This window comes from Hyperolius riggenbachi, chromosome 4 (assembly GCF_040937935.1).
Source record: "Hyperolius riggenbachi isolate aHypRig1 chromosome 4, aHypRig1.pri, whole genome shotgun sequence".
Lineage (NCBI taxonomy): Eukaryota > Metazoa > Chordata > Amphibia > Anura > Hyperoliidae > Hyperolius > Hyperolius riggenbachi.
Genome location: NC_090649.1, coordinates 133803889 through 133875977, shown reverse-complemented (window position 1 = coordinate 133875977; position 72089 = coordinate 133803889). Strand labels below are relative to the sequence as shown.

The following is a 72089-nucleotide window of genomic DNA, read 5'->3' as shown; positions in this document are numbered from 1 at the left end:
GTGGCAGTAAACAGAATGCTATATAGTGTGGCTGAGCAAGCGGTGTACTACTATTCCCAGCAGACACAGAGTGGCAGTAAACAGAATGCTATATAGTGTGGCTGAGCGAGGTACACAGAGTGGCAGTAAACAGAATGCTATATAGTGTGGCTGAGCAAGCGGTGTACTACTGTTCCCAGCAGTGACACAATGACAGGGGGGACCCTGGCTAGCGTGGCTGGAGCGCGAACTACCCTGCCTGCCTACCCAAAGCTAAACCCACAGACAAATGGCGGAGATATGACGTGGTTCGGGTATTTATTTACCCGAACCACGTGACCGTTCGGCCAATCAGAGCGCGTTCGGGTCCGAACCACGTGACCCGTTCGGCCAATCACAGCGCTAGCCGAACGTTCGGGGAACGTTCGGCCATGCACTCTTAGTTCGGCCATATGGCCGAACGGTTTGGCCGAGCACCGTCAGGTGTTCGGCCGAACTCGAACATCACCCGAACAGGGTGATGTTCTGCAGAACCCGAACAGTGGCGAACACTGTTCGCCCAACACTAACCTCAGGCTGCTGAAGTCCGCCCCTATTGTCTGAGGGACAGAATTGGCAGTTTCTCCAAGTATGCCATAACTCAGCGGATATCCGACATATCATATAAAACCCAACATTTTACATTCCGTCAGCATGCGCTGAACCAATCGATATCAAACTCGCTTGGAGTGCCACCTTCCCTGCCTATGTAATAGATATCTCAGGCTGTGAGATGACTAGGTGGTCGGTTAACGTCTCAGAAGGTGTGCTGCGCTAGTCGCATGGCGTACTGTGAGTTGTGGACCGCTGGGCCCAAACGGTTCCGCAATATCCATCGAATTATGGACTACTATGAAATGAGATATCAAAAGCTCATTAAGCCAGGGACATGTCTCTGGGTGTTCTCAGGACAGGCAGGAATGTCACCTAATGATTTTACGATGCGTTCCTGTATCCTGCTCCTTATCAGCAATTCCTTGTAGTAGATCTGTGAGCTATGTGAATGCTCTGGTTTCTTGGGTTTTATTGGGGATCGTCAGGAAGTGTAAATAAGCACTCACACCCCCCATTGCAGGGCTGGTGAGCTGGAAGAACACTCATTTTTCTAAAAGCAGGCTAAGGCATTTAAAGGGGTACTCCAGAACCGATTTTGTGCGCAATTACATGCGCTTGCCGCAATGGCGTTCGCGGAATCGTGATACCTCCCCCCGAACTCGTTGCGGTGGGGCTAGGCATTCCCACAATGCCTTGTACTGAGCAACTTACTCCTTTGGTGTTGTAGGGTTCACCACAGCGAGAAAGGCCATCTGCGTTTTGGTGGCGACTCCCCGCCTTATGCTGGATGGTGAAATCGTACTGCTGTAGCGCCAGGCTCCAACGTAGGAGTTTCCCGTTGCTACCTGCAGTGCGATTCAGCCAGTTAAGGGGGTTGTGGTCAGTGATGACCGTGAAGGACCGACCATAAAGGTACGATTGTAACTTCTGGAGGGCCCACACAATCGCCAGGCACTCTTTCTCAGTTGTAGTGTACGCTACTTCCCTGGGGAGTAACTTTCGGCTCAGGTAGACGACAGGGTGTTCGTTTCCGGTCGCATCCACCTGGCTGAGAACGGCCCCTAGACCAAAGTCAGAGGCATCGGTCTGCACTATAAACCGACGGCTAAAGTCTGGGGCTTGAAGGATGGGAGCACTAGCCAGCGCCTTCTTCAAGGCCCGAAAGGCCTCTTCGCAGTGGGGTGTCCACTGGACAGTTTGGGGTTGCTTTTTACCCGTAGCGTCAGTCAGGGGTTTGGCCAGGGTACTATAGTTGGGAACAAACTTCCTATAGTATCCTGCCGTCCCCAGGAACGCCTGCACCTGTTTCTTGGTGACAGGTCTCGGCCATGACAGGATGGCGTCGATCTTTCCTGTCTCAGGCCTCAGTTGCTGACTTCCTACTCGGTGTCCAAGGTACTGTACCTCAGTCATGCCAATTTGACATTTGCTGGGTTTTACAGTCAGATTGGCAGTGGACAGTTTCTCTAATACTTGCGCTAGGTGGTCAAGGTGGTCCTCCCAGGTTGGGCTGAATACGGCGATATCATCCAGATATGCAACCGCAAAACCGTGCATCCCTTCCAGCAGGTCATTCATAGCCCGCTGAAAGGTGGCTGGAGCATTCTTCATACCAAAAGGCATCACAGTAAATTCATAGAGGCCAAAGGGTGTGATGAACGCCGATTTCTCTCGTGCGTCAGGCGCGAGGGGAATCTGCCAGTATCCACGGCTCAAATCCATGATTGTTAGGTAGCTGGCAGAGGCCAGCTGATCTAACAGTTCATCAATTCGAGGCATGGGATACGCATCGGTTGTGGTGATGTCATTCAGTCTCCTGTAATCAACACAGAACCGCGTGGTCTTGTCCTTCTTGGGAACAAGGACGACCGGGGCAGCCCATGGACTCGAGGATTTCTGTATGACTCCTAACTGCAGCATCTCCTCAATCTCTTGCTTCATCTGTGCCTGCACCTCCGGAGAGGTCCGATAGGGGAATTTCCTTATGGGCGCGTGGGTCCCCGTATCTACCCTGTGGACTGCTAAAGAGGTTTGCCCAGGGGTTCCCGAGAATGTGTGCCTATAGGTTTTTAGCACTTTTCCCAGCTGGGCTTGCTGGGAGTGCGAAAGATGGGGGTTGACATGCAAGTTGTCGGCCACTTCTCGTATGCCCACTAGCAAGTCTGGCAGTGGATCGGCCTCTCCCTGTTCTAACTGACTGCACACCGCTAGCACATATTGGGTTCGGTCCTCATGGGCTTTTAGCATGTTCACATGGAACAGTTTCTGTCGCTTACCTCCCAAACTCACCAGGTAAGTGACTGGGGTTACTTTTTTCAGGATGGTGTACGGTCCTTCATATGCGGCCTGCAATTTGTTTTGCCGCACCGGAAGCAGCGCGTACACCATGTCGCCTTCTGCAAATGATCGGTCCCAGGCAGTACGGTCGTACAGGGCCTTCTGCTTGGCCTGGGCCTTGGTCATGTTTTCAGTCACCATGGCAGCGAGTGACTCCATTTTGTCCCTGAATTTAAGGACATAATCCACTACTGAGACTTCTGAGGGGTCACTTTTGCCCTCCCAGGCCTCACGAATCAATTTTAATGGCCCGCGGACATCTCTTCCATACAGGAGTTCAAAGGGCGAGAACCCTGTGGACTCATGCGGCACTTCTCTGTAGGCAAATAGCAAATGAGGCAAGTATCGCTCCAAGTCCTTACCTTGTGATTCAGCGAACGTTGTCAGCATTTGCTTTAACGTGCCATTGAATCGTTCACACAAACCGTTGGTCTGTGGGTGGTAGGGATTGGAGACCATATGTGTCATTTGTATTTTCTCACAGAGGGCTTCCATTAGCTTAGACAGAAAGCAGGAGCCTTGGTCAGAGATCATCTCTGCTGGGAAGCCCACACGCGTGAAGATTCCAATTAAGGCATCTGCTACTGTCTCAGATCTAAGGGAAGACAGTGCCACTGCCTCTGGATAACGAGTGGCATAATCCACACACGTTAATATGTACCGCTTGCCAGACCTGCTTGCAACGGGCAGAGGGCCTATTATGTCCACTGCCACCCTCCGGAAGGGCTCGTCAATGATTGGCAGTGGGCACAAGGGAGCTTTTCGGGTACTCCCGGCCGTTTTTACCCTCTGGCATGTGGTACAAGATCGGCAGTAATTAGTCACATCTACTCGTATCTTAGGCCAGTAAAAGTGTTTCTGAACACGGGCTCGGGTTTTGTGTATGCCCAAGTGTCCCGCCAGTGGGATGTCATGTGCTGTCTTGAGCACATGCCCTCTGAACTCACTGGGTACCACTAACCATCTTGTGTTCTCGCCTGTGTCACTCTGTACAGCTTCGCTGTACAGCCTGCCATTGTCCCAATACACTCTGAATTGAGCCCCCTCAGCTGGTGGCTTAGCGGCCTGGGCCCTAAGCTCCTCCAGGCTGGGGTCATTCTGCAAGGCCTGCAAGAATGCAGGACTGCAAGTCTCAGTGAGCTGACCAGTGACATAGGAGGTCAGCTGAGGGGGAGTACTTTCCCTGGGGTCAGAGTTAGGCGCAGGGGCCTGCTCTGAGCTCAGGTCACTGGACACACTGGGAGTGTTGGCCAGCACATTTACACATACATTGTCATCACACAATATATCACTTTCAACATTATCACAGGCCTGTCGGTCAGAGGGATCAGAGTAGGCCGAGACCTGCTCTGGTGGCTCTGAGCTCAGGCTCTTAGCCATATTCCGGGTAATGGCTAGAACAGGTACAATACAACTCACATCACAGTTATCATGGACACATGCATTTTCATCAGTAATGACAGGTGTAGAAACATGTAAATGACAATCAGTGGGTTGTAAGTTTACATCTGATACCTCCCGCCTAGCTGCGTTAGGCACGGTAGAAAAAACAGTTAAAGTGTCCCCGTCCCCCTGTTTCCCCAAAGGTTTGCACAGTACCTGGTTTTGTTCAGGGAGTCTGGCTTGGGCCTCCTGCATGTCAGCAGGGTACTCGTAACGGCACACAAGGGTGCCCAGATCCGTGCCAAGCACGGTTTAAACAGGAATATCATCCAAGACCCCAACAACCCGCTCTTGGCATCCTACTCCCCAGTCGATCGAAACTCGGGCCTGGGCAACATGGGTGCGAGTACCTCCGACTCCTGTCAGGGTGAGGTACTTTCCTGGGAGGAAATCCTCCTCCTTAACAAGACTTGAGCGAACTAGGGTAATATCTGCTCCGGTATCACTGAATCCGACGACGGTCTGCCCGTTCACAACAACAGGCTGGTGATTGCTGGATCCCTGTTGCATTTGGGGACCACCGACGAGCAGCACATTGGATGGAGTTGTGGTGTTGCTGACCCTGGCTGGGCCAGATGGTGGTGTGGAGTTGCTAGCCCCCTGTGGGCTAGATGGCTGAGCTGACTTCCTCGAATAGCAGTTTTGCTTGGTGTGTCCGGGCCTGTGACACAGCTCACACCAGGGCTTCCTTGACTCCCGGTTTGCAGGGCCAGCAGGCCGGCCTTCTCGCCAGTTCTGGGACATAGCTCTGTCCCGGTCAGGTACTGGGGATTTACGGCCATCAGGTACCAGGGACTTGCGGCTATCGTGTACCGCCGGTTTGCGGGTCTCCGGGGCCGCGGGTTTGCGAAGATCCGGCACCCGGGTGGCAACAAACATGTCTGCCAGCTCAGCAGCTTCTTTGGCAGACGGAGGCTTCCGCTCCAGCACAAACTGCCTCACATCTGCAGCACATATAGCGAGGAACTGATCATGGATCATCAGATCCGCAATAGCTTCAAAAGTCTTTTCTTTAAGGACTCGAACCCATTGATGGAAGGTGGTGCCCAGGCGGCTAACCACATCTGTGTGAGAGTCTGTGGGTGCCTTCTGCAGGGCACGGAACTTTTTCCGGTAAACTTCAGGAGTTAACTGGAATTTAGCGATTATAGCCTCCTTGATAGCTTTATAATCACCGTCTTGATCAGTGGGCATCTCGGCATAGAAATCCAGCGCTTTACCAGTCAGCTGGGGTGTCAGATGGATGGCCCACTGTGCCTCTGGGATGTGAAACTGTCGGCACGCTTTCTCAAACGACCGCAGATAGAGATCAATGTCCACCCCCTTTTCCATGACAGGAAATTTTGCTTTGGGGGTCACAGGCACAGGCATCGGTGTACCCCCTGCAAGAAGATGGCTAGGGGTGGAAGACTGCTCTGCCTGTCTCATCCGGGCCAGTTCAAGGGCACGCTGATGCTGCAACTCCTCTCTCTGGAGCTGGAACTGTCGCTCCTCTCTCCGCTCCTCTCTCCGGGACTGGAGAAGGAACTGCAGGTATGCCTGGTCGCCAGTGTCTCTCAGGTGCTGCAGCAGCTGCTGTTCCACTGGATCAGGGACAGGGAAGGATAGACCAGGGCTGCCGGTCTCTCTGTGAGTGTCATCCGCAGCCTTTCTGTGTGCATCAAAGTCCCTGTGGGTACTTTCAGTTTCCTGAGCTGCGTCTACAACATCAGCACCTTCCGGCTCAGGAGAATCCTGTCTCTCTGGACTGGATTGTGGCAAGGCATCCATCACCTGGCCATCGGCTTCCATGAGGATGGTCCTCAGTGTAGCTTGGGGTTTTCCCCGAAAATCGATGCCCCGAGCCTGACAAAGGTTTTGTAGGTCGGGCAAGGACATGTTTTGGTAATTGACTTGCTCAGACATAGCCAAATAAAAACTGTAACAATCTGGTTCTATGCTATATCAAGATGCACCGTCTATGTGCTCAGTTACTTAAATAACAATGTTCTATTGTTCTGAAAATGATCTCCAAACAACTGCAAAAACTAACAGCAATTTGGGCTCCGCCCCACCGCTGCCTACCAATGTGACGAACAGCCCCGCAATCTCGTCTAACTTACTCCAGTACCATCAGGGATTAATCGCCTCTGATGGCTTGTAAGACTGTGAGTAAGTTGACGTTAAAATAGCGGTTGCTGGGTCGTCAGGTAATACTGCGACAACGCGCGCCACTCTTGTCTAATCTAACACCGTTACCATTCGGGGAATAGACACATCCGATGGTTTGTAATATGGTGAACAGAGTGACGCCAAAGATTGGTCGCACTGCTGCCGGCAATGTGACGTATGCGCAGTCACCCACCAATTCCTGTTCCCTTTGCGGCAGTTTACAATAAAGCCTCAGACCCAGAGGGAATCCTGAAGGCAGTCAGAACTGCAGGCAAAGTAACCTTTTGGATTGGTTGGTGAGTCCACACACAGTCCAATTTCGATTGTATATACAATCGATACACTCTGTGCTCTCATATAGAGGCCAGGTCGCTGCCACCAATCCGCAATAAAAGCGTGCGAATGCGCTAATTCTAACTCTAGCTAAATCCTGTTGAAAAAGGGTTAATTAGACAACCTTTCTAGAGATAGCAAACTAACAATATTTAATATCAAAACAGTTATGGTAACATGTCTCTCTGAAGATGTGAATTCTTTTGGCGGAGATTTGTTTCAGAACAGCACTTAGACGAACGATTTTTAAATCGTTTATTTAAAGAAATAATGCAAAACAAAATATAGCAATAGAAACAATTTGATACAGAAATAATAAGAGTTCAATATGAAAATAATAGCTGATTACAGTCTGAGCAGTTTGTCAAGTTACCGTGTCCTTTGTGATATGAAGTCCAACAGAAATATGTAAAATCCAGTTATGGAAAGTTCTGTGGAATCGATAAGTCTTGTAATAATGCCAATTCCTTTGATGGTATCGGAAGGCTGGACAAAAGACTCTGTCTCCAGGCTGAGTGTCAGTCAGTTTTAGCTCTTTCTCTGCCAGAGGGTGTGGCTGGTAACAAGAAAGGTTTCCACCCCTAACAATCTGACCTCAGGCTGCTGAAGTCCGCCCCTATTGTCTTAAGGGGCAGAATTGGCAGTTTCTCCAAGTATGCCATAACTCAGCGGATATCCGACATATCATATAAAACCCAACATTTTACATTCCGTCAGCATGCGCTGAACCAATCGATATCAAATTCGCTTGGAGTGCCACCTTCCCTGCCTATGTAATAGATATCTCAGGCTGTGAGATGACTAGGTGGTCGGTTAACGTCTCAGAAGGTGTGCTGCGCTAGTCGCATGGCGTACTGTGAGTTGTGGACCGCTGGGCCCAAACGGTTCCGCAATATCCATCGAATTATGGACTACTATGAAATGAGATATCAAAAGCTCATTAAGCCAGGGACATGTCTCTGGGTGTTCTCAGGACAGGCAGGAATGTCACCTAATGATTTTACGATGCGTTCCTGTATCCTGCTCCTTATCAGCAATTCCTTGTAGTAGATCTGTGAGCTATGTGAATGCTCTGGTTTCTTGGGTTTTATTGGAGATCGTCAGGAAGTGTAAATAAGCACTCACATCCCCCATTGCAGGGCTGGTGAGCTGGAAGAACACTCATTTTTCTAAAAGCAGGCTAAGGCATTTAAAGGGGTACTCCAGAACCGATTTTGTGCGCAATTACATGCGCTTGCCGCAATGGCGTTCGCGGAATCGTGACACATGGAAAGATCTTACGCCACGCATGCTGGCAGGAAGATCAATGGCATACTGTAAGCAAAATTGTTGATCTTTCTAGCCACCGGGAAAGGACTGACAAACCTGGGGCCCAACTTGTCTGAGGGCTGTTTCAGGGTCAAGTGACGTGTGGATACCCACACCAAGTCTCCTGGTTGGAATCTCCATTCTAAAGAACGTCTCTTGTCAGCTTGACCCTTTTGACTCTGAAACGCTTTTTCCAAATTATTTCTCACGGTCCACCAAATGTCTTTAAAAGATTTTTGCCAGGCCTCCAGAGCTTGAAACGGAGTGGAGACCACTGGCAATGGGGAAAACTTGGGCAATCTCCCCGTCACTACCTGAAACGGAGAAAATCCGGAGGAAGAACTTTTCAAATTATTTTGTGCAAATTCTGCGAAGGGCAGAAATTTGACACAGTCATTCTGCGCCTCTGCAACGTAACACCTCAAAAACTGCTCCAATGACTGATTGACTCTCTCAGTCTGACCATTGGTCTGTGGGTGGTAGCCTGACGAAAATGACAGCTTCATGCCCATTTGGTGGCAAAATGCCCTCCAGAATCTAGAAATAAATTGGACTCCCCGATCTGACACTATGTTTTCCGGAATGCCATGCAGCCGGAAAACGTGGGTGATGAACAAATCGGCCAGTTCCTGGGCCGAGGGGAGTCCTTTCAAGGGCACAAAATGGGCCATCTTACTGAAGCGGTCGACTACCACCCAAATGACCGACATGCCCTCAGACCTGGGAAGCTCACCCACAAAATCCATGGACAAATGAGTCCATGGTTCACTCGGGGTGGGCAAAGGCTGCATAGTAACTACAGGTGCCAGCCGGGAGGGCTTGCTTTTTGCACATACCGTACACTCCCTAACAAACTCTTTGCAATCTGCTGCCAGAGAAGGCCACCAAGCACACCTGGCCACAAGATCTTGCGTTCTAGACGCCCCAGGTTGTCCCGCATTCTTGTGTGAATGGAACATTTCCAAGACCTGGAGACGAAATGGTAGGGAAATAAACATAACCCCATCCGGTTTCCCTTCCGGGATGTCCTGCTGGAAGGGACTTAAAGTCTCCTTCCAGTCCTCCCAAGTTTCAGTTGTAGCTAGCACCAATTTCTGTGGGATAATGGTCTCAGAAACGGAGGGCTGTGCTGTCTCTGGTTCAAAGCACCTGGAGAGGGCATCTGCCTTAATATTCTTGCTACCCGGCGTGTACGTAATAATAAATCTGAACCTTGAGAAAAACAGTGACCATCGAGCAGGGGTGCCTCTAGCCATTTTGTCACTCCAGGCGAGAAAACCTGTGGCGCCCCCCCCCCATGATTGCCCCCAGCCCCATTCCCCCCACCCCCAAAACCCCTAAAAATAATCATAATGCAGCAGCGTTTCACCAGAAAATCAGAAAATACACTTATTGCGGCATGGGTTCACCAGAAAATAGTTGTAATGCAGCAGAGCGTTTCACCATAAAATATACTTATTGCGGCATGCACTCACACACACCACACACAGTACACACACACACACACACACACACACACACTATACACACACACCACACACACACACACACTATACACACACACCACACACACTATACACACGCGCACACACACTATACATACACACACACTATACATACGCGCACACTACACACACACTATACATACACACACACACACACACTATTTATTATGTATTTATTTATTGTATTTATAAAGTGCCAACATATTATGCAGCACTATACACACGTACACACACAGTACACACTATACACACGCACAGTACACACACACTATACACACGCACACTGCACACTACACTACACACTACTAATCCCTGCTTTCGCTACCTTATAGTGTGTCTGAGCCCTTATGCAGAGAAATAATGAGGAGAGAAAAGCTGAAAGAGAGGGAAGAAGATATTTGCCTCACCAGTATTGCACTTTTATTTAGCTTTCCTGTATGACAAGAACACACAGCCAGCTCTAGGGGAAGAGGGAAACAAAGGTGAATGAAGAAGGCTGGTGCACACCAAGAGTGCTTCTGAGCGCTTTTCAAATCGACAGTGATTTGAAAAGCGCTGGGCTATTGTTACCCTATGACGGTGTTCCCACAGCAGCGTTGGGATTTTTTCTAATTTTTTGGAGCGATTCTTTCAAAAATCGCTTCACAAAGTCGCATTCGCAAACTGCTAGCGATTGCTATTGCGATTTTGTCGTGCAGTAGCCCAGAGAGAGGCGGAGTGGAGAAACTTAGAATAGTCTGAGATGGAGCAGAGAGCTTATCTGTATTGCAGTCCTACATTACACAGAGACTACTTACCTGCAATAGGATTCCTGTCCCTGGCGGCCTCTCACACAAGTCAGAAAGCAGCCCTCCTGGAGTGTAGGGACTGTCAACATTTTCCCACTTGTTTAACACCTTATCTGCACAGGCAGTCATTTTAACAATGGTGAGAGACCAGACAGATGTTTTCCCACAGACCCTCCAGGCAAGCTCTGCATTATGTTGTGTATATTTACCAGCTTGCCTGCCCTCTAATTGCACTTTTATCTGCTAGCTTAGTGTTTGACATTGCCTTACAACAACAAACCTGAATACACCAGGCACTGGACCAGCCCTAAATCACTGAATGAAAGGTGACCTGGGGGGCAGTCAATGCCTGGCTGCTACACTAAGTCTCTATAAATCCACGGAGTTACCAGTAGCAGAGAGAGAGAGAGAGAGAGAGAGAGAGGAACTGACTTAATCAGTCAGTACTCAGAAGATGATGCTGTACTCCAATGGATCCCTGACTGAGTGAGCTGGAACTGAGTGAGCTGGGACCAGTGCCTTCTCTCACTGACTCATTCATTACTGTGGTTCTTTGAATCATTTAGCTGAAGGAACTGAATTAATCAGCTATGAGTGGAGTCAGGCGCTGCTTTTAGCTGCTGTTGTAATCTGACCCCTGAGTGAGCTGAGAGGCATTTCTTATCTCACTACTCAGTGCAACAGTGCTCTTCCCTCCTCCTGTCGCCCTAGGCAAAAATTTATAGCTGCCTAATGGCTGAGACGGCTGTGCCATCGAGCCTGACGAGGGCTTAACCTTTTAGCCCCCTCGATGTATTCCAGATTTTTGTGATCAGTGTAAACCGTGATCATATGTTCTGCTCCTTCTAACCAATGACGCCATTCTTCAAAGGGCAGTTTAATGGCTAGGAGCTCCCTGTTGCCTATATCATAGTTTTTCTCTGCTGGGGAGAACCTACAAGAGAAATAAGCACACGGGTGTAATCTTTCCTGCAACCCAGACCGCTGAGACAGCACAGCTCCCACTCCAACCTCCGAGGCGTCCACCTCGACGATGAAGGGATAGGAAGTGTCTACATGTCTTAGAATGGGTGCAGAGCAGAACAGTTCCTTTAAAGTGGAAAATGCCTGCAGAGCTTCTGGAGACCAGTGGGTGGTATCTGCCCCTTTTTTAGTGAGACTGGTGAGGGGTGCAATGACAGTGGAGTACCCCTTTATGAACCTTCTATAGTAATTCGCAAAGCCTAAAAAACGCTGCGAAGACTTCAACCCCACTGGCTGTGGCCATTCCAGAACAGCGGAGACTTTGGCAGGGTCCATAGACAGGCCCGAGGTGGAAATTATACAGTATATCCCAGGAAGGAAATAGATGTGACCTCAAAGGTGCATTTTTCCAGTTTGGCATAAAGCATGTTTTACCTTAATTTATTCAGCACAAACTTGACATGAGATCTGTGCCCGGAGAGATTGTTGGAGAAAATAAGGATGTCATCCAGGTAAACCAGGACGAATTTGCCCAACACCTCTCTGAATACCTCGTTAATTAGTTCTTGGAAGACGGCCGGGGCATTACACAGCCCGAAGGGCATCATTAAGTACTCGTAATGCCCGTCGGGTGTGTTAAAGGCCGTCTTCCATTCATCGCCCTCTCTAATCCGCACCAGGTTGTATGCACCCCGTAAATCCAATTTTGAAAAAATCTGAGCGTCAGTAATCTGCGTGAATAAGTCGTCTATCAAGGGCAACGGATAGCGATTCTTCACTGTGATCTTATTCAAACCACGGTAATCAATGCAGGGATGCAGGCCACCGTCTTTATTCTTAACAAAAAAGAAACCTGCGCCAGCGGCGACCGGGATGGGCGAATGAACCCTTTGGCTAGGTTCTCACGGATGTATTCCTGCATGGCCACTTTCTCTGGCCCAGACAAATTATAAAGATGGCCCCTGGGAGGCATACAACCAGATCGGAGATCGATGGGGCAATCGAACGGGCGATGGGGCGGTAACTTATCTGCAGCTTTGGAACAGAACACATCTGAATACTCAGAATACTGCTCGGGTACACCCTCCAAATGAACCCTGGTTTGGCCTAACTTCACCTTCCCTAAACACTGCTGAACACAATGATTTGACCAGCTAGTTAGCTGACCGGTGGCCCAATCGATCTGTGGGGAGTGGAGGTGCAACCAGGGCATGCCAAGGATAACTGTGGAGGTTGTCATGTGTAGCACGAAGAACTGCAATCTTTCTCTGTGCAGCACCCCTATAGTGACTCCCACCTCTGGTGTCTGGGATAACGGATGATTCCTCTGCAGGGGGGAATCATCCACAGCTGTGACTTGGATGGGTGGTTTTACCGGGGTGAGTGAAATACCCAGTTTCTTAGCAAACTCAAAGTCCATAAAATTAGCTGCAGAGCCTGAGTCAACAAACGCTTCAGTGACCTCGGTCTTATCTTCCCATGTAACTGTACAGGGAAGAAGCAACCGTTTATCTTCTAGGGGTAAGAGTCAGGCGCCTAGGGTGTTACCCCCTACAACTCCTAGGCGGTAGCGTTTCCCGGCTTATTAGGACAGTTTCGTACTCTATGTCCCCCTTCAGCACAGTACAGACACAGCTGTTCAGACATCCTCCGTCTTCGCTCCACCTGGGACAGCTTAGACCGACCAATCTGCATTGGCTCGGGTGGAGGCGAGACAGGAGGAGGTGAGGCAGAAGGAGGTGGGGTCACTGGTGTTGTGGCGTAAGACACTACTCTGACACGGTGACTACCCCTGGTCTGTCTTTGATAGCGCAGCCTGCGGTCGATTCGAATGGCCGCTGAAATTGCCTCATCGACTGTTCTGGGCTCGGGCTGACTTAGCATTAGATCAGAGACCTCATCGGACAGTCCTGACAACCGAGCTGTAACTGCCCACCTCCTAAATTAAGCTGCATAATCTTCGACCGGACCCTTGCCTTGATGCAAAAGCTTGAGCTTCCACTCAGAAGTCGAGGCAAGGTCCGGATCGTCGTAAATTACCGCCATAGCTTTAAAAAATTCCTCCACAGAAGTAAGGGCTAGGTCTCCTGTGGGCAAACTGTACGCCCACCTCTGAGAGTCGCCAGTTAGCAAGGTTTTAATAAATGTGACCCTTTGGGTTTCGGTCCCCAAGGATCGGGGTCTCAACTCAAAATAAGACAACACTCTACACCTAAAATTTCGAAAGTCAGATCTGTGGCCAGAAAATCTTTCAGGTACAGGCATACGTATGTCAATGCTAGGAGGAGATCGCACCTCGTCCACTGACGTCTGGAGGGTTTGTACAGACCCTGATAGGGCATCAATTAACGCTTTGTGATTACCCAGCACTTGGTTGATGTTATCCACCGAGGTGGCAAGTGTGCCCAGACGGTCAGTGCGTGCGTCCATATTGTTTTGGTCTGTCGTTCTGTAACGATCGGTGTAACAGAGAGGGTCTGATTACTGGTGAACTGCAGTATCACCGAGAATACAGAATATACCCGATTATTGGTGATCTGCAGTATCACCGATAATCAGATATATATTCTAACCTCTGGACACCTGAGGGATTGGAGTGTTTTGGTGTAACAGTAATACTTTGAGTATTGCACCTTAGAAGAAGGTACAGAAGCAGTAAGGAGTACTGCACTAAAGTAAGTTCCTTCTGTATGCCTAGACTCTCCCAAGGGAGGAGCTAGGCTGAGGATAGGAAGGACAGAACGTGAGTGACACCAGAGAGAGGGTGTCACTAACAAGTCTGGGAACTGCCTCTAACAGTAAGGCCAGTTTTTGAGGTCGGCAATCCAGGTCGTCAACACACAGACAGATACGGTACAGATTCAGGAGACAGATACGGAATCCAATAAACAGGCAGGGTTTGGCAACGGGGTATCAGAATAGCGGGGTACAGAATCGAAAGGCAAATACAGAGTCCAGGAATGAGCAGAGTTTGGCAACAGGATATCAGAGATAGCAAGGTACAGAATCAGAGTTCAGCAGGATAGTCAGGCAGGCAGAAGGTCATAACAAATAATACAGTTCAATATTCCTAACGCTAAGGTGTGAGGTCCGTGATCGTCAACACCTTTGGAAACTATGCTAGAACACAGATACAGACAAGGCCTGAGTGCTACCACGTAGTGATCGCAACGACAGACAACCAGAGAATGACCAGCACCCAGTATATATACACCTGTGCTCTCCAGCACCTCCCTCAAGTGCTGGACCAATGAAAGTTGCTGTGAATGTCAGCTGACCGGCCTGGTCAGCTGACCTTTCTCTGACTGCCATAAAGGTTCTGCCTCTCCGCGCGCACGCGCGTCATTCCGAACCTAGGTGGACTATCAGTCCCAGCCACACCAGCACTGCTTTGCAATGTCTCCGCTGACCCATGCGTGGGGTTGGTTGCACCGCTATCTGCACCGGCGGCTGCCTCCCTGCGCTGGGTCAAAGTGTCAGCAACAGAGCCATGCGTGCTACCCGCCGCGTCAGACGTTTTTCCGCGTTCCGCCATGCTCTCCATGGAAACAGCCGCCTCATGCTGAGTGGAGGCGGCTGATTTTCCGCGTTTCCTTACAATACCATATTTGGACAGTTCGGCATCTTCTATTGGCTGGTAGCAGAGGAGAAAGCCAAGGTATGGTAAATTGAAGAACAGTTTCCTGTGTGTAATCCGGGCCTGCGTGAGCAAGTTTGGCAATAATAGGTGGTTTTATGCCCGCCACCCGGGGTCTTACTGTCCCTACACACAATGCAATTGTTGGTATTTCGATTGGGCAGATTAACAAAAAAATACTGGCTACTATTTACACCCTCCCCAAGTCCATCCCATAGGATGCCCTTCATTCTGTTAACAAGTTTGCAGGAAATCTACAAGAAAAACATTTTTAATCTGCAATGAATTTTTTTTTTTTTGCAGAATGGAATCTGCAAAACTCAATCTGCAGCTATTTTTTATAAAAAAAAAAAAAAACAAGAAAGAAACGGAAGTGACATTTAAATCTAAATGTCACTTCTTTATTCCGCTGATGGGGGTCATCAGGTAGGGGGCTGGGGGGCACTACCAGTGTGAGCATGTAGTATTACATGCCCACAAACCGGCGCACACAGTTTGCAACGGTCCCGATGCGCTATGCAGGATGTCCTACCCACCAAGACGTTGCGTTTTAGGGGACGTTATGGTCGCATAACGTGCCCCTAACGCAACGCATGGTGGTGTTGAAGTTGAACGTCAGATTGAGCTGCGTTATGCAACTCTCAAAGCAGCTGCTCCAGGTTAGGAAGTCCGGATCTTTTGAAGGATTCGGATCATTTGAATCAAATCATTGAAAAGATCCGGATCTTTGAACCGAATCATTTGAATCATTTTACTAGGGAAGCAGGCTGGATGAAATGACTAGCAGGACAGGACTTTCCCTGCACTGTACATTCTGTATGTTCCTGTTTCTTCCAGACAGACATCCACTGTGAACCGAATCTTTCATTGCGATGATCCGGATGATTCCACTCACAAAAAATATCCGGATCAAATGAACGATTCGTTCATGATCGGGACAACACTGCAGTCCCACCTCGAGTCTCCACAGTGCAGTGAATATTAATTAGCCATGTGGTTGGCTGCGAAGGAGGAGGGATGACCTCTTCCTCCAACATTACTGAGCATGTGCAAACAGTCTAACGTGGCTTAGCCCAGTATAACGTACAGCATACAGCACTTTGTTTAACCTATTTTGGTTCCTGGACGTAGAAACTACGTCCAGGAACCATGCGCGCTACCGCGCGCTCCCGCGGCCGAACGCGTGCACGCGCACTCCCGGCCGCGGATTCGGTAGCCACGGAATCAATGTATCGGGCTATGGTACCCGATCACTGATTCCTCTCCCCTGCTGAAAAAGCAACAGCTTCTCTCGGAAGCTTCGCTTTTTCTGGCCGTTCCCTCCCCGATGCGCCACTCTAAGCGTGTGTTACGCTTAGAGTGACGTCATGTAAACAAACTCATGGCAAAAAAAAGTAAAACTACAACAAAAAGTAAAAAAAATTAAAATCAACACACAATTACATTAAAAAACTATGGTTTACATCCCACCCTCCCAAAAATACCCAAATAAAATGTTTAATATAAAAAAAAACCATTACAATAAAAAAAAAAGCATGTAAATATTTACCTAAGGGTCTAAACTTTTTAAATATTAATGTAAAGATGAAATATTTCTATATTTTTTTTATTTTAAACTTGTAAATAGTGATAGATGCAAAACGGAAAAAATGCACCTTTATTTCCAAATAAAATATTGTCGCCATACATTGTGATAGGGACATAATTTTAACGGTGTAATAACCGGGACATATGGGCAAATACAATACGTGAGTTTTAATTACGGAGGCATGTATTATTTTAAAACTATAATGGCTGAAAACTGAGAAATAATGAATTTTTTCCGTTTTTTCTTATTCTTCCTGTTAAAATGCATTTACAGTAAAGTGGCTCTTAGCAAAATGTACCCCCCAAAGAAAGCCTAATTGGTGGCGGAAAAAACAAGATATAGATCAGTTCATTGTGATAAGTAGTGATAAAGTTATAGGCTAATCAATGGGAGGTGAACATTGCTCAAGTGAAAACGACGGAACGCGAATGGGTTAAACGTGCTGCGTTACTATGTAACTCAACGTGTGCACTGTGAACAGCACATTGATTTTACAGTGCTGTGAGTTAGGCTGCGTTACTGGCTGCTGTAACATGGGACTTTAACGTCCCACTGTGAAACCAGCCTTAAAATGTTTTAAACTACTTTTAACAGTTTAAACAATACTGTAACCTTTAAAGGGAAGGTTCAGGGACACTTTGCAAAAAATAAAACCGCGCAGGCACAGTAGTTCTGCGCCCGCGTGGGACGCAGAAGAGCCCGTCCTTGGAGCGCAGAAGAGCCCGACCTGGCAGCCGGCCTGGCCAGGTCGGGTCGGCCACCGAAGACGACCGGAAGCCTCTGGAGCGGCGGCGAGGGCACCTCCTGCCTGCCACGGGCTGGAGGAAGCCCCAGGTAAGTGGATATCGATTTTTATTTTTTGCAAGGTGTCCCTGAACCTTCCCTTTAATAACAAAAATGTATAATAAAAAACAGTGTTGTATATTTTGTACATGTGGACAGCTTTGTATCTCTAAAACATTGTAAGTAGGAGTCGTTTGTAAGTAGAGGACTATCTGTACTCTAAATAGTGGTTTCCACTTTAAATATTGACTTAAAAAAGAATATATATATATATATATATATATATATATATATATATATATATATATATATATATATATATACATACTGTATGTATATATATATATATATATATATATATATATATATATATATATATATATATATATATATATATATATATATATATATATATATATATATATTTGGACGTATTTTTTATATTTTAAGGAGCACATGCAATCGTATACATATGAATTTATGCATTTTCACATAATAAAAACTTGGACTGAAAGTTTATGGGCTTGTTTTTATTAAATGCTAGTTTTAATTCTAGTGCAAATTAAATAAATAAATAAATAAAATTGACAGCCTGCTCACCGCTTGGTTAAACGTAGATGCAGTATTGCCAAAACCTGGATTATCTTGTTGGCTTCTACACCATTAGGAGGGCAGAGTTGACAATATATAAATATAAACTATTCCAACAACATTATCGATGTCCATGTCTTTGATTCCTCTTCTCCCAATGTCATACATGGGTTAGCACGTCAGATTCCTAACTCCAGATAAAGTCACCTTCCCATACTTGCTAATGGTGTCCTCTTGACCCAGGTTAAGTCTTTTTACTAGAGTCTTCTCATAGATCAGAGGATGGTATCCCCCATACGTACATAATTGGCTATGAGATTCCTCATAATAGTGGCATAAGTCACTCTGGCGAAATGATGGCAAGAACTCATAAACATTGACTTCATCGCAGAGATGCATCATGAGCACGATCCCTAGTAAGACAGAGAGAGAGAGAGAGAGAGAGAGAGAGGTTTCTTTTTTTACTGTTTTTGACTTCTTATGATTAATATAATGTCACAGAGAGTTGACATCTCCCTAAAGGAGCAAGAGCTCCACTGACGCCAGGGAGTTTGTAGGGGACTGCCCTAGTCCACTCTGATCACCTGTCACACTGGTAAAATAGCAAGGGGTGACTCATCATTTTTTTTACTGAATCTCTAATAGGAATATCCTAGGTATCTGCTGCACCACACCTGCACTGCCTCAGATCAATGGAATCTAACAATTATGTCATCCCCACATTCCACCTCAAGACCTTTGGACTCAGAGCCTTCTGCCATGCTTCCCCTATCTTCTGAAAAAACCATCCTTCCATACCCACCAATCAACAGGGCCGGATTTGTACTTTTTACCGCCCAAGGCCACTGTCGCCAGCCGCCCCCCTTCAGTATAGGTAACGAGATGACCCCTCCCCCTTTCACTCCAGTATAGGTAACCAGATGACTCCTCCCTCTAGTATAGGTAGCCTGATGACCCCCCCCCCCATAAGTAGCCAGATGACCCCTCCCCCCTTTATCTCCAGTATAGGTAGCCAGATGACTCCCTTAATCCCTCCTTTTCCCACCCCACCCCTTTCAGTATAGGTAGCCAGTTTGCCTTTACACTGGAGCACCCATCAGTGTCACTCATTTCTCCAGTGCAGAAATTTCCTCTTCCTTTTCATCTTTAATGCTGCCCAAGTCCATAGCTGCCCGCCACAATGCAAACGTGCATAGAGAGCAAGGTGGCTGCTGCACAGGCAGCTAGCAGCAGAGTACTGCAGTGAGGCACTCATCTAATCTCCCTGCATTGCAGCATTTGCAAGCTTGCAAATGCACCAGGTTAGCCTGCTGCTTTGGTGCCCTTGCTCCTGTGGTGCCCTAGGCCATGGCCTAGGTGGCCTTGGCCTAAATTCGGCCCTGCCAATCAATACATTGTCAACACTTGAGGTGTTTAAATGCAGAGGCCCCCTGTCTAGTCTGGCATCAATAGACTTTTTCTCCACAACACAATCCACTCCACCGCTAATTCTTGGTCTGAGACATGCCTGTGTGCTTTTTAGTCCTGTAAAGAAAAGCATTTTACAAATATTGGTGTTGTATCCAACAAAATTTGACTAGAGATTTAGAAATTTCCTACTATTATGTGGTAAAACAAACTGAAAGGGCACCCCTGTGGTAAAGATTGCAACCCTCGCGTGGGTCATAGTGGAATGTAGTAGGTTTGCTTCAACACGTTTTGTAATAAACTATGCAATAAAGCTTTTTGGTACATTAAATAAATGTATTTAATGTTCCAAAAAGCTTTATTGCACAAATCATATAGATTGTAAGCTCACAATGGCAGGGACCAAGTAGTTATGTCTTCACCCATGCATTCAAGATGGAGTCAAAAGCATATAACCCTATTGCAATCTGCACTGACCATGAGGTTACATAAAACAAAGTATGAACTTAACAATGAAATGAGTCCAGTGGTGGAGAGCACAATATGTAATCCGAAAAAATATTCTCCAATACGGAGACAAAGGACAAGACAGACAGTTAACACTCCTAACTAAAGTCCTACTAAAACCTACATTTCCCTACTTTCAAGCAAAATAAGCACAACAATGAAATGATAAAAAACATCCACACAAAACATTAATGAAGATACTGAAACCTGACTTAGGTGCGATTGTTAACCAGGGGAATGTCTATACTCAGACCACTCCTTCCAATTGAATTGGAACTTTTCATATGTATCTGAGATAATGTGTGCCAACCTGTAACGATTGGTGTCAGCTAGTAACTGTAACACTTTTAAAGCTGCTGCGCTGCCTAGTACTGATCAATCCCCTAAAAAAAACAAATCATTCAAATTGACATGAATATCACCATAAATGTTACACAAAGTCCACTGAGTGCGCTGTGGTTCCTCCTGTAAAATAGTCAAAGTCCTTCTGGTGCTATGCACTCCACTGCGCGCTCCTCCCCTAAAGGGAGTCTGTAAGTTGCCTAAGTGCGCGAGAGGCGCAGTGTGTACTTAGTTTGGATTGATATACTGCGCGATGAAATTGTTTTATACTTTTATTAAAGGATTTTTTATACTAGAACTGGATATGATCACTGATGTCCTGAGTGATACATATTTGTGAATGCGAGATTGCGACCTGAATCACGGTGGTCTACATCTGGTGAGCCTTTTTGACCTCTAGGGTAGTGGGGATCACGTGTGGACACTGTTATCACTCGCACTCGCACCATGGATCATAGTAACTGTAACGCTGGGTGTTAGCAAATTACAGAGTTCAGACAATAGGTCAGCAACAAGATCAGATAGGCAGAGGTACAAAATCACAAGGCAGAGAGGGTAGTCAGGAAGGGCAAAGAGTCAAACACAGATAATCACAATATAACAATAAACCTATTCTAAGTGTGAAATCCCCGGGTTCCTGCCGGATGAAAGCACACAAGGATCTACCTAGGTCTGAGCGCTCCCCCCGTGACGTCAGCCGACCCGCAGGTCAACTGATGCGTCTACGGGACGCGTATAGGTCTCGCAGCTGGCCACGCGCACGCGTAGACCTGAGGCGAGAGTCCCGTGCGCGGCATGCGCAGCTGAGCAGCGGGGATGGCGGCGGCGGTCATGCTGTTCTCCGTGACCGCCGTATCCCTGCCGCTCATTACAGTACCCCCCCCCCCCTTAAGGCATGGACTCCGAACACGTTTTACACGGTTTCTCCAGATGTAATTCATGAAACCTGCGTCTTAACTCCTCCGCATGAAGATGATGGCCCAGTACCCACAATCTCTCCTCAGACCCATACCCTTTCCAGTGGACCAGATACTGCACTGAATTCCGAACCCAACGAGAATCGAGAATCTCCTCGATCTCGTATTCAGGCTCTCTATCAATCACCACGGGGGGGGGGGGGGAGTTATCCACATGCACAGCAGGTTTAAGCAAAGACACGTGAAATGTCTTACTACCTCTCATACTTGAAGGTAGAGCCACAACATAAGTCACCTTATTAATCCTTTTAGACACAGGGTATGGGCCGATGAACCTGGGTCCTAACTTGGCTGAAGGTTGTTTAAGGGTGATATGGCGTGTAGAAACCCAAACATAATCACCAGGCTTAAACTCCCCTTCCTCTGACCGCCTTTTATCAGCCTGCCTCTTCTGGGTCTGAAAGGCCTTTTCCAGGTTCCTTTTGACCATAGTCCAAGTTTCCTTTAATGCTCCCTGCCAATCTTCCAGAGCTGGAAAAGGAGAAGACACCACTGGTAACCGGGAGAATTTGGGATATCTCCCCGAGACCACCTGGAAGGGAGAAATGCCTGATGAGGTACTCTTCAAGTTGTTGTGTGCAAATTCTGCAAATGGCAGAAATTTTGCCCATTCCGATTGAGCATCAGCCACATAACACCTAAGGAACTTCTCTAGTGACTGATTAACCCTCTCAGTTTGCCCATTGGTTTGTGGGTGGGTGGCAGCCAGATGAAAATGACAGGTTCATTCCAAGATGATGACAGACGGCCCTCCAGAATTTGGACACGAACTGGACTCCCCTATCTGACACCACATTCTCCGGTATACCATGTAAACGGAAAATGTGTTGAATGAAGAGATCTGCCAGTACCTGGGCAGAGGGGAGTCCGTCCAGAGGGATAAAATGGGCCATTTTGCTGAACCTGTCGACTACCACCCATATGTTTTACCCTCAGACCTGGGGAGTTCGCCCACAAAGTCCATGGATAGGTGGGTCCATGGTTCCTCAGGCACAGGCAACGACTGGAGGGTACCCACAGGAGCCTGTCTGGATGGTTTGTTTCTGGCACAGATTGAGCAGTCTCTCACAAACTCTCTGCAGTCTAGGGCCAGGGATGGCCACCAAACGCATCTGGAAAGCAAATCTTGCGTTCTTACAACCCCGGGATGCCCTGCATTCTTATGTGCATGAAATAACTGTAAAATCTGCAGGCGGAAATGAAGTGGCACAAATAGAACCCCATCCGGTTTCCCCTCAGGAACGTCTTGTTGATAGGGACCCAGTATAAGAGACCAATCTTCCCATGTTTTGGTGGCTGCTAAAACAACCTCCTCAGGCAGGATGTTCTCGGGGGTTGGTGGCTGTACTGTCTCGGGCTCAAAACATCTAGACAGAGCATCTGCCTTGACGTTTTTGCTTCCTGGTTTGTAGGTAATAATAAACCTGAACCTTGAAAAGAATAAAGACCAGCGAGCCTGACAGGGACTGAGTCTCTTGGCCCCCTCAATGTATTCCAAATTCTTATGGTCAGTATAGACCGTAATTACATGTTCTGATCCCTCGAGCCAGTGACACTATTCCTCAACGCGAGTTTGATGGCCAACAGCTCTCTGTTTCCGATATCGTAATTTCTCTCAGCTGGAAAGAATTTATGCAAAAAAAATGCACAGGGATGCAATCTGCCCTGGATACCAGAGACAGTACAGCCCCAAGCCCAATCTCTGATGCATCCACCTCCACTATAAAGGGACAGGTGACATCCACATGTCGCACGATAGGGGCGGAGCAAAACAAATTCTTTAATGATGAAAAGGCAGAATGTGCCTCTGCTGACCTGTTATAAGTGTCTGCCCCTTTTTTTGTGAGATCCGTGAGAGGTGACACCACAGCAGAGAATCCTTTAATACATTTTCTATAATAGTTGGCAAAGCCGAGGAATCTCTGGAGTGCCTTCAGCCCCATGGGCTGCGGCCATTCCAGAATGGCTGATACCTTTTTGTGGTCCATGGAGAGCCCGGAGGTAGAAATGATATACCCCAATAAAGGAACTTCAGACACCTCAAAGAGGCACTTCTCGAACTTTGGGTACAGTGAATTCTGTCTAAGTTTCTTCAATACAAACTTTACATGTGTCCTGCGTTCTGCCAGGTTAGATGAGAAAATTAGTATATCGTCCAGGTATACCAGAGCGAACCGCCCCAGGACTTCTCTGAACACCTCATTGACCAACTCCTGGAAGACGGCGGGGGCATTACACAACCCGAAGGGCATAACAAGGTACTCGTAGTGCCCATCGGGTGTGTTGAACGCCGTCTTCCATTCATCACCCTCCCTTATGCGTACCAGGTTGTATGCCCCCCTCAGATCAAGTTTAGAAAAGATACCAGCATCAGTAACCTGAGAGAACAAATCCTCAATTAAAGGGAGTGGGTAACGATTATCAGGGCCGGGCCGAGGCATAGGCTGGAGAGGCTCCAGCCTCAGGGCGCAGTGTAGGAGGGGGCGCATAATTCATTCAGCTGTCATTCCTAATTGTGTTTGAAGCAGCAAGAAATAAGAAAAGGGGATACATGGCAGTGACTGCAAGTCAGATAACTAGATATTAAGGTGTTGAGGAGGTTGTGGGCCCCGTGGTGCCTCTTAGTCTAATAGCAATCAGTGTTTCATGGCTCGGGTGGCAGGGATGGAGGGGCGCACTTTGGTGTCTCAGCCTTGGGTGCTGGAGGACCTTGTCCCAGCTCTGACGATTATTTATGGTAATTTTGTTCAATTCTCGATAATCGATACAGGGGCGAAGCCCCCCATCCTTTTTCTGGACAAAAAAGAATACTGCTCCGGCCGGAGACTTAGAAGGATGAATAAACCCTTTAGCCATGTTTTCTTTAATGTAATCCTGCATAGCGAGTTTTTCAGGACCGGAAAATTTATATAAATGACCTCTAGGGGGCATACAACCTGGCCTTAACTCAATGGGGCAGTCAAAACTTCTGTGCGGGGGAAGTTTGTCTGCTGACTTGGGACAAAACACATCAGCGAATTCTGCATACTGTGCGGGCAAACCTTCCATCTGAACCTTGGTGGCGCAAACTGCAACTCTCTCCATACAATGATGATGGCAGAAGGAGGACCAGCTTAACAACTGGCCGGAGCTCCAATCTATCTGAGGAGAATGCTTTTGCAGACACGGCATCCCAAGGATCACAGTGAAAGTGGCCATTTTAAGCACAAAGAACTGTAATTTTTCCCTATGCAATATTCCCACATGACACAACAGATCGGGAGTCTGAGAAAGGGGGTGTTTACCCTGCAGTGGAGAGTCATCTACTGCGGTGACAAAAATCTGTCTATCCAAAGGGACAAGAGGAATCCCTAATTTCATAACAAAATCATAATCGATAAAATTGGCAGCAGATCCCGAGTCTATAAATGCCTGGGTAGACAGAACTTGATCTTCCCAGGCAATAGAACATGGGAGGAGTAAGCGATTATCGGATAGAGGTAAAACTGGCTCGCCTAGGGTAGTACCTCTAACTACACCTAGGCGGCAGAGGTTTCTGAGTTCTTAGGGCAGTTCTGTACTAAATGACCCTTTTCCGCACAGTATAAACAGAGCCTCTCTGTCCGTCTTCGGGTTTTTTTCCACCTCTGATAACTTTGAATGTCCGATCTGCATCGACTCATCCTGAGGGGAAGAAGATGAAGGAGAGGCGATGAAGACAGACCTCACCGAGTATCTACCACGAGTTTGCTTCTGATAACAAATGCGGCAATCAATTTTTACTGCCAGTGAGATCGCTTCGTCAACAGTTTTAGGCTCTGGATGACTTAGCATTACATCAGAGACAGGGTCAGATAAACCTGTTAAAAAACAATCTAATAAAGCAAACTGCCCCATCTAGCCGACACAGCCCACCTTCTAAACTTTGCGGCATAAGTTTCTACGGTGTTATGTTCCTGCCTGAGGGTCTTAAGCTTTCTCTCAGCAGTAACTGCAATATCGGGATCATCGTATATGATAGCCATAGTTTTAAAAAATTTCTGTACTGACAACAATGCCTCATGACCACTAGGAAGACTGTACGCCCATGTCTGTGAATCCCCAGATAATAAAGTTTTAATAAACGTCACCCTCTGGTTCTCAGACCCTGATGAAATAGGTCTCATATCAAAATAAGAAAGGCAGCGGTTTCTGAAATTCTGAAAATCAGACTTGTGCCCTGAAAACTTTTCAGGAAGATGCATTCTAGGCTCTATAACCACAGGGGATGGCACTGGTAAAATGGGGTTCTGTAAGGCCCGCATGGTCTCAGACAGTTGATTAATCAGCGCCTGTTGCGCATTGACCGTGGCAGTCTGAGTCAACCTGTTTACTGCCGTGGTCAAGGCCTGGACCTGATTACACAGTGCTTCCATAATGTTTGGTCTGCGTTCTGTAACAATTGGTGTCAGCTAGTAACTGTAACGCTGGGTGTTAGCAAATTACAGAGTTCTGATTATTTGGTGATCTGCAGTATCACCAGTAATGCAGATACTATATCTGATTATGTGGTGATCTGCAGAATCACCAATAATACAAATATAGCTAACACTAAGGAAAATTCGTGACCTAGTCACCACTTTATTGCACTGAGTGTAGTGATTGGTGCAAACAGTATTTTGCTGATAGTTTCTCAGCAGTAAGCTCACAAGCAGAGCTGGAGGTTACAGATAGTAGTGCAGAGGACCCCTCACCAGTGACAAGGGCTCACTGGTGAGAGAGAGTGGTCAGACAGATCGAGTTGGCAACAGACGGGCAGGCAAGATACAGAATCGGCATGCAGAATCAGAGTGAAGTTCAGGCAATAGGTCAGCAAAGAGATCAGATAGGCAGAGGTACAAAATCACAAGGCAGAGAGGGTAGTCAGGAAAGGCAAAGAGTCAAACACAGATAATCACAATATAACAATAAACCTAATCTAAGTGTGAAATCCCCGGGTTCCTGCCGGATCAAAACACACAAGGATCTACCTAGGTCTGAGCGCTAACACTGAGTATTCGCAACAGCAGACAGCGGGCAACTGAAAGCCTGTGTCTTTTATTCAGGAAGGGAATCCCAGAGCCTGCCCAGCCAATCAGCGGCGAGGCGCGCCCCCATGACGTCAGCCGACCCGCAGGTCAACTGATGCGTCTACGGGCCGCATATAGGTCTCGCCGCTGAGGGGTGGGGATGGCGGCGGCGGTCACGCTGTTCTCCGTGACCGCCGTATCCCTGCCGCTCGTTACACAACCATAAATGTAAATTAGGTCACCTGTAGCACCATATTCACAGAAACATCAGGGGGAATTGTATGAATATACTAGATAAACCTTATATGGAGTATTATACCATCTCAAAGAATAGTTTGACAACAGTCTCCCTAATACAGGTTGAGGGAGATGATGTCCTGGACTTATTTAAAGAGGCACTATGGCGAAAAATTGTAAAATTTAAAATATGTGCAAACATTAACAAATAAAAAGTACATTTTTTTCCAGAGTAAAATGAGCCATAAATTACTTTACTCCTATGTTGCTGTCGCTTACAGTAGGTAGTAGAAATCTGACAGAAGCGACAGGTTTTGGACTAGTCCATCTCTTCATAGAGGGATTCTCAGGGATGTATTTATTTTCAAAAGCACTTAGTGAATGGCAATGGCTCTGTCCAACTGCCCAAAAACTGTGTAGCGAGCAGGGAAGCTGGCCAGCATCGGTGTTTAAATCCTTTTTAGGGAATATCTTTATAAAGAATAAAAGCCTTGCTGAGAATCCCCTATGAAGAGATGGACTAGCCCAAAACCTGTCAGTTCTGTCACATTTCTACTACCTACTGTAAGTGACAGCAACATAGGAGTAAAGTAATTTATGGCTCATTTTACTCTGGAAAAAAACGTACTTCTTATTTGTTTATGTTTGCACATACAGTATTTTAAATTTTACAATTTTTCGCCATAGTGCCCCTTCAAAATGTACACCAGGCTGCCCAAATAAAATAAAAAAAAATATTTACCTAAGTAGAGGGAATCCTCTAGATCAGGGGTCTCAAACTCAATTTACCTGGAGGGCCGCAGGAGGCAAAGTCAGGATGAGGCTAGGCCGCATAAGGAATTTCACAATCGCGGCGCATCGCTGCCTCTGCCCGCCCCTCTCACTCTCTTGCCCCTCTCACTCTTCCTTCACAGAGAGGGGCGGGGAGAGGCGGCGATCCGTGCGGCTATTGACGTCAGGAGGGGCAGAGCTGAAGCTGAAAGCTCTGCCCCTTCCAGGAAATGCCGGCGGATTGCCCCCCGGGCGATTTGGGGGCTCTGCAGCCCTCGTTTAGCGGCGGGGATGCGGCGAATTACTTGGGAGCACTGAAGCGAACTATAAGGAAGCTTTTGCCGGCAAGGGCCACAAAATATTGTATCGAGGGCCGCAAATGGCCCGCGGGCCGCGAGTTTGAGACCCCTGCTCTAGATGGTCTAGAGGCTTCCCATGTCCTCCGCCCCACTGTTGCCACTCAAGGATCCTCCAAACATATTCAACAAGAACTTGTTGGATATGATATCATGACTGTGCTACTCTTTATGCAAGAGCACGGCCGTACTGCGCCTGCAGGAGTATGGCCGCACCTGCACAGAAAGCCGACGCCACACATCCATGAGTGGTTCCAAGCTACTGCGTAGATGTGGCCAAACTCGCACAGGCACTGTATGGCCACACTCATGCATGAAGAGGAGCAAAGCTGCGAACTTCCAGAGGGTCCCGGGCAATGGTGGTGGTCTGGTAAAGGATGTAGTAAACCTCTGAGGCAGGGAACACACTTGTTTTTCATTTTTCTGTGTACGTTTCTCTGCGTAATTTTTTGCACACCAACTCATAACTCATATCACGGCTGCGCTAGCGTTTTTGCACACACACACATTTTGTGCACGTTTTCGCACGCAATCGCAAATTTTCATAATAATTCGCAATTGCATGCGAAAATGCACACAAAACGTGAAAATGCGCATGAAAACGCTAGCGCGGCCGTGATATGAGTTATCACGGTTTAGTGAATCAAGCCCCAAGTGTTTTTCTATGCAGGAAAACATGTGCGTTTATTCACAGCAGCTGATGTAATTGATAGAGAAAACTGACAAAATGTGCAGAATCATCATGCAGAATGTCATTTTTTTAACTGCGCGCGAACAATTGTGTGTTCCCTGCTTCAAGGATCCAGTGGCTTCCCTCTTCTTAGGTAATTTTTTTAGTTTTTAACCTCCTCGGGCTCTACAAAATTCAAATATAAAATAGTTTGAATAGCTAAAAGCATTTTGTTCAGTCAGTGATGTCATGCAGAGTGGCAGTGATGTCATGTTCTAAGTTTTTACTTACCCAGTGTCCCTGATGTTGGTGGATTTGGCTGGATTGGCTCTGGTGAGTTCTCCTGGATTATATCCCATATCTGCCAGATGGCATAAGGGTTTAGGATATAAAATGGCTGATTAGGATTCTGCTCCCGATATTTACCATAGCGATCAAAAAAATTAAATTCTGGCTTCTCAAACCACTACAAAAAAGAAAGATTGGTGATTAACATAACACAGTGTAATACAACAACAGGCATATAAACAGTGGATTAACTGTTATCTACATTTTTATCCATCATGGCAATCAGATATTATGGTTAAGTCCAAAATAAATCCCTAATTGTTTAAAGGAAACTGTAACTGAAACAAAAATTGGGCAGTTACTTACCTGGGGCTTCTTCCAACCTCTTGAAGTCTTCCTTGTCCTTTGCGATCATCCCATGCTGCTCAGTTCCCTCTGTGTCACCCTCCAAATGTTGGATTCACGGCCTGTGCCCCGCAGCTCCTCAAACCGTGGCTGGGAGCATTCTCGCGCAGTACGCAAAAATTGCTACTCCGCATGTGCAGAGCACTCAAAGCGACACGAGTGCCATCGAGGTGGCATGTAGCCAGCATCGAGCATGCACAGTGGCTGGTGACTCGCCGAGTTGCCCAACTTGCTGAAGGGGACAGTTGGAGAACCAGACAGGGACCAGGAAACCTTCAGGGGGCTGGTAAAAGCCCCAGGTAAGTAACTAGCCACATTTTTTTTCAGACAAGTATCCCTTTAAGAAATGTGGCATACTTTTAGGCCCGGAATGTAGCGCTAGGGTGAATAGCTTATAATTTCAATTGTGTCCTTGACATCTCATTATTTTATTAACAACTGTTTAGTCGCAAGGCCTCCCTGTCCCAAACCCCTGTCACTAACTCTTTTGCTGTTTCAGCGTACTTTTTTTCTTCCTCTTTCGCTTCTTTACTAAGCTCAGCTTAGCTTTTGTTTTTTCCTTCTTTTCAACTCTTCTTTAACTTTTTCCTTATTTGAACTATGTACTCCCACTGCAGGATTGCTCTCACACGGACATTGTTCTACGCATACCATACCCATGATGTACTGACCTGAAGCCTCCGCCTGCCCTCACTGGAGGGTAGGGGTCAATATCGCTACTCCCCCCCCCCCCCCCCTCCCTGGTTAAATGGGATACATTTCTGTCCAGCCTAAATTAGGTTCTTTGTATGGACAGGTGTGCTATTCCAAGTCAATGGCACCCTTATTTCATATATTTTCAAACCCCCTTGAAATTAATCACAAGAAGTGACATGTAATTTATGTTTATACTATTACATGAATACATTAAGTGATGTTACATGTTAGCTATGTTTTCCAAAGATTGTCACGAGTACTCTTGTTACTGTACTACTCTCAATGTATCCTGCATATGGTTAACTCATTCTTTTACCTTTGTTTACTAATGTTAAGTTGACATTATATGTGTTTTAAAAAAATTCAATAAAAATTTTATTGGAAAAAAAGAAAGAAACGTGGCATAAAGGACAGCCCAACTGGTGCCATGAAGAACAGAAAACTGTGGACTCCAATGGCTGTGGCGGGCTTCAGTGAAATGAATTTGGAATCATGCATAGTCATGCATGATTCCTTATATATAACTGGGAACGGAATTGCCTCAGGTGCAGGCAACCTGAATCATTTAGGTCAGAAAGTCATGGCACCCAACAAAAACTTTTCAAAATGGTTTGTACACATATGTACTGTGTGTGAAAAGAGTAATGTGGAAATGAAACGGAAAATATGGTTAATAGTATAGCCGGTCTCCCCCACTTCATTAACACATTACCACCATGCATGGTTGGCCAGGAAGGCAGAGCCCAGCTAGTTGGGGCCTTCCTTGCAAACTTCCTCATTATTTGTCATTACCTAAGGCAGAATGAGCTCAACATTCTCTACTAACTCAATAAATGATAATAATATTTGCTCTTCTTACCTGATGCAAATTTTCGTAATATAATTTTGGATCCCACATCACCAATGTGTCATTTTTAAATCTGAAATCCTCCAGGAGTTTATGCTGGGGTTTAGCACCCAACTGCAAATGAGATGGAAAATAGTAAAGAGAAATTAAGTGCTGTTGAGTCATTTTAAAGGAGGCCATACACACAGCGGCCTAGGGATCACCATAGCAGCCATAGCGGCTGCTTTGGAGCCCAAAGTTGGGGAGGTGGGGCAATGGCAATAGCAATAGATGTCAGCGATAATGGGGTTCTCAGTGGGCCCCCTGAGGTGCAGAGTAATGCAAGCAGAGCAAAGGAGAGACATTATTTATACTGGGGCTACATAATACTGAGGGGTCCTTTGGCCTTCTATACTGGAGGACTATTACTGGAAGACCCTCTGACTACCCATAAGGGGGCTACCTAATACAGTGGGCTCCTCTGGCTATCTATACCGGGGGACAATTACTGGGAGACCCTATGATTACTCATACTTAAGTGTGGTACCTAATACTGGCCCCCCTGGCTATCTATACTGGGTGGTATATTGCTGAGGCTCCTCTGATTATCCATACTGGGGAGCTACCTAATACTGGGAAAAACCTTCGGCTACCTTTAGTGGGGAGCATTTCTGGCTACCTATACTGGAAGACAACCTTTTACTGAGGTTACCTCTGGCTACCAATGCTGAGGGGTTGCCTAATTGTGGCGGGCACCTCTGGCTACCTAAAACTGGTGTGTGTGTGGGAGGGGGTAGGGAAGGGGTGCCTTTTTTATTGGGGCCCCAACCAAAATTTTGCTATGGGGCCTCATGATATAAACAGGAAAATTGAACTATTTATTTGTGCCGTGTTTGGGCACCTTAAATCTACCCAACAAAACCAATTTATGTGTTTACATAAATATTAAGGTGGTATATGGTGGCAGCCAGGTGGTGTTAAAATAATTATAACATTAAAAAGGAAGGTAAGTGGTAGATAAACCTACTGTAATGAGGATAGCTAACCTGTCAGTTAGCCAAACAGCACTGTACCTGAGGAAATGGGTGAAAGGATAGCCGAGGTGGACAGTAGTGGGGAAATAATTGAGGCCATACAGAGATGCTGTCATGTTTGCAGACACTCTTTGAAACCGGAGGAACTTGTACACTGCACATGCGCAGTATGTGCCAAGATTGTGTGAGAACAGGGAGGTGGAACTAGTATACTGCGCATATGCAATGCAAGTACCTCTAATTCAAAGGTCACCAACTCAATTTAGTCGTGACCGCTACCAATTACAGGCAGTGAATCTCTTAAAGGACAACTGTAGCGAGAGGTATGTGGAGGCTGCCATATTTATTTCATTTTAAGTAATATCGGTTGCCTGCCTGTCCTGCTGATCCTAGGCCTCTAATACTTTAAGCCCTAGACCCTGAACAAGCATGCAGCAGATCAGGTGTTTCTGACATTATTGTCAGATCGGACAAGCTTAGCTGCTTGCTTGGCACTGGTGTTATTCAGACATTTCTGCAGCCAAATATATCAACAGGGATGCTAGACAACTGGTATTGTTTAACAGGAAATAAATATGGCAGCCTCCATATACCTCTTACTTCAGTTGTCCTTCAAGCAAAACAGTGATCTAACTAGCAAGGATGCATGATTCATAGTGACTTGGGCTAGAAAACTAACAGGTGAAAACAGCTAACCAATAGCCATTCCAAACACATGAGTTCCAGACTTCTGTGTGGCAAGAGGTAATATGCTAATTTTTTGGTTTGTTTTTTATTTTTTTTATTTTATTTTTTTTGTGGCTTTTTAAAACATACAATGGTAATAGGGTGATTAAAAAAAAATTCTAGATTATTCTATTTCTGTAGGCCCCAGAGCATTTCTGAGCATATTAAAATTGGGGATTTGAAAAGGGATTATCTATATTTTTATTGCATTTATATTAGGATTTTACATTTATCTTAGGTGGCAGTTATTTGAACTATTCTATAACAAAAACAAAAATAATAATAATAAACAGTACAACTCAAAATGATGTCAACTGTGATGCCAGTTAATTTGGTGTGGCTATGTTGATACACAGCTCCTACCTAATCATAAAGTAGAAAATGAAGTTATCTGTAAGATTGTAAGATTAAAGCCAATTCATTTATGAATAGTGGGTCAGTCTTTTATGTTACCTGAGAGTTCATTAGACGAATTGTGGTCTTTGATCCCACATCGGTCTCAAAACCTTTAGTAGGAGCATCATTGAACCTTAGAACAGCATCATGGGAATCTGCAAACATAAACATAGTTAAGCAGTCTGCTCCCTGTGGGCATTAAAAAGACTACTGCATTTAGCATAGATTTCTTAGGGCCCGTTTCTACTACACGGGGTGCGATGCGGCCAAACTGAAACCAGTGCACAGCAATGGAACCGTTTCCATTGTGTGTTGGTTATGTGGAGCGATCCGAGAATCTGCAGCATGCTGCAGATTCTCGCATGGCCACATCCGCCCGCATCTGCATCTCGTCTCCTCCATTCGCATCCGCATTTGCATCACTTTTCAAATGGAAAAGGGCGCTTAGTGTTGGAGGAGTGGAATTGGGTTCCATGTGGGTCACCTACAACAAGTTACGGACCTGAATGGTCAGCTGATAGTCTAACTTAGTTTGGGGTGATCTTATTGGAAACGGTTTCAGGGTAGACTATGGGTAGTGGCGCTGTGCGTCTAAGTCAAATTAGTACCTGTACCATCGCTTGATGTGATTTGCGTTCTTAAAACAGAAGGTACTTGCGAAAATTCAGCTTTAAGTCAACATCTGTGGTGGTAACCCACAATGCAGCGCTGCTGAATATGCAAATTATCTCTGTATGCCCTTGTAGCCAGGCTTGCATCCAGAACCGCTGGCGTATAGCATGCCTATAGCTTTAAATTTTACAGAGCCACATCAACCCCACATGTTAACAGCCTGTTTCTGACTTTTGGTCCTCCTCAGTGCATGGCAGGGATTTATATGGCTCTATGGGATTGTATTTAACATTTAATACAGTGTTGGTGGTATTTATATATAGTGGGGAATAATACTATATTGGCTGAGCACACTGATGGCAACACGGCAGGAGAAATACTAGCACAGGCTTCCAGTATCCGTAGTTTCAGGTGCTGCAGATCTCATATCTTCACAGCATAGACAATTGCCTTCAGATGACCCCAAAGATAAAAGTCTAAGGGGGTCAACCACTTCAACCATTCACCATTCAACCATTCAACCACTGAAAAAAGTAAGATACTTATCTAAGAGGAGGGAAGGTTCTGGACCCCTTCGAACCTTCCCGTTCCTCTCTGCATTTCATCATTCCACCTCCAGGACCCCGGTTCCAGCCTCCGACTTTAATGTTGAAGAGTCCTTCGGTTCTTCTTAGAAGGCCACAATTGTACTTGGGTCTACAAGTACTCCCGAAGACAAGTGGCTCCATACTGCACAAGGGCAATCTTACGCATGTTCAGTGTGGAGCTGTTAATCTTTGGAAGTACTCAGAGATCCGAGTACTTCCAAGGAGCCTCGAAGATGCAGGCAGTGGGAGATGTGAATGGGAGCCCAGTGGTGGAACGAGGAGATGCAGAGAGGAACGAGGAAATAAATAATTGCAAATTGAATTTGATGCGCCTGATGCTAGTTTAGAACTGTAAACTATACTGTGCACTATATTGAACGCCCAAGTGTCCAGAGAGGAGTGTCAACCATGCACGGCTATTGCAAGAGGTAGGGCTTTCTCATACAAAGGATTCTATAAAAAGTAAACCAATGACAAAAAAAAAACATCAAAACAAAAAGTCTGAGAAGGCCCACTTACTTAAGCTAAGTACACAATTCAGATTACTTTCACCCACTGATTACCCACAAGGATCGGGGCTCGATCCCTTGGGTGGAAGTTCGGGGCCAGATGCCGTGCAGATGCATCCCTAACCTATAGGCTAGGAACATGTTCTGTTATTATAGAGGGGGACATGTGGCACATGATGGAGCAGGAGAGGTAATGAGGGAAAACAATAGTGCTGGGCTGCACTGGGCTGAGAGATGATCTGGCAGGCAGGATTTCTCACTGGTCAATGTCTGTTAGCAATAAAGGTAGTTATTTTGCGTTCTCCTTCCATGTAGCAAGCATGTAAGGGCACACCTCTCTCTGTTGTGTCTTTTTTTACAGGTTTTGTTACCATGGATTTTACATTTTTATAGGTATGTACTTGTTTAACCCATAGTTCAACAGCACCAGCAAAGATGATGGGGGCTAGCAGTAATGGAAGTGATAAGTAATAGTAGTAGTAGTAGCAATAATAGTAGCACTTAGTAGTAGTGCAGTAGTGTCTTCATCAATCATTTTGTCACTAAATGGTGTACCAGTGAATAGCCTCAAAAAGTGGGGAGAACTGCTCTCCAAGTTTGTTTAAGCCAGTTTTCTACTCACCTATCTCATTCCCAAGCTTTGAAGAATTCATTGATCCTGATGACATTACCACGGCACAGCGTCCAAGCTGTCTGACCTCCTCGTTCAGCGTTTTATTGGGCAGGTATTGGCCCCAGGGAGGAGCACTAGGGGGAAGGTCAGAAGGTTGAATAGTTGTCATGTTTATCCTGTTTTTAATATCACACATGATTTCCTGCGTACTGTGTTGCTGGTTAAGTTTTCCACGGAATGTGACATTGTACATATTAACGTACTGCCAGTACTCACTGGAGGCCTGGAGTTTTTTACCAAAGTCCTTGGCTGTTTTCAGTCCAGGCCCATACTTAGGCATGCTTTCAATTATATTTTTATGCGTTGTAATACTTTTGTGATATACTGTAGTGCTCTTAGTTGTAATACTGGCCTTGGATGTTTTCTGTACAGGCCGCAACTTGGATGAGTTTTCAGTTATATTTTTATGCATTGATACATTTTTTGATGGTGTAAGAAGTGGTGCATCTGTTATCTTCGGGGGCTTCTTCACAGTCCATAACTGCTTTTGGATACTTTTGTGATATGCTGTAGTTTTTTTAGTTGTAAAACTGGCCTTTGATGTTTCCTTTCCTGGCCACAACTTGGATGTGTTTTCAGATATATTTTTAAGCATTGATATATTTTTTGATGGTGTAAGAAGTGGTGCATCTGTTATCTGTGTGGGGCTGTTCACAGTCCATAACTGCTCTGTGATACTTTCATGATTTACTGTAGTGTTCTTAGTTAAAAAACTGGTCTTCTGTTTTATAAGTAGCGTAGCATGGTTGCCATTCCATAAACGGGTAAATATAGGAGTGCTATACCGGTTCATAAAGGATAAACAGAAAATACTAAGGAGCACTAAACAGCCAAAAACTCCTTTACAGACAGAAGTGCCCATGGTTGTACACCTAGAAATAACAGAGAATAATTAGAACATAAAGATAAATCATTTTTGAAATTATATTTGTAATTTGTCTTTTAAAATATACATTTACGAATAAAACTGGTACCATAATAGAACATTCAATTCTTGGCGGATCTCGGTGTTGAATGACTGTGTAATCATAACTATTTGAGGATTATTTGGCACAGTTGTTGACTAACTGATCATCAGCTCATGGCTTTCATTGGCTATATTTCTATCCCTTGCTGGATCAGTGGACATTTGTACGTTAGGAGAATCTTCTGAAGCACACTAAGGCTAATACCAATAATAATGGGTTTTATACTCTATATTTCCATTTAGAATGAAAACAGAATATTTTTTTGCAACCAAACAACAGAAGTTGAGGATGGGCACACAAGATGCAGTCAGCACATATATCACATCAAGAAATAGTTTTATCATCCACAAGGCAACCAATGCACATGTTTAAAGCCTGGTGAGTGTCCAGGCGCCTGGTTGCAAAAACGAAAACTGACTCCCGACCTCCACCGTTATTGGAGAGTGTCCAGATTTGTTTAAAGCTAATCATGCAATTAAACATTAACTAGAAAAAGGGTTGAAGCAGAAGAGTACTGCACCATGTTTGCCATCAGTTATGGGAAAACATTCTGATTTACAACTTCCTCCAATAAAAGAGGCCATAAGCAATGACTATGAGCAATGTTCTGATGTTCTTTCCCAAGAATCTCAAGAAAAACAAGTGAACACCTTAAAAAGGCCATATACTCCATTTTCCTTCTCAACGTAACAGTCCCTCCCCTTGTTTGAGTCAGTGCAGTCTCCATTCACAAGGACCTTCAGGTCTGGATATAAGTAGTTGCCATCTAATAAGTAGAAACACAATCAAGACCAACAGAAGTTGGTAGGAAAGTTTTTTTTTTCTCATGCACAAAATATATATGTAAATAAAGCTATGCCCATTTCACCCAAGTAAAGGCTTTCATGAACAGTGTATTCCAAGCAAAATATGCACCAGTTTTGAACACTAATTAGCACCTTACCCAATATATATAAGGATGTTTAGAGTGAGCAATCCCAATAAAACACGCGTTAGATGTTTAATCTTCTTAATATGGGCTGGAATTACATTTTCATGTCATTGGCAATGTAATTATAACAAGAGATTTCCACAATGATAAACATTACCGCTTCACTGGCTATTAGGTAATCCACAACTAGTCTGTGTTGAATCCTTTCTCTCTTGAACACCTTAAAGTAAACCTGAAATGTGTGTGTGTGTGTGTATGTCTGTGTGTGTATGTGTGTGTGTGTGTGTGGGGGGGGGGCAGTTAGATACTTATCTCAGCAGTTAGAAGCCTCTGGATGGTCCAGAGGCTTCCTGAATAATCACAGGGGCTGCCATTCCCTCTTCTTCTTATGGCCACGCTCCTGTCACATGGTAAAGCACATCCATACTGGGCATGTGTGAGTATGGTCCGCTCATGCCCAGTAGAAAGAAGCCACTTGTGTACAACTTTCTTCTCTGTGTGCAATCATTTAGTTCTACTGGGTCTGTGTGGGCCTTATTTGCACATGCCTAACCCCTATGCACATGTCATGGGCGCACCGGCAGCAAAATAAATCTATTCAACTCACTTGAGAGGAATGGGTCTAGAAGGACCCTGTGCTGGTACAGAGGAGTGTAATCATAATATGAAATGTCTGGAAAATTGGTAATTAATTTTGCACATAGCAGAAATTCCGTTTCATAATTTTGCTATTATGCGCAATTACAGTGGGTTGCTAAAGTAATCGGCCCCCTTGAAGTTTTCCACATTTTGTCATATTACTGCCACAAACATGAATCAATTTTATTGGAATTCCACATGAAAGACCAACACAAAGTGGTGTACACATGAGAAGTGGAACAAAAATCATACATGATTCCAAACATTTTTTACAAATAAATAACTGCAAAGTGGTGTGTGCATAATTATTCTGCCCCCTTTGATCTGAGTGCAGTCAGTTGCCTATAGACATTGCCTGATGAGTGCTAATGACCAAATAGAGTGCACCTGTGTGTAATCTAATGTCAATACAAATACAGCTGCTCTGTGAGGGCCTCAGAGGTTGTCTAAGAGAATATTGGGAGCAACAACACCGTGAAGTCCAAAGAACACACAAGACAGGTCAGGGATCAAGTTATTGAGAAATTTAAAGCAGGCTTAGGCTACAAAAAGATTTCCAAAGCCTTGAACATCCCATGGAGCACTGTTCAAGCGATCATTCAGAAATGAAAGGAGTATGTCACAACTGTACACCTACCAAGACAAGGCCATCCACCTAAACTCACAGGCCGAACAAGAAGAGCGCTGATCAGAAATGCATTCAAGAGGCTCATGGTGACTATGGATGAGCTGCAGAGATCTACAGCTCAGGTGGGAGACTCTGTCCATAGGACAACTATTAGTCATGCACTGTACAAAGTTGGCCTTTATGGAAGAGTCGCAAGAAGAAAGGCATTGTTAACAGAAAGCATAAGAAGTCCCGTTTGCAGTTTGCCACAAGCCATGTGGAGAACACAGCAACCATGTGGAAGAAGGTGCTCTGGTCAGATGAGACCAAAATTGAACTTATTGGCCAAAATGCAAAACGCTATGTGTGGCGGAAAACTTACAATGCACATCACTCTGAACACACCATCCCCACTGTCAAATATGGTGGTGGCAGCATCATGCTCTGGGGGTACTTCTCTTCAGCAGGGACAGGGAAGCTGGTCAGAGTTGATGGGAAGATGGATGGAGCCAAATACAGGGCAAACTTGGAAGAAAACCTCTTGGAGACTGCAAAAGACTTGAGACTGGGGCGGAGGTTCACCTTCCAGCAGGACAATGACCCTAAACATAAAGCCAGGGCAACAATGGAATGGTTTAAAACAAAACACATTCATGTGTTAGAATGGCCCAGTCAAAGTCCAGATCTAAATCCAATCGAGAATTTGTGGCAAGATCCGAAAAATGCTGTTCACAAACGCTGTCCATCGAATCTGACTGAGCTGGAGCTGTTTTGCAAAGAACAATGGGCAAGGATTTCAGTCTCTAGATGTGCAAAGCTGGTAGAGACATACCCTAAAAGACTGGCAGCTGTAATTGCAGCAAAAGGTGGTTCTACAAAGTATTGACTCAAGGGGCCGAATAATTACGCACACCCCACTTTGCAGTTATTTATTTGTAAAAAATGTTTGGAATGATGTATGATTTTCAATCCACTTCTCACGTGTACACCACTTTGTATTGGTCTTTCACGTGGAATTCCAATAAAATTGATGCATGTTTGTGGCAGTAATGTGACAAAATGTGGAAAACTTCCACAAAAAAAAGGGGGCCGTATACTTTTGCAACCCACTGTATGTGAAAATGTGACTATGTGAGAACAAGTTAAATTTTTTTTTAAAAAAGACCTTGTAGTTTTTGAAAAAAATCAATTTTAAAACATTCTAAGAAAAAATGTTTTTTTTGAACTCAGTAAAATGACATCTTTGCTACGGTACACCTTACTATATATTTTCTGCATACACATTTTATACATTTTAAAGCAAATCTGTGATGCATTGCTGGAACCCATACATGGATGGGCACAGCTGCATTGCGCACAGGATGTCTGGTGCCTGCACAGTACCATAGAGTGGCTTTTTCTGCCATGCTACTATGCAAGTTTGCAGAGGAATGCGCACACCGCAATGCATGCCGGGAGATGCAGGCAGCCTGAGAGATGCGAGAACAGAGCTGGAGTCGCATCCAGGGACTACATCTTCTGGCATGCATCATGGTGCATGTGTGGCATGAAATCGCCAGCAGGAGACCTGGGTGCAGGATATGGTGGCGTTAATTACTATTCCCCCACGTGGATGGTGGGGAATTATGTAATTTGGGTTCCAGCTATTGCTGGCAGCCGAATCACAGTGTTTTAAAAGTAAATTCAGCTCAGTCTTCTGACGGCGCCAAAGTTATTCACTTTGCGCCGCTATAGCCATAATTCCTATTATGGTCTATGGTGACGCCGGCTGCGCCCAAATCTCCTGCGCTGATATTACAGCGCTCGCACGCGTGACCCTTTGGGGAATTACAAATGCCGACAGAAGCTGCAGTCAGCAAAGATGGCACATGCTCCCCCCTGGTGGCGCCTAACCCTCAGACCCCGTGGTGCCTAACCCTAAGCCCCCCTGGTGGGGCCTAACCCTAAGATCTCCCAGGGTGGTGCCTAACCCTAAAACGCCCCTAACCCCCCCCCTCCCCCCTTGGCACCTAACCCTAAATCCCCCTCCTAAAGCTAACCCCTTCCCTCTTCTGCAAAGCTGTGATATGCGGCTATGAAGGTAAAGGTAATTTCAGCGCCCAGGGGAACTCGATAAGCGGCAAGAGGGGACAATATCCACAGACTGGCTTATGGAAAAAAGAACTGGCTTGCGGATAACTTTTCTCCACAAGCCTTGAAATGTACCTTTGTAGCCGCATTATATCACGGCTACTCTAAAAGCCACGATTTGCGGCAAAGAAGGTAAAATTCGGCAACCTGAGGCGCCCACTCCTTTTTTCCTGCTTTGCTGCTGGATTACCAACCAAATCAGTTTCAGTTTGAGAATAATAAAAAAAAAATCAAAGCTTGAAGCTCAGGAAGCATTTTTAGACTCATTTTTTCCTTTGATATTAGCTGATTACAGTGGCGTAGCTATGAGGCTGTGGGCCCCGGGGCAAGTTTTACAGTGGGGCCGCAACAATTGATACGGCGCACCAAAACCTGCCAATGGCAACTACAGTGTCAGAGGTGCAAGAAGGGGATGGGGAACAGTTTGTTAATGATTACCACCATTCAAAGTATCTATAGAAGTGATTATTATGAGCACAGGACCAATAGGAAGCTAATATTGTAGTTGAGGGAGGGCCCTTCAGGGCCCCTCTGACCCAAGGGCCCCGATGAAGTCGAAACCTCTGCAACCCCTATTGCTACACCCCTGGCTGATTAGGTGGCTTCTGTAAAGAGAAACCAGGAGGAAGCCAAGCTCTGCCACTGAAAGATGTGATAAGGGGATGTCAGGTTTAGATGATTTTTTTAAAAGTAAAAATGTTTTTAAACTGTAATTTGTTGGATTTAAAGCAACTGGGAATAGATGAAGCCTTTGTCAGTTTGTTACAGCTGTTTGTGTCCCCGCTGGGAAAAAGTCTATGCATTCTTCTGCCCTTCTCATCCTTCTGCAGTGTAAGCCCTGGTGATGAGTGTTGTTCGGAAATAAGCTACAATGGCCCATATGCAATTCACTTTTCCTCCTGAGTTTTCTACTAGGTGATATGTTCACAACTTGTCATAAAATGCCTTTTAAGCCACCAGCAAGCAAGGAAAATACTCAAAATAAATTTGATAGTACTTTCACCAACTTTTTGGCATGGTTTCAATAGTAAAATGCTGAAAAGTTCGTTCAAAGAGAAGATTAAAAATTATCCCCTAGGAGATAACTCAGGTGAAAATATGAATTGCATATGGGCCAGAGAGAGTGGCTTGGTGGAGAATCTCAGCTCTTCTTACTCCTTGTTATATATAAAAAAATGACATGTATAATATCTAATTTTATATGTATTATAAAATGTAGAACCTATGTTTTCATTGTATGGTATGCGTACCTGGGTTGTTTGAATGGGTGTTTAAAGGGAACCTGAAGCGAAAAGGTATGTGTCAATGGGTACTTGCAAGTGAAATGTGGTCCAGTGTTAAAGGACAACCGAGGTGACATGTGACATGATGAGATAGACATGTGTATGTATAGTGTCAAGCACACAAATAACTAGGCTGTGTTCCTTTTTTTCTTTCTCTGCCTGAAAAAGTTAAAGATCAGGTATGCAAGTGATAGTTTCTGCCCGGGTTGGGACTGGGTCGGACTGGGTCAGACTATAGCATAACCTTCAATGATAAGTAATTTCAGCCATAAAACACTTTCCTGTCTGTAAATGGCTTCTGAGAGCAGGAAAGAGATAAAAAAGGGTCAATGATTTATAGATGTAACGGTTGGGTGCTGCAACTCAGACGTCTGATTATAGGTGATCTGCAGTATCACCAATATTACATACACTATACCTGATTATGTGGTGATCTGCAGAATCACCAATAATGCAAGTATTGCTGGTAGAGATACTGACAGAGTTGTGTATTAGTGCAACCGTAACTTTAATAGTAGAGTGGAACTTTACCAGAGGAGCTGGTAAAGTACTATCAGTACACTGACTGTATATACTAGCACAGACCTTTCCAAAGGGCTGGAATAGGTACAAACAGTGAGAGAATCGGAAAATACAGACTAGTCCTTCACCAGAGGGGTTGGCCAGATACTAGTAGTGAAAGTGACTGTATAGACTTGATCAGACCTTTCCAGAGGAGCTGGAAAGGTGCTATCAGTCACAAAGGGAGCAATAAGAAACTATCTCCCCAGAGAAGCTGGTTAGACAATAGTACCTCACCAGTGGCGAGGGCCCACTGGTGAGTAGAGAGGTCAGACAGGCTGGGTTCGGCAGCAGAGAGATAAGTATCAGTACAGAATCGTGAGACAGAAGAGTAATCAGTAATCAGGCAGAGTTCAGCAACTAATCAGATAGGTAGAAGTACAGAAGCGTTAAGCAGGAAGCAAGGTCAGAGGGATAGCCAGAATCATACACAGGTAATCAAATACAATATAACAACAATCCTATTCTAGGTGTGAAGTCCTTAGTTTCAACACCTGGCACTAGTCTAAGGTCTGAGCGCTTACACAAAGTATTCACGACAGCAGACAGGGAACAAATGAAGACTGGAGGCTTAAGAAGCGGAGGCAAGCTTCCAGCCACTCCCACCATGGAATCTGCCAATCAGTGCGGCGAGAGTCATCAGTGAAGTCAGCCGACCGGCAGGACAACTGACGATCCTTCTGCCCGCATAAAGGTCCTTTCTCCGCGCGCGCCCGCGTGAGACAGAAACCCTATGAGCAGGAGATAACATTATTCCCGGCGTGCTAGACGCCAAGGGAACGGATAACGCTTGAGAGCCAGGGAGAGAGGCGGCTGCAGACCCCCCCTGCGAGTCAGCAGCCGCCAGATCCATGCTTGTTACAGTACCCCCCCTCTAGGCGTGGACTCCGGACACGCACCACCCGGGTGCAACCTATGAAACTCCTCCCTGAGTTCCTCCGCATGCATGTGAGAGACTGGCACCCAAGATCTCTCCTCTGCACCATATCCCCGCCAATGAACCAAGTACTGCACAGAATTGCGCACCAATCTGGAGTCCAAGATCTGCTCCAGATCTGCTCTATCTCATACTCTGGTTCCCCATTAACTACCACAAGGGGGGGGGGGGGGAGTGGAGTCCACATGCACTGCAAGTTTCAAGAGAGACACATGAGCAAGTTCTACCACCCCTGAAACTGGGTGGGAGCGAGACAACATAGGCAACATTGTTGACTTTTCTGGAAATAGGGTATGGTCCTATAAACTTGGGACCCAACTTGGAAGAAGGCTGACTCAATGTCAGATGTTGAGTAGAAACCCATACCAAATCACCCGGTGCGAATTCCCACTCCAGTGACCGCTTCTTATCCGCTTGTTTCTTTTGTGTGGAAAAAGCTCTCTTTAAACTCTCTTTCACCATTCCCCAAATTTCCTTTAAAGTCCCTTGCCATTGTTCCAAAGCTTGAAATGGTGAGGACACCACTGGTAGTGATGAGAATTTCAGTGATCTCCCCGTAACAATCTGGAAGGGGGAGAATCCCGAAGAGGCATTGTTCAAATTATTATGGGCAAACTCAGCATAAGGCAAAAACTTGGCCCAATCTGTCTGGGCCTCAACCACGTAACATCTAAGGAATTGCTCTAGCGACTGGTTGACTCTTTCGGCCTGACCTTTTGTCTGTGGGTGGTAGACGGAGGAAAATGATAACTTCATTCCCAAATGATGACAGAACGCTTTCCAAAACCGGGAAATGAACTGGACTCCCCTATCTGACACCACACTTTCTGGAATCCCATGCAGTCTAAAAATGTGGTGTATAAAGAGTTCTGCCAGCTCCTGGACAGTGGGGAGTCCGTTCAAGGGAATGAAGTGAGCCATCTTACTAAACCTATCGACTACCACCCATATGACTGTCTTACCCTCAGAGCTAGGCAATTCGCCCACGAAATCCATGGACACGTGGGTCCATGGCTGCTCAGGCACTGGAAGCGGCTGCAAAGTACCCACAGGAGCCCTCTGAGATGCCTTACTCCTAGCACAGATGGAACGACTACCCACAAACTCTCTGCAATCTGAAACTATCGAGGGCCACCAGACACAACGGTCCAACAATTCCTGTGTGCGGGCAATCCCGGGGTGACCAGCATTTTTATGGGCATGAAAAGTATGTAGAACTTTGAATCTGAACTGTAAAGGCACAAAGAGAACCCCCTCTGGCTTCCCCTCGGGGACCTCCTGTTGGAATGGGCTTAACGTGGGCACCCAATCCACCCAGGTATCTACCTCAGGGGGTTCAGACCTGGGCTCAGAGGTTCCCTCCACTTGGGCTTCAGTGGTGGCTATAGTAACCTTCTCCAAACAATGATGATGGCAGTAAGGAGACCAGTTTAATAACTGTCTGGAACTCCAGTCTATCTTAGGAGAATGGTTCTTTAGCCATGGCATACCCAAAATGATAGTGGAGGTGGACATCTTGAGCACCAGAAACTGTATCTGCTCCTTATGCAAGACCCCAATCTGACACAACAATATAGGAGTCTGAGAATCGGTCTGATTAATAGGTAGTGGAGAATCATCCACGGCTGTAATTTTGACCTGAGGTCCCACAGAAGTCAACGGAAAACCAAACTGATCGGCAAAATCTTGTGACTTTATGTTAACCGCTGAACCCCGATCTATGAACGCCTGGGTGGAGTGAACTTGGCCCTCCCAGGTAATAGAGCACGGGAGCAATAAACGTTTGTTATTTAGAGGTAAGTCTGGATCGCCTAGGGTAGTACCTCCAGCTACTCCTAGGCCATAGAGTTTTCCGCCTTCTTGGGACAAGCAGAAACCATATGCCCTTTGTCAGCACAGTACAGACATAATTTCTCCATCCGTCTTCTGTTTCTCTCAACCTCAGAAAGTTTGGCGTGCCCACTTTGCATTGGCTCATCAGACAGTGGAGAGGAAGGCATAGGAGCAGAAAATGTACATGAAGCAAATCTCCCTGAAACCTTAGTCCGAGTCTGCTTCTGATAGCGAACTCGCCTGTCAGTCTTTATTGCTAATGATATAGCTTCATCCAATGATTTGGGCTCGGGGTGGCCCAACATGAGATCAGCCACGGCATCAGATAACCCTGACAAAAAGCAGTCCAAAAGTGCATACTGCCCCCATCTGGCTGACACTGCCCATCTCCTAAACTCAGCCGCGTAAGTTTCAACGGGCTTGTGCCCTTGCCTGAGGGTCTTTAATCTCCTCTCTGAGGTTGCTGCTAAATCGGGATCATCGTAAATCACTGCCATAGCTTTAAAGAATTCCGCAACTGAGGTCAGAGCCCCGTGCCCCGTAGGGAGACTGTAGGCCCAGGACTGAGAATCACCGGATAATAAAGTCTTAATGAAAGTGAACCTCTGACCCTCTGTCCCTGAGGAAACTGGCCGTAGCTCAAAATATGATAAACACCTGTGTCTAAAATTTCAAAAATCGGAGTGGTGCCCTGAGAATTTTTCAGGAGGTGGCACCCTAGGTTCTATGATTTGTGGAGAGGGCACTTGTGCATTCGGGTCTTTCAAACGGTTGACTGTTTGAATCAGTTGATCAATCTGGGTCTGTTGCATGTTAACCGTTTTAATAAGCTCATTAACATTGGTTGCCAACAGATCCACCCGATTGCACAGTGTCTCCGTAATATTTCTGGTCTGCTGTTCTGTAACGGTTGGGTGCTGCAACTCAAACGTCTGATTATAGGTGATCTGCAGTATCACCAATAATACAGACACTATACCTGATTATGTGGTGATCTGCAGAATCAACAATAATGCAAGTATAGCTGGTAGAGAGTTGTGTATTAGTGCAACCGTAACTTTAATAGTAGAGAGGAATTTTACCAGAGGAGCTGGTAAAGTACTATCAGTACACTGACTGTATATACTAGCACAGACCTTTCCAAAGGGCTGGAAAAGGTACAAACAGTGAGAGAATCGGAAAATACAGACTAGTCCTTCACCAGAGGGGCTGGCCAGGTACTAGTAGTGAAAGTGACTGTATAGACTTGATCAGAGAAGCTGGTTAGACAATAGTACCTCACCAGTGGTGAGGGCCCACTGGTGAGTAGAGAGGTCAGACAGGCTGGGTTCGGCAACAGAGAGATAAGTATCAGTACAGAATCGTGAGACAGAAGAGTAATCAGTAATCAGGCAGAGTTCAGCAACGGAGAGTCATCTACTGCCGTGATCAGAATCTGACGGTCTAACGGGAGTAAAGGAATCCCCAATTTTTTGGCAAAGTCATAATCTGTAAAAAAAATTGGCTGCAGAACCTGAGTCTACAAATGCTTCTGTGGGCGTGGCCCGACACTCCCAGGTAATGGAGCAGGGAGGGAGCAAACGATTATTATTTATTTATTTAGAGGTACCAACGGCTCGCCTAGGGCATTACCTCTGACTACACCTAGGCGGCAGCGTTTCCCGACTTTTTAGGACAATTCTGGGCAATGTGACCCTCCTCAGCATGATATAGACAGAGTCTCTCTGACCTTCTGCGATTCTTTTCCACTTGAGTTAACCTAGAGTGACCGATTTGCATCGGCTCATCTTGTGGTGACGGAGGTGGAGAAGAGGCGTAGGAAATAGATCTTAAAGCGTTTTTCCCATGGTTTAGTTTTTGATAGAGAATGCGGCGATCAATCCGCATGGCCAGTGAAATTGCCTCGACCAGGGATTTAGGCTCAGGATGCCCTAGCATCAAATCAGAATCAGAATCAAATCAGAAATTGCATCGGACAACCCTGACAGGAAACAATCTAATAAGGCATATGTTCCCCATCTAGCTGACACAGCCCACCTCCTAAACTCTGCGGCATAATTCTCCACCGGCTTACGACCCTGCCTGAGAGTCTTTAGCTTCCTCTCAGCCGTAATAGCCACGTCCGGGTCATCGTAAATAACGGCCATGGCCTTAAAGAACTCCTGAACTGAGGATAAAGCCTCATGACCATATGCCCATGTTTGTGAATCTCCGGACAAAAGAGTCTTTATAAAAATGACCCTCTGGTTCTCAGATCCTGACAGATTAGGCCTTAACTCAAAATAGGATAGCACACGATTTCTAAAATTCTGAAAGTCGGATCTATGTCCAGAAATCTTCTCTGGTACGGGCATGCGAAGGTCCTTTACTGGAGGGGATCGCACTGCATCAATAGTCGTTTGAAGTACCTGAACCGTCCCAGACAGTTGGGTGATCTGAGTCTGTTGGGTATTGATAACTCTGGTAAGATCATTTACCGCAGTGGTCAGGACTTCAACTTGACTACGTAGTGCGTCCATATTGTTTGGTCTGCTGTTCTGTAACGATCGGTGTCAGCAAGAACAGATTTTCTGATTATTGGTGATCTGCAGTATCACCAATAATACAGATGTTATACCAGATTATGTGGTGATCTGCAGAATCACCAATAATGCAAGTATAGCAAGACACAGGACACCCAGGTGTAAGATAAGTGTTTGGTGCAACCGTAAATATAGATAGAGATACCCACTATCCCAGAGGAGCTGGTAAAAGGAGGTATCTCTAAAGAACACTGTAATCAGTACTCCAGCAGGCTGGAGACACAGATGAGTTAGTGATAGGTTCACCCGAGGAGCGGGTGATGCACAGTAAGACAATGTATACTGATCACTCGTGGAGCGAGTGATTCAGACTGTACTGCGGCAGGTGATCACCTGAGGGGAAGGAGATCCAGACAGTACCGTGTAGCTAGTCACCTGAGGAGCAGGTGATTAAGACTGTATTGCAGCTATCTACCTGAGGAGCAGGTGATTAAGACTGTTCTGCAGCTATCTACCTGAGGAGCAGGTGAATAATACTGTATTGCAGCTATCTCCCAGAGGAGCAGGTAATTCAGACTGTACTGCAGCTATCAACCTGAGGAGCAGGTGATTCAGACTATACTGCAGCTATCAACCTGAGGAGCAGGTGATTCAGACTATACTGCAGCTATCAACCTGAGGAGCAGGTGATTCAGACTATACTGCAGCTATCAACCTGAGGAGCAGGTGATTCAGACTATACTGCAGCTATCAACCTGAGGAACAGGTGATTTCTAAACTGAGAATCCCTCACCAGAACTAAGCTCACTGGTGAGGGCAGAAGAGTCAGACAAGCAGGTTCGGCAACACACGGACAGATACAGTACAAAGGCAGAAGACTGAATCAGAGTGAGGTATAAGCTAAGTCGGCAACTAGATCAGATAGGCAAAGGCACAAAATCAAAAGACAGAAGAGTAGTCAAGGCTAGCAGAGGGTCATAACAAATAATACAATTCAATTAGTACTTTAAGCTATCAACAGAATCTGGCTAAGTGTGGATCCCCAGCTCCTGCTGGTTCTAGCACACTTTCGGATCTGACTAAGGGTCTGAGTGCTAACACGTAGCATATGCAACAGCAGACGAGGAACAACTGACAGGCAAGTCCTATATATACTGGAAGCGCTCCTTAGCGCCGCCCCAGTCACTCAGCCAATCAGGATCAGAGTTGGAGTCAGCTGACCGGCTGATCAGCTGACTCCCCTTCTGCTTGCATAAAGGTCCTGTCTGTGCGCGCGCGTAGACCTCCGTCTATGTGCGATTGAGGGACCAGGCAAAGTTCCATCATGGAACAGCGCGGCGGAGGCCGCTGGCTGAGACGCGGGGATAGCCGCCATGCCGCTCAGCGCTGCGGCGGCCTCCCCCGCATTCACCATAGTCTCAGGCACAACTCCATCATGTACCCGCGTGGCGGAAACCGCCGGCTGAGATGCGGAGATAGCCGCCATGCCGCTCCCTGTTGCGGCGGCATCTCCGCTATGCTTTACACTAATCAGATAGGCAGAAGTACAGAATCGTTAAGCAGGAAGCAAGGTCAGAGGTATAGCCAGAATCATACACAGGTAATCAAATACAATATAACAACAATCCTAGTCTTGGTGTGAAGTCCTTGGTTTCAACACCTGGCACTAGTCTAAGGTCTGAGCGCTAACACAAAGTATTCACGACAGCAGACAGGGAACGAATGAAGACTGGAGGCTTAAGAAGCGGAGGCACGCTTCCAGCCACTCCCACCACAGAATCTGCCAATCGGTGCGGCGAGAGTCATCAGTGACGTCAGCCGACCGGCAGGTCAGCTGACGCGCCTTCTGCCCGCATAAAGGTCCTGTCTCCGCGCTCGCCCGCGCGAGACAGAAACTCTATGAGCTGGAGATACCATCGTTCCCTGCGTGCTAGACGCCAAGGGAACGGATAACGCTTGAGAGCCAGGGAGAGAGGCGGCTGCAGACCCCCCCTGCGAGTCAGCAGCCGCCAGATCCATGCTTGTTACAATAGATTTAAGCTCCAATATACTTCAATGAAGGTGTCATTGAACAGAGTCAATGAAATAGTAAAAACTGAAAAACTAGATTTAAATGTAAAATAAAACTGTGGGATATCTAAAAAAAGGTGATTTTTTAGGAGAGGGAGGATAGATACAAAAGTTTATTTTTAACCTCGAATGTCCTTTAACCTCCTTGCCGGTTATCCCGAGCTCAGCTCGGGGTAACCTGCGCAGGAGGATATCTCAGGCCCCGTTGGGCCGATTTGCATAATTTTTTTTTTGTTACAAGCAGCTAGCACTTTGCTAGCTGCTTGTAACTTCCGATCGCCGCTGCTCACCGCCGATCCGCCGCAATCCGCCGCGCCGAGTCGCTCCCCCCCGCCCCAGAGCCCTGCGCTGCCTGGCCAATCAGTGCCAGGCAGCGTTGAGGGGCGGATCGGGATTCCCTATGACGTCCCGACGTCCATGACGTCGGTGACATCATCCCGCCCCGTCGCCATGGCGACCGTGGAAGCCCTGCAGGAAATCCCATTCTCAACGGGATTCCCTGCATACTCTGATCGCCGAAGGCGATCGGAGTGGGTGGGGGGATGCCGCCGCTTAGCGGCTATCATGTAGCGAGCCCTTGGCTCGCTACATGATTTAAAAAAAAAAAATTAAAAAAATGTGCGGCGCTGCCTCCTTGCCGGATTTTTTAGACCGGCAAGGAGGTTAAGTCGTGGAGCAGATATACTGACAACAAACCAACAAACATTGATTTGGTTAATACCTTCAATGAATAACTGTTTAGCAATGCTCCAGCAACCCAGTGATAAAGATAAAATTAACAATTTACCTTTTTGCAATATGTTCTAACAGATAGATCATAGCATCTGAACTCACGGTTATTGCAATAATTATTTTTATTGCAATAATGGAATACCAACAGTTTCTTGTAAAGGAATGCAATACAGAATGACACCTCCAAAGTCTCTGGCCCAAAGAAGCACTAGAAATAAATAGTGCAGCCTCAATGGGCTCTATTCATAAAACTTTACCGCAAGTTTTCCGCTCAAAACAGCGGACTTTCCCGACCATTTAGCAAAGTGGGCATTTATAAAAGCTGTTTCCGCATGATAAGCTACAATTCCCCAGCAGAGCGAGAAATTTCCGCCTTGTGCTGTGTTTTTCTAGATTTATCTAGAGAAAAGTAACAAAATGTCCATTCATAAAGATTAGAGGAAGCGGTATTTGGACGGGAAATACCGCTTCCTCGGATGTAGCGAGAAGCCTGCGGATTACATACAAGTGAATGGGACAGACCTCCCAGAGAGAGCAGCGCACGGAGGACTCTGCCGGCTTCAGTGTTTCTACATGCCTTCCGACAGCTTACCGCCAGCCTTCGAGATCTCCGCTCTGCTATCGCAGCTGCCAACATTTTTATGAATGCCCACCCAGAAGTCTAAAATACCGATGTGGTATTTTCCCTCCACGAGTATTTTCACCACAAATTTTTTATGACTGTCACTCTCACCTCGGATTCCCTGTAAAAGGAAATAAATATGGCAGTGTAATGAGGCGCGGAGGAGCAGCCGCCTCTGATCAGCGTGAGGCGGCTGCTCCCACTGAAGGCATGGCGGTATGTGGAGAAACCGCCGCGTCTGACGCGGCGGTTAGTACACGTGACCCTATCTTCACTGGATCCCAGCGCGGGGAGGCCGCCGCCCGTACGGCTAGCGGTGCGGCCAACCCCGCGCATGAGGCACCCGAGGGCTTGCCGCACTGCGATGTGGCTGGGACTCGTAGTCCCTCTAGATTTAGAGTGACGCGCGCGCGCACACTCAGGCAGGATTTATATTACAAGCAGAAGTGAGTCAGCTGACCAGGCTGGTCAGCTGACTCTGGTCCCACTCCTCATTGGTTCAGCACTTAGGGAGGTGCTGGGAAGTTCTTGCATATATATACTGCTGGCTGGTCATTTCTCGGGTGTCTGGCGTTGCAATCACATACGTGGGAGCACCCAGATCTGTAGTCAGATCCGCAAGTGTGCCGGGACCAGCTGGAGCTGTAATCCTACACTTAGCTAGTTTCTGTTGATAGCTAAAGTACTAGTTTGATTGTGATTATCTGTTTTGACCTTTTGCCTGCCTGACTATCCTCCTGAACTCTGATCTTGTACCTCGATATTTCTGATACTCTGTTGCCGAACCCCGGCTCGTCCTAAGACCCTGCTTCCGCCTCCTGATCTTGTACCTCGATATATCTGACACCCTGTTGCCGAACCCCTGCCTGTACCTAGACTCCGCCTTTTGCCTCCTGATCTTGTACTTTATCTGTCCATGTGTGTACGACCTGGCTTGTCCGACCTCGAGAACCGACCTTACTGTTAGAGGCGGTTCCCCGTTCTGTTAGTGACCCTTCCTCCTGAGGGTTACTTTCAGACAATCCTTCCTACTGTCAGCCTGACTCCTCCCGTCTTGGACAGTCCAGGTTTGCGGAAGGAATCCGTGCAGTACTCCTGACTGCGCTGAGGCTTTGTCCTCAAAGTCTTACTGTTACACCAATACACTACACTCTACTCAGGTGAACAGAGGTTAGCTGGTATATCGGATTATCGGTGATACTGCAGATCACTTATAATCTGGTATACATCTGTATTCCCAGTGATACTGCAGATCACCGGTAATCAGATCCTCTCTGTGCTTCACCGATCGTTACAGGCAGCCTCTATATCCCTCTCAGGTCAGTTGTCCTTTAATGATTTTTTTTTTTCATTCTCGACTCCTCTGGTATTATGTGCTTTAGAGTCCAGCTTGTATGTTTTACTACAATGTACCATGAAGACTCCTCTCCAAGCTAAGCTACCCAGTCTTCTGGAGAGAGATTATGAATGAGAAATTGGTTTGTTTTCCTACGTTGCCCAATATCTTCCAGGAAGTAAATGCATTCTTGTGTCAATACATTACAAAGAAATCATTTTCTGTGCATAATTTGGATACTTCCCAACTGTACTAAAATAACCTCAGCAAACAATTGACTGATTGTTCCTGCTACTCTAACAGGTACATTAAAGGACTCACAAAGCGAGACAGGTAAAGTAGTTTTACTACCTGGGGCTTCTTCAAGCCAATAGAAGTCATTTGGGTCCCTCGCTGCAGCTCAGGTCTTCTCTGGGATAACACTGGCAGCCTGTAAAATCACACTAGGGTTCCGAAGAAGTGGGCGTATCGAGCGTCGATGACATGGTGCGTTGCACGCTGGCATTAGCATGTTCCCGTGCATGCGCAGCGGATCCCTCAGGGTTAAGCTATTTTACAGCCTGCCAGCTATTTTACAGCCTGCCAACGATTTTACAGGCAGCCAGCGGGTCCCTGGAGAGAACCGGAACTGCGGGGAGGGACCCAAATGACTTCTATGGGAAGGAAGAAGCCCCAGCTAAGTAAAATTATCCTTTAAGAATTATAAACTTCCCAGTGTTCCCATTTACTGATCAGTGTACTATCGGGCGGTGACGAGAATGAGGTACGTATATATTTAAGCCACTGGAGCCATTAATTACCACCAGCGGGGGGCATAGATATACTGCCTCTGCTGCATTAAATAGTCAAAAAAATACACCTCCTAATGAGGTGGGAAATCACCCTATACTGCACTTATTGCCACTCTTTCTCTACTCTTTTACCCCCTCCATCACCTCAACTTTCCCACCACACATACAGTTACTGGCCAATTTGCAGCACAATCTGACACTAGAGGCAAATGATGCATTATGATGGAGAAGACTATATGCCAGAAGAACAGCAGGAACATGTTCTAGGTCTAATTTCTCATATGTTCTCAAAGAGAAAGCTGTAATATCCTTCCTGAAGAAAATGATTTCACAGGTTACTTACAGTAGAGTGTGAATTGATGTCAATATTAGTGTTGGGTGTTTGATTCACTGGCTATTTGATTGAACAGGTCGATAATGTTTGGGTCATTCAAATGTTGAATTTTAACACCATTGAAGTCGATAAGGGGAAAATTCAGGTTATCACTCTGGACTGTGTAGAGCTTGTGCAACCTTCAAATACATTCAAAAAGACATCAAGATTCCCACAACTCTGCACACCACTTTACAAGCCAAGAAATAAAGGCATACATAGTATATGTGGCATGTGAATTGTCGGCCAACATGTGCATTATGTACTCCGCATAGCATGGTTTTTAAATTCTTTTAAAGTCATTTTGTATCAATAATGTAATTATTACATCACAGAATACTCTGTAATGCTGTTTATCAAGAGACTATGATTAGGTTGTGTTGTAACCAGGAAAAATAGGAGGCTAATGATAGTGTTGTTAGTAAAAGGTAAAATATTCCAGTATAATTCCTCCATAGCATTCTAAATGATTGATACCTTTCTCCTAATTAGCTTAAAAGACAACCGACGTGACATGTGACATGATGAGATAAACATGTGTGTGTGCAGTGCCTAGCACACAAATAACTATGCTGTGTTCCTTTTTTATTTCTCTGCCTTAAAGAGTTAAGCTTGCAAGTGACAGTTTCTATCCGGGTCGGGACCGGGTGGGACTAGGTCAGACTATAGCATAACCCTCACTGATAAGTAATTACAGCCTAAAACACTTTACTGTCAGTAAATGGCTTCTAAGAGCAGGAAAGAGGTTAAAAAGGGTCAATAATTCATAGATTTGAGCTCGGGCATACTTCAATGAAGGTGTCATTGATTTAAATATTACATAAAACTGTGGGATATCTAAAAAAACAAAAAAGTCATTTTTACAAGCCCTACTCCATAGAGCCAAATTAATCCATGCCATGCACTGATGAGGATCAAACAATCCGAAACAGTCTGTATGCATGTTGGATTATTATGGCTCTGTACATATTAACAAGCTGACACATCATTGCATTCCAGCAGTTCTGGAGGTGTGTTTAGCTTCTAAGGGTACAATGGTTAATTTGCATATATTCAGCAGTGGTGCCTGGGAGACATCTCGAGCTCACTCCAACCTGAATTATCGCAAATTCTTTCTGTTTTAGGAAAGCAAACTTTTGTTTTTCTTAACATCTTAGTAAGGGGGCTTTTAGGACCATTGTAGTCCCTTACACACCCCAATGAGTTCTGGGTCACCATGAGCTTGCTGGTTAGTCTGTGCCTCTTAGGAGAAGGAGGATAGATACAATTTTTTTTTTCATCAGTCTATTTTCATCTCGGATGTCCTTTAAGCTTCTTCCTCTGTTCCTTTCCTCCTTCTGTCACAGACGCTTCCTATGCTGTTCCTGTTCCTGGGGCTAATTTCCATGAGAATAGCTATTTTTAGTAAATTAATGCAAATTAACTCATGAATTACCACATAATTTACCCTTATAAGGTAAAACATGACTAAAATCTACCAAAATTGCTAAATGTCATCATGAGGTAAATTACCTCACAAGTGTTTGATAATCATTGTTTGATAACCCTACCAGAATGGAGGCCTTTATCATTGTTCTGGTCTCTGCCTGTACCCATGATCTCCTTTGTATACATTGTATGATTATTGTACTATATTGACATCATTATGTGCATTGCTCTATTATGTGTCTCTTATATGTCCATGATGTTCTTTTTCTGATCTTTTTCTTTCTAAAATGTGTTAATAAAAAGAAGAATTTAAAAACAATGCTATGCGGAGTACATGATGCACGTGTTGGCCAACAATTCACATGCCACATACACTATGGCTATCATTCATAAAGCATTTCCGTATGCGGAATAGGGATGATCGGAATGAACAAATTCCGTTCCGCTGGAAATCATGGATTCCATCAGTGTTAAATTCGCTATGAAAATTCCGCCGGATTTGTACGAAATTCCGAGAAATTCCGGATTTCGTCAGAAAATTTGAAAAAGTCACTAAAGTATCCTTGTTTATCCTATATGGTGGCCCATAGTCCCTTCCTCCCTCTCTCTCTCCCTATTCTCTCCTCCCAGAGGGAGGAGGGTCTCATCCTCCAGGGGATTGTAGTATTTCAAAAGCCAGCTTATATACCGTGGCTGGGAATTGAACCCAGGCTGGGCTGGGAATTAAACCCAGGTCTCAGTGTGTGGTAGGTAACTCACTTAACCACTATACCACCACCAACACTACATGCTGAAGCCAGCCTAGCATGTACCATTATGATCAATCCAAGAGAAAAATTAGCTTGCTTAAGAATTTGTAGCATGTCAAAAGCCAACTCACATTGGCTGGGAATTAAACCCAGGCTGGGCTGGGAATTGAACCCAGGTCTCAGTGTGTGGTAGGTAACTCACTTAACCATTATACCACCAACACTAAATGCTGAAGCCAGCCTAGCATGTACCATTATGATCAATGCAAGAGAAAAAGTAGCTTGCTTAAGGATTTGTAGCCAGGCATGGCCTTGCCTTTTGTGTTCAACAGTTGTCCGAAGAGAACCCCAGATAGCCAGGTAGATTCCTCTCTCTCTCTCTCTCTCTCTCTCTAGTAGGGATGGTCACCGCTTTACGCGTAATTGTATTTTCCGGAATTTTTAGGCGGAAATTGGTCATTCCGTTCCGTTTGGTCGGAACAGAATTGTTTTTTCAATCTGGCGGAATTCCGAAATTGCCTGTGAAATTCTGCCGGTATCCATTGATGGTTTTAAGCTGAAAATTCAGTTCAATGGCATCAAGTCGTAGAGAGAGAGAGAGAGAGATAATTTTTCTCTTGGGTATATCACAATGGTACATGCTAGGCTGGTTTCAGCATGTAGTGTTGGTTGTATAGTGGTTAAGTGAGTTACCTACCACACACTGAGACCTGGGTTAAATTCCCAGTCCAGCCTGGGTTCAATTCCCAGCCAATATGAGTTGGCTTTTGACATGCTACAAATCCTTAAACAACCTAATTTTTCTCTTGGATTGATCATAATGGTACATGCAAGGCTGGCTTCAGCATGTAGTGCTGGTGGTTGTATAGTGGTTAAGTACCTACCACACACTGAGACCTGGGTTCAAATCCCAGCCCAGCCTGGATTAAATTCCCAGCCACGGTATGTTAGCTGGCTTTTGAAATACTACAATTCCCTGGAAGATGAGGAAGAAGAAAGGGAGAAAGAAGAAGAAAGGGAGAAAATAGATAGGTGAGGAAAGAAATTTGAATTCCGTAAAATTCCACGGAATTAAAAAAAATTCAGCGGAATTCCATTTTACAACTATAGCAATTCCGTTCCGACCCCCGGAATCGGAATTGGCCCTATTCTGTCCGGAATCGCAGAATTTAGAATTCCACGGAATCCAGCGACCATAAAACAGCTGAATTTACCGAGCACTTAGCGAAGTGTTTATTCATAAAAGCTGTTTCCGCATGAAAAGCTGACATTCTGGAGCAGAGCGATAAATTACCGCCTTGTGCGGTGATTATGTTAGCACATGTCACCATAAATCAATTTATAAAGATTAGAGCAAGCAGTGTCAGCACGAAGATTACCGCTCCCTTTGAAGTAGCGATAACCATGCGGAGAACAACTAAGCTAATGAGACAGACCTCCCAAGCAGCAGCTGCAGAGAGAGTAGAGCAGACAAGGCATTCTGGAATACCAAGGCTGTGGTTTTTTTTAACCCCTTGGGTACCTGTTTTCAGATATATTTCACATCAGAAAGCCTGGCATGTGTAACATTTTTTTGAAGTTCTTCTAAGCTGCCAATTAAATAGATTGTTTAGAAAGACTAATAGACAGATTCAGCGCAGATTCAGTGCAAACAGAGGCAGTTTTTAAAAATGCACGTGTAAAGGGATGCTGGGGCTGCCTCTTCTATAGTAACGCTGTCTCTGGAGGAGAAAATGTATCAACTCGGCAGCTTCTCATGTTACGCAAACATACCGCCAGCCTACCACCTGCCTAGTTAGGGAAAATACCGAACTTGCATCGCAACTGTAAACATTTTTATGAATGAGCACACAGAAGTCTAAACTACCAAATGCGGTATTTTCCCGCACAAATTTTTTTTACCGCACTGCTTTTATGAATGATAGCCATTATATATCTTTTTTTTCTTGGCTTGTAAAGTGTTGTACAGATTTGTAGGAATCTTCTTGCATTCCTTTTTACATGTATTTGGAGGTTGTACATCACTTTACACGCTACTGAAAGTAACCCGTGACGTCACTTTCTTCAGGAAGGTTATTACAGCTTTCTCTTGAGAACATATGAGAAATTAGACCTAAAACATTTATTTCCTGCTGTGCTTCTGACATATGGTATCCTCCATGATAATGCATATTTTGCCTCTAGTGTCAGATTGCACTGAAAATGGGTAGCAACTGTGTAAGTGCAGTAAAGGGTGATTACCCACCTCACTAGAACTTGCTCCCCTCTGATTAGGGTGCTCACTCATAGTTTGATCCCGAAGTCGACATTGACTTTCACACCTGACTTCGACTCCTCTCACCTCCCCTGCAGTGTCACATGGAATAATCATTCGGAATTGTGAGATAGATTTGAGATGTGCCATTTAAATAACAGGGGCTTTTGGAATGCAGCAAGGAGGACTGTGTAAAAGGGTAAACCAGTCTGCCCCTTAGTCTTCCTCCAGTATTTTCCTATAGAAATAGCCATGGTCCAGGAACTAAAATGGCATTAGGACTCAGAGCGCAGAGAAGATTTGGGTGGGACTTTCTCTGCCTGGAGCTGAAGACCTTAGAAGGTGAGTATGATGTGAGTTTGATGATTGGGGGTTTCTATCCCACTTATGCAGGGTAAGAGCATTACATGCATTCAAGAATAGGCTTTAAAAGTAAACCTATAATTATTAGGAGGGGTAAAAGTTAGATACTTACCTTAGTAGTAGGGAGCCTCGATGGTTCCGAGGTTTCCAGACCCCTCGTCTAGTCCACTGTTCTAGAGCAGAGTCCCTTCATATTCTAGCCTTGTTCCCAGCTGTGGATGAGCACATACAGACTGGGCATGTGTGCGTAAGTTCTATGCATGCCCAGTAGAACAAATCTGCTTGAGCATGGCTTTCTTCTTCTTTCTTCTACTGTGCATGTTTGGACTTTACTCATTCATGCCCAGCCCCTTGGCCAGGGCAGGAGCTTGTCCACAAGAAACCTATTTGACAAGCTTTCGTTGAATAGGTTTAGATGGACACCACACACTAGAACCTTTTTTGTAATCCATATAAATGTGTAACATAAAGTACAAAGTGTATAGTTCCAAATGTTTGTTTTAAATGTCAGTGTTTAGCAGTATTAGTCTCACCCGGATGTGAGTTGCGGTTCACTAGAATTCATTATCATTGGGCTCTATTCAAGTCCACCATGTTTGGATTTATATTATCAGACTTCCTCTGTTGAACCCATATTTTTGTGGGGCAAGACTATTCACAATACTAAAAATCATGATCACACAATCTTAATTGCCTTCAGTGTCCACTTCAGCTCAAGGAATAGTCCTGACTTACATCTCTTTGGTGCTGCAGCCAATGAAGGCCCTTGGCCTCCTGAACAAATATTCTCCACTGACTGCTTTATCTCTCCATCTTCTAACTCCCATCTTCTTTAGATCCTCCTCAACATCATCAAGCCACCTTATCCTTGGCCTTCCTTTCGCACAACATCCTCCTGGTTTTCCCTCAAAAACCTTTTTAATGGCTCTATCATCTGTCATCCTCTATTTATGACCCTAGTAAATCCTAATTCTCCACTGTTCATTATCTACAGCTGGTTCATAAATTGTTCATCACATTTTCCTCTGTTATCTCCTTAGGAGCTCATTTATCATGTCTATGTTTCAGAGCCATAAGTCAGTACTGGCCTCACCACTTCACATTATACTATCAGTTTCAGATTTCTACTAGTGGTAGGAAGAAATGACTCCTATGCATAATTACGAATCGTAATTCGCAATCACGCATCGTAATCATAATGTGAAATTTGCACATAAAATTTTTTGCATCCAAATGTAATTGCTGCCATTATAACATGTTAGTGTATTTACGTATTTACGCATAATTTGGGATGCCTTTTTTTCTTATACGAACGCATTTTTCGCATTGAACATTTAACTAATAACTGTGCATGCGCAGTACGCTGTCAAATAGATATGAATTTTTGTAACTATGCATAATTGCAGGCGTAATTATGATTTACAAACATAGTATGTTGTTTGTAACATAATCGCAATTTACACAATGCATAATTGCGCAAAAGTTATGTGAAATTTTCCATAATCGTAATTGACCCATTACGAGCACCATTTTCTACTGAGGATATGTACAGTAATTTTCTTTCAGCAGAGTCAGGCCCAGTCCTGATGTTCCCTGGCCTTTATTACTCTGAGCAGTCTGAAATGTAGATTGAAGGTTGTATAGCTATAACTGAAGTAGTAAGCATTGCTTTAATAACCAATTCTTTGTTTTCATGGGGGATATAAACTTTAAGCTAGCTGTCTGTAAGAAATGCCCAATGATGTGGCATCTGCTTTCTTTTGGGGTGGAAGAGTGTCATAACCAGGTTGAACTAAGGAAGAACTTCAACTTATCCACGTCAAGATAAGCGAGACAATTTGAGTCAGGATGATACCATTTATTAGCTAGCTTAAAAGAATAAGAGTAATTCTTTTAAGTTAGCCAATAAATTGTATCATCCTGACTCAAAACTTCTTGCTTTTACTGATGGCTAACACTATACAACACTACTGCTACTACTACAGTATGTCAAGATAAAGTATATATGCTCCATCTAACCCCTCAGCCGCATGTAAAAGAACAGAAATATCATCTAGGAGCTATTGCTATAGCCATATGTGCACATGGCAGATGATATTGAATATTGAATAATGTAAAGTCATGCTCCTTGGACGGACAAAATGGTAGAGCACCATATAAAATAAATGGCATATAGTTGGGGACATCAGACTTGGAAAAGGACTTGGGAATTCTTGTTGATAACAAGTTAAGTACCGTAATCGCATACAATGCCAAGCAGTGGTAGATAAAGCAAATAAAATTCTAGAATGCAAAAAAAACAGGGAATAAAATCTTGAGATGGTAGTATACTACTCCCTCTGTATGAATCACTTGTGCGTATGAGATACAGTCTGGCCTCCTGGGCACCACACTTTAGAAAGGACATTGATCTTCTAGAATGGTTACAAAGACGAGCAACTAAATTAATCAGAGGGATGGAAGATTTCACTTACCAAGAAAGGTTGGACAAACTAGGTTTATTTAGCTTGGAAAAAAAGGAGGCTAAAGGCCCATACACATGTTTGATTTTTACGAACGACGGGTCGTTTGAACGTCCCGTCGTTCAGTCGTTCGCCCGCCAAATCGGGCGTGTGTACAGGCTGTCGTTCGCGTGATAAGTGAGTTTGAGCGATCCGTGTATGGGCCTTGAGAGATGACCTGCTTAACATGTATAAATACATCAGAAGGCAATGCAAAAGCTTGGCAGATGAGCTTTTTGTCCCTAGGGTTGTATAACAGACAAGGGGACATGATCTGTGTATGGAGGAAAAAAGTTTTTGCCATTTATTTAGAAAGGGGTCCTTCACAGTGAGAGTGGTTAAAATCTTTAAAGTCTGGAATATCTTCCTTCAGGAAGTAGTTATGGCAAACTCTATATCTGCATTTAAAGATGGCTTAAATGCTTGCTTTGCATTGAATGGCATCCATAGCTATAATTACTAGGTAATTCCTAGCGTTGAGCCAGGAACATTTCTGACTGACATCTTGGGTCAGGAAGAAATTTTTCAAACGAATCACTAATTGGCCCAGGCCTTGTAAGGTTTTTCGCCTTCACCTAGATCAACTTGATGAACTGGTGTCTTTTTTCAACCAAACTATGTCACTATATCCTGTTGCAGCAAGACTGTCTTGTAGTCCTGGCATTTGCCTGTATTTTCTCCTTTGGTAACATACTGAATACCGTAATTTAATAATTATAATGCAATTTGCTGTCAGAGCAGTGTTGTAAAAGATAGTTGTCTGTGCCAAACAATATAAGGTGTGGCTCTTATACACATCATCTGAGGAAATGTGTAATTACATAGAGCAGGTTGTTTATATAACTAGATTTAAATAAGCAGTCCATCATCTAAATTAATGAAGGTTAACCTTGAAGGTTGGGTTAGCTGAGGACACAAACAGTGCAATATAAATTAAACAAGGAAAATAAATAACAAAAAAAGTTGACCTTAAAAATGAACTTTGCTGACCTATACTAAAATGCAGTAAATTATTCAGGATACCCTCTTACACATCAATTATTCAGCAACAGAAACATTTCCTATATCTATATAGTGCTATAATTGGTATGAAACCCCACCCTCCCAGTGATGTTTAGCTTAGGCTCTTTATTATGCAGAACGTCTTCTCCCAGTGCACTCTGGGAAACCAGGTGTTTTTCCTGCTGATTTTAGAACACACAGTAAACATACATGCCGCAGTGATGCTCCGTGGCCCTTGCCAGCAGTAAAGATGTTGCCTCCTGTGATACATTTTAGACGGTATATCAGAGTGAGGGCCCTTTACCACCAGCTGCGATCTGATTCAAAAAGCAGATCACTGTCATTTTGTCAATCGCAACCGCACAAGGATTAACATGTAAATCGCGGTGCTGTTTTTCCACTAGTGCATTTCATTTTTGTTTGAATCGCAATTGCCTGCCTGCAGAATTTTTGGTGTGTTTGCGTCATACACCCAACATTTCATGTCGCAATCATGGCAAAATAAGGGTAGTAGTAATTGAAGTAAAAACGATTGCATCACAAGGCAATTTTTCATGTGACTGCGCTTCCCAGTGGAAAAGCATTTACAATGGTTTAAAACTAAACACTAAAGAATTTAAATTTTGTCAAAAAAAAAAGCAATTTTATTAATTAATCATGTCTTACAGTATTCAGTTCAGTTCAGTTCAGAATGGAAGAAAAGGATTTTTACTTTCCTGGTGTTTCCTCCAGCCCTCTGTAGTCTGTCAGATTCCTTGATGTTCTTTCGGTCTTATCCACTGTGCTCCTGTGAAGTCCGCAATCCAGCAGGGTTATGGGCTACTGCACATGTGCTGTTCTGGGCCATGCGCTTCCTCTATTGCACTTATGTAGCCGGGAGTATTAGGATTACACAGAGGGGGACACTGGGGGATTACACAGAGGGAGACACTGGAGGCACAGGGGACAGAGGTGGCACAGTGTTCCGACTGAACGGGTTCAGGTTAAGAACGAACCTACAGTACCTATCTCATTCGTGTGTAATGTGTACAAACAACATGGCTGCTGTCATTGTATCACAGGAAGGAATAATCATATTCTATTGAAGCTGTTTGCAGCTAGATTTGCTGTGTAAACGATCTAAACTTTAGATAAGATATATAGACAAGTTACTTGTTATAGTTAGTTTTTCATCTCGGATCCGCCGTAAGGGACAGGAGGGGTTAATGGCTGCAATACTGTAAGCAGTGCAGTCATTAACCCCTCCTGAGCCCCAATTGCAGTCATTAACTTTGCGGGGTAGACTTATACTTGAGTCAATAAAAAATTCCAGCTTAAGAGGGTTGAATATTGGAGTCGACTTATACACAGTTTAGACTTGTATTGGAGTAAATATGGTATTTCCCCTATTTGAAACTCAATTATACTTTTACATTTGGCATTCATCCCTTGGTTCCTTATGGCTGCATGACTCAGAACATCTCAGACTATGTCTTCATTTGGAAGGCATTGTGGGAAGACCTTTCTGGAATGACTAATCCACCCCTGTATTGATGCTGTATCAGTTTGGCCACAGACAACTAAAGGTATTGGTCAGTAAATTGTTGATGGAACCAGTTTTGGACATCAGCAGAACGATAAAAGAATGCCTTGACCCCAGGGATTTGCAGCTACAGGCACATAAGCTCTGGCACCAAATTAGGACAAAGGGCAGACTTAACTTAATGTGAAAGAGATTTATTACTGTATAAAGAAGTGTAAAAGTAGATTACTGCATCCAACAGGCCAGAATTGTTTTTCTGGTTACTTGAGACTTCTGGTTAACTGAGTTCTGGATAACTATATATACACTGGCTCCCTCCCTCTTCAGAGTGGCGAGCAGCTCATATCAGAGAAGGAAACTCACCGACTCCCGACATTCCATTGCTGACTTCTGCTTCAACAGCCCGCCTCCAGCGTCCTCTCCATAAGCCATTGACGCTGCTCACTGCTCTGGTGATGGAGGGAACTAGTGTAAATACATGAGTGGAGGGAGCGATAGAAGGAGACACTTTGGGCACCCATTGACCCACCTGCCTCTCACCCACAGGCTGCCTGTAGCCATGAGCCTACAGTGCCTAATAGGAAATAAAGCCCTGATTGACCCAGACAACAATGTATTGCATCTGGTTCCTAGGGTTTTCTGCTGTGATGACATTTTGTAATGCGTTAAAAAATGTAAGAATGAGGTCAGTGTTGTAAGGACCTAAGCTGGCAATGGAGGAGTGCATTCTGTGAAATAGCAGCACAAAAGACAAGGTTACACCAATGTTACCCTGGCCCTGGAGTAGGTATTTGTATTCCTCTGTGCTACTCTGGCAGGTGTGGGTGGAGCAATTTCTATACAGACCACACTTACTAAGGGGAGGGTGGATTTTATACTAGCCACACTTTACTATATTGGGGGGAGGGGGCAGTTGTTGGTTTGGATGCCTGCACTTGCATTGGGTTGGTATGAGGTAGTAAGGGAGGGGACTTCTGCAGCAAGCATTGAGTTGGTATGAGGTGGTAAGGGAGGGGACTTCTGCAGCAAGCATTGGGTTGGTATGAGGTGGTAAGGGAGGGGACTTCTGCAGCAAGCATTGGGTTGGTATGAGGTGGTAAGGGAGGGGACTTCTGCAGCAAGCATCGGGTTGGTATGAGGTGGTAAGGGAGGGGACTTCTGCAGCAAGCATTGGGTTGGTATGAGGTGGTAAGGGAGGGGACTTCTGCAGCAAGCATCGGGTTGGTATGAGGTGGTAAGGGAGGGGACTTCTGCAGCAAGCATTGGGTTGGTATGAGGTGGTAAGGGAGGGGACTTCTGCAGCAAGCATTGGGTTGGTATGAGGTGGTAGGGGAGGGGACTTCTGCAGCAAACATTGGGTTTGCTGCAGAAGGTCAAATGCTGTTGTTCTTTTACTGCTTACAATGATGCACGTGTAAAGCTCTCGAGGGCCATATAAAATGGCAAGGAGGGCCACATTTGGCCCGCAGGCCTTGAGTTTGACACTTGTGCTCTATAGGATGTAGAGCCTTCCCTCTCCATAGGTGAATATGTGACTTTTTAAAAAAAAAAATTGCTTCAGTTTTCTTTAACACTGAAGCAAAAAAAAGTGAAAAAAATTATGATATAATGATTTGAATGTGTAGTACAGCTAAGAAATAAAACATTAGGAGCAGAGACATAAGTCTAATATTGTTTCCAGTATAGGAAGAGTTAAACTCCAGTTATCTATGCAAAAGAGCCATTGAGCTCCATGACTTTTAAAGAGCTCTGTCTTCTGAAGCTTGTTATCTCAAGTGTCTGTCTGGCACTATATTGTTTTTTTTTCACTGCAGAGAACAGTTCAAAAGTTTACGAGCCTGCTCTGTAAAATCATTTAGAATGCTAAGTAGTGTGTAAACTGCAAATATTAGAGAATGATGCAATGTTATAAAAAAAACTATATAACTGAAAATAATGATGTGAGAATATTTTCTTTGCTACTAATGCTCCAGTAATTATCCGTGCTACACATACCATTCATTATATCATGATTTTTTTTTTTGATTTTTTTTTTTTGCTTCAGTGTATTTTTAAGTAGATGGCTTTTTTTGTAAATTAGCTTCAGTGTCATTAGTTTAATGTCACTCAAGTCATAAGTATTCATGAAGAATTAAGTTAAGAATACAAATGTATTTAAAAATCACAAAATAGCACACAAAACTTTGTACAAAAAAAAAAAAAAAAAGAAAAATCGCAAATGCAGAAACATGCATATGACAAATCGGATTCTTTTTACGCAAGGACAAGTGGTACGCCTTCCTCAAAGGGATGCTGTAGTGAGTGTGGTATACTGTAGAGTCTACCATAATCATTTACTGCTAAATAATACTAATTGCCTGGCAGTCTACAGCATGAAATCTATTACCATAAAAAGATTGTAGCAGAACAGCATTCAAACAGATAAACACAGCACTTTGTTCCTTTGGAAAGCTCCTTGCTATCCTACCACATCTGAAGAGGTGATAACATCTTTTGTTTACATTCCTTTGTTAGATACATTTAGTATATAGCCCGCAGCATGATGAAACTAAACTGCGCTGAGAATCAAAGAGAGGTTTGAAATGATCACTAGGTAGATTGTAATATACAAATACAGCAGCTATACAATAACATGCAATGGCAGCTTTCAGAGCAGATGAACTGTACTTTAGGAACCTGTAGTTTGTAAACAGAGAATATTGCTTGTACACAAAAGAAAACATGGTAACTGAATGGGTAGTAAAAGGTAGCAAAACACATTTTTATTGAATGTTATGTCAGAGTTTTATCCTAGAGTTCCTTGAGGGACAGATGGGACATAGAGGCAGGTTCTGTGCCTCATGACATGCCTTTGTGTCCCCCCACTGCTGCTCTCTGCCCCCTACCGTCGCGTTATAGACCCCCAAAATAAGCGACAATATTTGTTGCTATCTCAGAGGGTAAATAGAGGAGAGGGATTCCCTGCACTAAACGCCCACTAGGGGCGTTCCTGTAGGCTTTCCAGAACTGCCATTGGGAATCTCTCTCTCTCCCTGGCCGTGCTCCCTGCAGCTTCCCCACCTCCCTGCACGATTCTGTGAGTGAGAGATCTCTCTCTTTCTAGCTTCCTGACCCAGAGGTCACCAGAGTGAAAGTGGGCCAGTGCGCCCCACAGGAGCAGCGGAGAGCGGTGGTTTAGGCGGCTACCTCATCCGCCCAGCCCCGCGGTTCAGGTAGCATATATATATTGTTTGATTTAATTCTGGTCAGCTGCTCCCACTTGTTAGTTTTTCTTTGGTGTATATGCAGAGCCTCTGTTTGGTTCAAGGTGCGTTTGTAGTTCCTGGGAGGGCTCAGCGCATCTCTGAGCTGAGTGAGGCCATTCAGAGGCGGCCTGGTGATGCGCTGATCCCACTTTTTCTGCGCAATTCTTAATTTTACTGGTAGCGCGCCCAGGCTATGCATATGCATAGGTAGGTTTTAGTTAGTGTTAGGCCCCCTCCCATGGAGGAAAGACTTCTTCGACAGTGGGAGGGACGAGTACCTAACAAATCGCATTGCAAGCTGTTAGTGGAAACTAACATCCTCCAAGTGGTAGACAGGTTGTATGTGTGCTCATTGTGTATTTGTATCCCATGAGTGGGGTCTGCACTTTTTTGCAGGTAAGCATTGATCTGTTTTTAAGTAGCGCTGTTCATTTCTTTGCTATGTTTGATTTAATTCTGGTCAGCTGCTCCCACTTGTTAGTTTTTCTTTGGTGTATATGCAGAGCCTCTGTTTGGTTCAAGGTGCGTTTGTAGTTCCTGGGGGGGGCTCAGCGCATCTCTGAGCTGAGGCCATTCAGAGGCGGCCTGGTGATGCGCTGATCCCACTTTTTCTGAGCATATATATATATTTTTTATTTTATGAGTCCACCTTGGGCTCTCTTTAAGATCCAGTTTCCTCTGCACTTGTCTCGTACCTCCCAACTTTTTGAGATAACAAAGAATGTAGGTAGAAAAAACAAAGTTTTGTAAAAGTAATACCTTTTAATAGCAAAGAGAGATGCTTCTAAAACACGCCCTGCCACCCCCCTAGTCACGCCCCCACTAGAGCCCTAGTCAGGCATACCATAAAGAATTCATAAGCAAAAGGTGTAATTATATCATTCAAACCACACTGGTCCTTTTTATCATCAGTACTTTTCTTTCAGGGTCCTCTTACACTATATCAGTGGCTCAGCCACACTATCAGTGCTTTTCTGAGCGCTTTGTGATTGATTAGCTCTTTCTGGGGGCTTTTTAAAAATTGCTCCTATTCACTTTCATTAAAATCGCATACAAATCACTGCGATTGTGGGATCGCATACGCGATAAATAACGGCGATTTTTACCGCAATTTTAATTAAAGTAAATGAAAGTGATTTTTAAAAAGGGCTAATCAATCACAAAGTGCTCAGAAAAGCGCTTATAGTGTGGCTGAGCCCTTATAGCTGAAAGGACATCTGATTTTCAAAGTAATGTCCATGTTTCCCTATGGCTCAGTTCACACTATACACATTTTAGCTGAAAGCTTTTTATCAATGCACTGCTATGGAAAGTTAAAGCGGATCAGTTTTTCAGTGTATAGTGTACAAGAGGCCTCATATTAACATTTGAAAATAAAACAAAGATCCATTTAAATGATGAGAATAAAGTTTAGAGTCAATTAAATACATTTTTCAGTAGAAGTGAAAAGGGACAAAGGGAGTGGGTTCCAAAAGAAAGGCTGTCCCTCCAAAAGAAGAACAGATGGGTAGTGGTGGGCAGAAATTACACATCATAATCGCAATGCAAAATTTGCAAATAACACGTAAAAAAAAAAATCACATTTAAATGTAAGCGCTAAGCGTAATGACGCATGTTAGCATAATTAACACATCATTTCGGACACGAACGGACTTACACAAATGAATGGATGTTTCGTATTGAATATTTACATAATAGCCGCACGTCTGCAGTATGCTGGCTGATGAACACAATTTCTTTTCGGATATGAATGCATTTTTCGCATTGAATATTTAACCAATAGCCGTGCATGCGCAGTCCACTTGTGAATAGATGTGAATATTTGTACACATTGAACGCAAATTATGCATAATTGGGTAATTTCAGGCATTACTGTGATTCATAAATGTAGTATGCTGTACGTAATCGAAAAATGATGTGAAGTTTCGTGTAACCGTATTTGACCCATTACGAGCACCAATACAGTTGGGAGTTCTGCTTGTCTTGCTAAAACGGCTGCAAAAATAACGCTTTGTAATATACAGTATACATATATATATATATGTATATATATATATATATATATATATATATATATATATATATATATATATACATTGTAATAATAAAAAGTCAGATAGTCAAAACATTATTTGTTCCAGTACGCTGCAGTGCAGCGTATGCAATAATAACTGAACTTCATTTTTTCTCCTTCTATGTAATTATTAAACCAGTTTTCATTCTCTATAAGGTAATGTATAAATGGACTTACCAGTCCCAGCCTTTATTTATTGAGTGAGGAGAAGGTAATCAATGCTGGAGCTGATGAAGCTTTATGCCCCGTGGTTTTCTGCTGTGATTTGGCTCCATGTAAAGTAATGCGTATTTAATATAAATAATCTGAGGGATGATGTAGCAGTAGTGGAAGAGCCGCTGAACTTTCTGTATAACCTGTACAGAGCAGTAAGAAGCGTATGTTTATATAACTTGGGTGGAGCTGAGTTTGGTGACCTAAGTTGATGTCTGAGACATGATTGTCCTATATTATTATTTATGTTTTTGTAATGTGCCAACATATTGCGCAGTACTGAACAATAGATGAATAGAGAGACAGGATACAAAATCATGCAATGGAGTTTAAGTCTCTTAGAGACCACATAGATCAAGTCCAAGTCAGTCTGTAGGTAGGGTACCCGACGAGGCCCGGTTCACATCTGCGTTCTGAGCCAAAAGATCCAATGAGCGAATCCGGTCTCCGCTTCAACAGATCCAGATGGCTCAGTCCGTGGCCTGTTCACATAGTGAAAACGGATCTGATCAATGATTGATCGGATCCATTTTCACTCAGCAAATACATAACTAATCTTCAGTAGCAGCCGGCGGTAGAGGCTTCCTCTTCTTCCGCTGTGACTACACAGTGCGTCATGTGACTAGTCACATGATTCGTCATGTAGTCACATGACGCGGAAGAAGACAGAAGCCTCTACCGCCGGCTGCTACGGAAGATTAGGTATGTATAAGCCCTCCCTCACCCACCCACCCGGCTGCTGCACCCTCCACTTACCCTCCCGTCGCTAGATTTGCGTCGGCCCATGCCCCCATCCCCCGTGGAACAGTCTGCTTCTTCACTAGTGTGAAGAAACGTCCTGTTTTCCATTGCCCCGATGCTGCAGCATTTTTGTCCGGATCTGTTCCGCTAAGCAGAACGGTCCGGAAAATTAGGGCCTGCAGCAATTTTTAGGTCCGGGAACCGGAACGTACGGAATGTATCCGTACCCAGAGGCGGATCTGGAGGCGTGCACATAGGGCAGCTGCTATAGGCGCCCTTGTCACTCACCTCCCAGGGGGCGCATAAATGAGAAAATCCCCTCTCCCTCCCAGCCAGGTCTGAGCACCTCCTGGCTACTTCCCATGGTGATGATCTAGCTGGCTGCCAACGCCGTACAGCAGTAGGTAATGTTTTCCGTGTCACATTCACCTCTGCTGCTTACGTCGCCCGGGCACCGTCGGCACTGTTCACATCTCCCTCCTGATTGGCTGCATGGAGCCCTCAGTGTTGCCAAGCGTCCGTCTAATTACGGACAGTCAGTAAAAAAGAAGGCAAAATTGCCCTGTCCGTACTGCCCGTATTTTAGCCTCTTGTGTCCGTTCATTTGAGCCAGCTTCACCGCGTCACCTTTAAACCGCAGCTCCACCCTCTTGCTGCAAGACATTACTGCTTGCCACCAGATCCGTTCTCTCTCTTCAAGCATCCTCCAGAGTGTCAGGCTCCACCCCCAGCTGCTTCTTTCTCCCATCGTGTTCTGACTGAGCTGGGGAACGGCATGGGTACTTAGAAACAAGTGAGTACAGTCGCAGACTTGCTGAACCTCGTTGCAGCAGCAGGCTCTGTGTGAATCCTGTCCCTCACATGAGACCTCTTCTATTTCATCACGGCTCCTAGTGTCTGACTCTGACAGCGGGCTGACTGACCACTGGCACTGACCAGGTCACATAAAGTTCAGTCAAGCATAATGCCTGTATTGAGCAGGAGATGCAGAGGGTCAGGACTTCCTCAATTTCCTACTACACTGTGTACTGGTCTAATCTGCCCACCTCAGTGTACTGCTCTAACCTGCCCACCTCAGTGTACTGCTCTAACCTGCCCACCTCAGTGTACTGGTCTAATCTGCCCACCTCAGTGTACTGCTCTAATCTGCCCACCTCAGTGTACTGCTCTAACCTGCCCACCTCAGTGTACTGGTCTAATCTGCCCACCTCAGTGTACTGGTCTAATCTGCCCACCTCAGTGTACTGCTCTAACCTGCCCACCTCAGTGTACTGGTCTAATCTGCCCACCTCAGTGTACTGGTCTAATCTGCCCACCTCAGTGTACTGCTCTAATCTGCCCACCTCGGTGTACTGGTCTAACCTGCCCACCTCAGTGTACTGCTCTAACCTGCCCACCTCAGTGTACTGCTCTAACCTGCCCACCTCGGTGTACTGCTCTAACCTGCCCACCTCAGTGTACTGCTCTAATCTGCCCACCTCAGTGTACTGCTCTAATCTGCCCACCTCAGTGTACTGCTCTAATCTGCCCACCTCAGTGTACTGCTCTAATCTGCCCACCTCAGTGTACTGGTCTAACCTGCCCACCTCAGTGTACTGCTCTAACCTGCCCACCTCAGTGTACTGGTCTAATCTGCCCACCTCAGTGTACTGGTCTAACCTGCCCACCTCAGTGTACTGCTCTAACCTGCCCACCTCAGTGTACTGCTCTAACCTGCCCACCTCAGTGTACTGCTCTAATCTGCCCACAGTGTATTTACTCATCAAATCTGCCAACATTAGTGTATTTACTGGTCAAATCTGCAGCATTGTGTGTCAGTTCAGTATGACTGTTATGCTGGCTACACACGGTACAACTTTCCACTCGATAGATGGATCCGATAGATAACATCCGGCATGTCCGATATTCCGATCGATTCTGCGCTCGATTTCTCATAGAAGTGAATGGAAATAGATAAGAAAAACGAGCGAAGATAAGAGAATCGAGTGCAGAATCGAGCGGAAAAAACGATCGGGTGGGAAAATTGAGTGGAAAAACATAACGTACCCAGCATAACACGAGTCTTATCTTATGCAGTGTTTCAGCTGTGTTTCTCTTTTCCTGAAATTCGCAAGAAGTTTCCTAAAAAGCCCGCTACTGGCTCCGCCCCCTGACTCCACCCCCTGTCCGTCCAAACCTTGGTGTGTCCAGATTTTTTGACCATTTTGTCCAGGAAAAATAAGAAATCGGGTTGGCAACCCTGGGAGCCCTGCTGCTGCTGCTGGGGCTGATGGGGGATGAAGCATAGAGGAGAACAAGAGTCTGCGTAGCTGGAGCCAAATTAAGTGACACAGACAGTGAGTGTCTTCTTACTGCAGGAGAGGCAGGAGATGAGCACAGCTGTGAGGAATCTGATAGCCGATGTGTGTGAAGTTACAGGAGCAGAGAGAGGCAGCTCCCCACAATACAGATAAGATGATTACTGCTGAATACTTCCTGTCCTCTCTCTGCTTCCAGCATGTGCTGATCTCCTTTCTCTGCACTCTCTCTCCTATAAAGTGCAGCATGGTTGTGGTGTGATGTTCCTCCAAACGGGACTGGTGAATATTGCCCTGGTGAGATTTCTCCCTTTCCACA

At 45.1% G+C, this 72089-nt stretch overlaps 1 protein-coding gene across 1 annotated transcript; it reads right to left on the bottom strand.

Moving 5' to 3' along the window:
- Window positions 1-17937: 17937 nt before the first annotated feature.
- On the bottom strand, window positions 17938-68854 carry LOC137570522 (beta-galactoside alpha-2,6-sialyltransferase 1-like). The gene is made up of 6 exons (XM_068279213.1): window positions 68697-68854; window positions 34996-35918; window positions 32723-32820; window positions 30543-30644; window positions 28586-28760; window positions 17938-18413 (listed from the first exon to the last, which is right to left on the bottom strand). Exons 2-6 carry the CDS (start codon window positions 35906-35908, stop codon window positions 18172-18174), a joined length of 1530 nt encoding a protein of 509 aa, XP_068135314.1. The 5' UTR covers window positions 35909-35918; window positions 68697-68854; the 3' UTR covers window positions 17938-18171.
- Between the last annotated feature and the right edge of the window lie 3235 nt (window positions 68855-72089).

Coding starts and splice junctions, on each gene's coding strand:
- LOC137570522 (XM_068279213.1), bottom strand. CDS start 35,908: ATGGGCACTTCTGTCTGTAAAGGAGTTTTTGGCTGTTTAGTGCTCCTT. Junction 30,645..32,722: donor TTCGTCTAATGAACTCTCAG/GTAACATAAAAG, acceptor TCTCATTTGCAG/TTGGGTGCTAAACCCCAGCA. Junction 18,414..28,585: donor ACCAACATCAGGGACACTGG/GTAAGTAAAAAC, acceptor CTGTCTTACTAG/GGATCGTGCTCATGATGCAT.